Source organism: Anastrepha obliqua, chromosome 1 (assembly GCF_027943255.1).
Source record: "Anastrepha obliqua isolate idAnaObli1 chromosome 1, idAnaObli1_1.0, whole genome shotgun sequence".
Classification (NCBI taxonomy): Eukaryota; Metazoa; Arthropoda; class Insecta; order Diptera; family Tephritidae; genus Anastrepha; species Anastrepha obliqua.
In genome coordinates this window covers 71,916,386-71,988,474 of record NC_072892.1, presented here as the reverse complement: position 1 = coordinate 71,988,474, position 72,089 = coordinate 71,916,386, and the positions used below count along the sequence as shown (strand labels likewise).

Sequence of the window (72,089 nt, the reverse complement as noted above, 5' to 3'; positions counted from 1 at the left end):
CCAGCCTCATAATGGTCCATCTGCTCGGGGGTGTGCCGCCAAACTCCCGCCTAAATTCCCTTTGGACGGAAATGATGGACTGCAAAGCATGGTACCGCTGCACTATCCAAATCCTCTTTTCGGTATCCCAAGCCTCCATTTTTTGTAAATCTAAATACTAATCTGCAAAATAAAAAAATAAAAAGCCGATTACTCACACAGAAAAAAAGTTATTACGTTTTGTTTTTGTAGCACGATTCGTGCGCCACCCTGTATATGCATAGACATACCCCGATAGATTGCGTCCATCAGAGAGTGAGTGACGTCACACTAGTCTAGTTGTGAAGTATTGCCAACGTTTTGCTCTTCGCAATAAATTTAATGCTTTTTTATACCCAAAATGTGAACATTTTTGAGTTTGGTGTTTGTTCCCTAAATTTGAAGTCCCCAAACTTTTAACTGTTAAAAAAACATATTTATTATATAATTGAAAAAAAAAAAAATACTAAAAGTGCCTCTCTCTCATGTAAAGCCTATGCTGAGAAGATTTCGGTGCTATTGAAAATTTGTTGATTCTTACAAAATTTTATATTTTGAAAGTGCAAATCTAATTTTTTGCTCTGTTTGAGGTTAACGACCTTTTTGAAAAAGAAGTGCCATATCTTGCTACACAATCTCAATTATAGCAATCAAGTGTTTTTGGGTAATTTAAAACAAAAATTTCCTCAACATGAGTTGTAAATATAAGGTTTAACACACGCACAAATAATACACGAATAATCACCAACACCAACAATAATCGCAATCGCCGATAATGTGACGATATGTTAAAAAAGTACAGCTGAATAGAACTGTGTGAACTATTGAATGTTTTGAAAAATTTATGTTTTACATAATTATAAACATCATAGTTTAATTAGAATCGGCTAGAAAAATGTCAGGAAGCAAGAACTAAAACTCCGAGACTTGAGACCAAGAAAAATGCTTAATATACTGTGGGCAAAAAGTAAGGTGAATTTATTTGTCAAACTTCGCGGGATTAAAATTTCGCTCTCGTTATTTTTTCATAAGTTGGCAGCACTGTTAATAACATCTGGGCCAACTTTCATGTGAATGTCAGTATCAGTAATATATTTACGCTTGTGTTTACCAAACGACCAAGAGTGCATTTTTCGATTTTTACAATGTCTGATTTGATTGAGCAGAGAAGTGCCATCAAATTTTGTTTGCGGAATGGAATTTCGGCTGCGGAAACGTTTAGCATGTTGCAGAAGGCATTTGGTGATTCGACCATGTCACAGAAAAATGTTTACAAGTGGTACAAGGACTTCAAAGAGGGTCGAGCGCTCCGGACGACCATCGACGTCAACAGATGACCAACACGTCAATAAAGTGAAGGAGTTAGTGCTCAAAAATCGTCGGTTGACTGTTAAAGACCTTACTGATATGATCGGAATATCAGAAGGATCTGTGAAAACCATTTTGAAAGACCATTTGGGCCTACGAAAAGTCAAATATCGTTTGGTACCGAAAACTCTAAATTTCTTGGAAAAAAGTCGTCGTGTTGATGTGTGTGAAACAATGCTTTCAGACTATCAGGACAAGCTCAAATACATCATTACGGGAGATGAGACTTGAATTTATGCTTACGACCCTGAAACAACCGACCAATCAAGCGAATATCGTGCTAAAGGCGAGTCCAGACCGAAAAGAGCACGCCAAAGCCGTTCAAAAATAGAGGTCATGATGACAGTTTTCGATTTTCGTGGTGTGGTGCACTATGAATTCCTTCCACCTGGCCAAACTGTTAATAAGGAATATTATTCGAGCGTTATGCTTCGTTTACATGAAGGAATTCGTCTAAAAAGACCAGAATTATGGGCCAACATCACAAATGCAAATTCCACGCATATCGTTCCGCAGCCACCGTATTCGCCTGATTTGGCTTCGTGTGACTTCTGGCTATCCTCAAAACTCAAGAGACCACTCCGGGGAACACGTTTCGAGTCGATTGAGGAGATAAAAGCTGAATCGAAGAAGGTGCTGATGGCTATACCGGAAATGGACTATTTGGCATGTTTCGGGGATTGGAAAAATCGTTGGCATAAGTGTATTTCATCGAGAGGGGATTATTTTGAAGGGGATGAAATTGATTTCCAGGAATAAACAAAGATTTTTCATTTTACAACCAAATTCACCTTACTTTTTGGCCACAGAGTAAAGTTAAAAATATGGTAATCTGGTCACAGTGATCACCAATTGGACTATGGTGACTTCGCGAAAATTAGCTGATATTGTCAAATTCGCTGAGAACGAAGTAACTGTGCCACATTAGGCGTCACCTCCATCGTGGAGTAATAAATACACGACATTTGGACTAGTTTGGCTGATTTCATTTTCTTGTTTTTAATTTTAATTAATTTTTCATAAAGAAATAGTTCATTGGACAAAAAATTGTATTTAAGGTGAAGTTTACAACTTTGTATATTATTTATGAATATTCAAACTTTTTTTAAATTAAAATTAAAAAATGGGTACGTAACTTTATAGCCTTTTATATAATAAAGCGCAAGTTTGAATTGTCTCAAATTTCTCGTCGACTCTCGATAATTTTTTCTTCTGTCAGTGTTGAGCATTTTCTCTATATAACGAATACTCAAAAGTTGTTTATATGGAGGAAATGCACAAGATTGCCTCCAAAAGTACTGTCAAAAATCAGCGGGAAAAAATAAAAGTAGTAAAAACTGGTGAAAATATGGTCTATATTTTATTTTAATCATGAATGCTTGTAAACTTATACTTATATGTCGAAATGTTCATAATAACGCGAGGTATCAAAGTAAATAATAGAAGTTTTTATTAAGCTACGAGAAGATTATCTACCAGGCCGGGTTGCATGACTGTTGGGGCATACTTAACTAGGAAGGTAACCACCCGGGTCACCACCTCAGCAGGGAAGTTACTATAATTATGACTATGGTTGCATCTACGAACAAAACGATTACTATTACCACAACCATTACTTTGACTTTTAGTCAGAAAAAAAATATTCGCCTGGTATTAAAATTCAATTCCCTCGAACTTATGCATGTACATACATCTTTGCTTGCTTTCATATGAATTTATTTCCCTATCCGTCTCTGCTCTATTAGTAGATAGTAAATACTGCTCAGTGTTATATTCTGTATCTGAAAGTTTGTCTAGTCCAATTTATTTACTTTAATTTATTTACTTAACTGAGTGGCAAAGCGCTGCAATGCATATCATAAAAAAGTGAAGAGTTATCTGATCTATATAAAAGAAAAAAAGAGACAAAGAAAAAAGCAATGAAAACAATAACCACAAAAAAAAAATAAGGCGAAAGAAGCAAAGCACCGCCTAATTAAGTGAGGAAAAATTAGGAATTTCGATTGAAAAATATTAATTACTAATATCTTTCAATCGTATGAGTGAAAGTGAGTGAGATTTGCCCTTCGATCTTACCATTCAACCCCTGTAGAGGGGACTCCAAATTCAGGTGAGTGTCACCGCATTTCACCCATAGAAACCTGTCAACAATCGTAGCCACACAGTTTTCTCCATGGCTTCTTGCATCTTGGGAAGCTAAGCGCAAACTAATTAGTAAAACCTTGAAGCTGGTAAATTGAATACAGACGAAAACTGACTCAGCTACCCTCCAGGCCATACAAAATCTGAGCTGAGAATTACGTAAATATGGTATCTATAAAGTCACAACAGAGGTACAATCATTACTTTATGCGGAATCGCTCTTGTTAAATGGCGTTCCAGGTAGTGATGCCTAAGACGTATTCAGTCACAGTTGCAGCCTGAGAGGTTGATAGTCATCAGTAAGGCTAGGTATACCAAAACTCAGCGCAAAGGGATTAAATGAACCGTATCGCAGAGCGGTTTAATCACCTTGCGTTTATTTAATTTTGTTCTTGGAAACGACCAACGACCGGCAGTACTGGTGTTCTCCTAACCTACTCATGTTTAAGAGGGGGGAGCCTGGTTTATAAGGTAAAAAAAAATCAATTTTTTTTTTTCGATTTAAGCGATTCCTAATACATTTCAGAATATTCACACAAAGTTACAGAGCCTAATTCTCAATATTTCCGTAGATACAAAGCCAAAGGTAGGCGAGCGTTAGGTAGTTACGCTGTGACCGGACAGCTATAGCACAAACTTTATCTTCTTTTCTCGACTTTTCATTTTTATGATTTCTTTAAATTGGCGTACATGAATGAAAAAAACTAACGATCCTTTTGAAATGAACCATAGCCTGTTCCCTTCAGTATTAAATTCTCTTCTATTTGAACTAACAAAATAGATAAAAACAATTTTTCAAAATTTTTATACCTAGTTGAAGTGAATTTTTTGTTTATAGAAAGGCATTTTTTTCTTTAAAACCTCCAAAAAGTTGAAATTTTTGAATTTCTCTCAATTTTCTTAGTTCATCTAGAATAAAAAATCATGATAATTAGAAATCCATTTGAATTTTTTGCTTTAGATAATAATTACGAGCTGTATCTTGTACGGCAGTTGGAAACTCCAGCGTTGCAGCGCTCTACTAATTTCTATGTTAAACATTTTTTTCAACTTATTTTAACCAGTACAAAATTTTTTTATACTTTTTAAATGTTTATTAAAAGATAGAAAAAGCTTTGTAAGGCTCTCTTACCAGTAACAAAAAAGCCGAAACAAAAGTTGCATTTATCTATAAGGTCGAATATCTGAGAATTGTCGTTAATAAACTAAAGACCTAAGCAACGAACTTGCACCACGTCAGGGTGAGGTCACCACGTTTTGAAAATATTTATTTCTCAATTATTATATTTTTTTATAAAAATATATTTCATTCTACAACAAAAACCACATAAATCCAAGCTCCATAAAAATTTCATAGTTTTTATTCAGAATTTTTGGAATAGCGGATTCATTTCGAGTACAAGAAAGTGTAAGATGAAATATTTTGTCGAGTATGATTATCATTTTCAAGGCCAGTGTTATTAAGGTTAAATTTTGTCCTTTTCTAGAAATTTCTGGTTTTTTTTGTTCTTTCCCATTGCATGCCTTAAAATTATTGATAGTTTTCATACATTTTAAAATGTTTTGTTTTACAGATTCTCAAAGTAAGTTTTGTTTATAGGTTTGAGAACTGTTGTTTTGTTTGGCGAGAACTCATGCCTTTATGCTCAAAATAAATCTAAAACAATCAGTATGCGTACTTATTAATAAGTGTTCAAGTCAAATGAATATCAAGCATGAAAATGACGGATACCTCTTCTTTGCGTAGCTTTCCCATTTCATCAGCGATGGGCCATAGTGTAAAACTCGCTTACACTATAACTAAATTTTCATAATTCCTATTTGGGTTTCAATAGCTTATATAAAAATGTATATGCGGTTTCCCATGAAGAATTCCCCGAAAAATTTTTGCGAGCAGCAGAACTTAAGCGCTCAGGCATTATTTGTTATAAGAGCGCATAATTGCTGGCTTATGTCGATGATATTGACACCTCACCCTTAAAAATCGCGCTGTGAGTTCTGCGCACTGTTGACACTTATGATTTTGAAGTTGTAAGAGGCTTCGTTTATTTGAAATGCAATTGAGAATCTCTCTTGCCAACAAGTGCTACTTTGGACTGCGTATGAAATTGTGTAGTATTTATACATATGTATGTGTTCAGCAGACTTAGGATTTCATTTCATATTAACAGTCCGCTATTTTATCAAGAACACAGTTCTATAAGTTTCGCAGTTTCGATGCTGGGGATGAGTCGAAATGTCCAGCCCTCAAGTCATTGGCATTTTTTACTATTCGCCTATACATATATACATAGAATGTATCGTACGTTGATATCGAAAAATGTGTTTGGGTAAAAATCTGTGCCATCTTTTCACATGCCACTTACTGAATTCATCACTATCACCTCCTCTGTTCATATGTATTTATGACTAGATAAGTATATACATATAGAAGTGTAGGTATATTTAGCTCACAAGAGTCATGTCGTCAAGCGGGCATGTTTCACATACCACAAATTTATAAACGAAGGATAAATGTTTATGATACAATTTTGTTTTGTTTTTGTAGTACCAATATGCCCAGCAATATTTCCATTATATGGTTTATTTATTACTTCTCAAATCTGTCGTGAATTTAAATATTTCTTGAAATAACCAGGCTAACATCACAAGAAATTTTAAAAGCATAGCACATAGCAAATAAATACGCTGAAGAAGCGCACGGACACCGGCGTTGTAAAATTGCAGAGCTTCCAATACTTCAAAATACATGCATACATACATACTCGTAAGTGACGGCTGAAAAAGGATTCCCGGTAGAGAAAATTACTATTTATGTTAGTGACGTTGAAGGGTGTGTGTACTTTGTGTTAAGGGGAGAGCCTGGTTTATGAGGTCTAAAAATTGCATCTTTTTGCGATTTTTTTTAAGGAAAAAATTAATTTACCACTGCAAAGTTTTTTCTATCTTTTAATGAACATTTTTTTACTGGTTAAAATAAGTTGAAAAAAATGTCTAACATAGAAATTAGTAGAGCGCTGCAACGCTGGAGTTTCCAACTGGCGTACAAGATACAGCTCGTAATTATTATCTAAAGCAAAAAATTCAAATGGATTTCTAATTATCATGATTTTTTATTCTAGAATAACTAAGAAAACTGAGAGAAATTCCAAAATTTCAACTTTTTGGAGGTTTTAAAGAAAAAATGCCTTTCTATAAACAAAAAATTCACTTCAACTTGGTATAAAAATCTTGAAAATTTTTTTTATCTATTTTGTTAGTTCAAATAGAAGAGAATTTAATACTGAAGGGAACAAGCTATGATTCATTTCAAAAGGTTCATTAGTTTTTTTTCATTCATGTACGCCAATTCAAAGAAATCATAAAAATGAAAAGTCGAGAAAAGAAGATAAACTTTGTACTATATATATATATATATAACGCTCGCCTACCTTTGGCTTTGTATCTACGGAAATATTGAGAATTAGGCTCTGTAACTTTGTGTGAATATTCTGAAATATATTAGGAATCGCATAAATCGAAAAAAAATTAATTTTTTTGACCTTATAAACCAGGCTCCTCCCTTAAGCAATTATACTTTACCCCTATTGTACGGCCGTTATTTTCTATTTTCCCCAATAGGCACGAAAAATATTCATAGAAATTATCCTCATGGTATTTCACATATAGTTCCTCAACTTATTTTATCACTCAAAAGCCAGGATCTTGAGATTTAATTTTTATTTTATCCTTAATATTAAGCTCCTGGTGATAAACTATGACCTTATCTTTAAGGTGTTCGCTTTCCTTCTCATACTTAAAGAGGGTTTTTTGCTATAGTCAATTGTGTGTAAAATCTCACCGAAATCGGAATGAAACTGTTAAAGCATATTTTACTCTCAAGGTACATTTTCTGTCTTAATATTACTGCTCTCATGTTCACTGAAGTGTTTCTTTTGTGCCGATTAGTTTCATCAGAGTTGGGGAACCAAGAATAGCGGGAGTGTTTCCTAAACTTCGTTGCAAGCTCGTTTGTATATTTTTTATCATATACCAGCTTTAACCCGCGGCTCTGCTCGCGTAGGAGTGGTTTTGAGGTATTTAGGATATGTATATAAAAGAATTACAAACAATAATTTTATAGAAAATGATTTTTCATTAATAACCATAATATTACAATACCCGAAATCCGTTGCTATGCCTCGTTGAATAAAATCAAAACAACCAATCAGAAAAATATCAAGCAAAATTATTTTTATTAATTTTTTATCTCAAACCTTTTTGAACTTTGCATTTGGGTCATAGTTGACCAGCTTATGCGGATTATGAAGTCTAGAGTGTGCTATAAATAGTAGGAAATAGGAAAAACTAAGATTTTTTAGATTAAATTTAAGCAAATATTCGATTATTAGTGACGAATTAGAGTGATGGCGCGGCCTGGGGGCTGTGGGAAGGGAGTTCCATCATAAAAACATGCCTATAACCTTCATTGGGTGAAAATATGAAAGTATAAACATTTTTACGTCATTTGGTGTTCTCGGTTGGTAGTGATGCGCGGACAACGTACAGACATTCACCTTTATAGTATAGAGAAGATTCTTGAGTATGCGAGATTTATATGGGCTTCCGGGTTCACTGTACATTGCAATCAATTGGAGGGATTCAAAAGAGGAGAAAAAGACTAAATTTGCTATTCATTGTGTGTTTTCTGATGATTCCAAGCCAACATTTAAAATCCGTTGTCGAATTTTCAATTTTCAATAATAGAGTGGTGAATCCACTGTACTATTATCTCTCTTGCCTCTTAATATTCTCTCAGAACTCTAAAGGATAAGTTCGTATATTACATAAAATATCATAGAACAACTTATGGCTTCAATGAGTTTATGCCTAATGCTATTTCGGTACGAATAGATGTTGAATCAGTTAGAGAATATTTGAAAACATTGCTTGAAGAATAGTTCAATAATTCAATTCTAATATATGCTAGCCCAAGCATTGAGCATATTTGCAGTTTTAATCTTTAGTAAATTCACAAATAAAGTATTTTTTTTCAAACTTTTGCCCGTTTTGCTCATTGAACATCATTCGGCTAGTTAACGTGAAAAGTAATATAAACGTAATAAGAAATTGAAAATAGGAATTGAACCTAAGGGAACGTTATCATCGTATTTTTTTAAGTATCTGTTTTAAAGTCAGACATCCTTTCACGATGATAATTAATCTGACAAGACATGTAACTGGCTTTGTCTAAAAGGGTGCCCAGCGAAAAAGATTAAAAAAATGACGTAGTAACAATTAACTGCATTTCTTCTGAACCTTTCTGCGCCAGGAGAGCAAACTAAGACAGCTATTGCTTGTTTTATTTATAAATTATATAACTTGCTGATTCAGCTTCGAAAAAGTTTTGCTTTATACCGCGAACTCAAAAGTATTTTCGAAAATTATGAGGTCCGATGACGGGTTTAAACTTCGAAAGGCCAATAACAACCTACACCTATGGATGGGTAAATTTAAACATCAAAAATAATTCAAAGTCACGCATACAAAATCTGATAATCTGTTACCGATGTCTTATAGGTAGGTAGGTAGGTAGGGTGGTTGTCATAGAGACACACTTAGACCTTTCGCATGTCCATTGTGATACCACTGGAGCTTATCCTTACTCTACGTGTTCCTTTTCAAACCATCCGGTAGCTTTAATTAACGAGCAGAGCTTCGTTAGTTTTAGATGGGCTATGTCCGCTACATCGGTTAGAAATGCTGTATCAAGAGTGCGCAGCCTTCTCCTAGCTAGGCTTTCATACTCACATAAAAGGTGTCTGACTGTTTCCTCTTCTTCTGTATTAAGACATCGAAGTACGGGAGTCCTAACCTTCTAGCGTGGCTGCCTATTAAACAATGACCAGTTAATACACCTATCATTTTTCTTATAGATTCTCTGTTGAATCTTAGCAAGATCTTCGATCAACCGCTGTTTCAGTTCGGCCATGTCAGCCTGCTTAGTTCGCATGTTGTGAGGTTTTGCCAGATTGTATTTACATTTTTGATGGTTTCCCTGTCTATAAGTAATTTACAAGTGCCTATGGGCATGGGTATCAGCGCCTTATCCGGTTCGAGATCGAGCGTTGTACTTATGTTTTATAACAAATCTTATTCTTTGTAACAAAATCTGGGTGAAATTCAAGAAATTGGCGTTATTGTTTTGAGCAAGTTTTCTTTTAATTAAATATTAGGCATATCATTTTCAATGCTTACTCATTGTAGGGTTTGTGAGGTGCAATAGTTCCGAATTTTCTAACCCATACACTCTTAAATTATTATGTGCGGCTTTCGTTTGTTTCAATTCAAGATACGCTACTTTCATCTGGAAGCCATGTCATAAAAATAATATAATTAGGTTGAATAAGCCCAACAAATCTTCCTAAACATGCATTTATTTCTTTGAGTTTAGATTAGCCAATTCCTTCATAAAAATATCGCTTGTTTTTGCCTAACCTAAGTCTTTTAGTTTTTGGAGGGAAGAAAATCAGTCCACTCGCTTTCATTAGCTTGTAATTCCATCAGCGGTGACATTGATTGCTCTTTTCTTTTGAAAATAATTAATAAAAAATGAAAATAAATAACTTTTATTCTTAGACTAAATAAATAAATGAACTCGAGCGGGTGTTTCACAACTTATTTTATTTCCTTCTAAAAATCGAGCGGAGGATCCCTTACTGCCAGTTTTCCCTACCAGGTTATTCTTGGAGTTCGCAAATGGCTATCGACTGTCATGCTGTCCACCATAAATGCGTTGAGAATGCGGCCTGAAGCAGTTTTTATTTCAAACTACATAGTATATGAACACATACCAATGCATAAGTATACTTGCATATGCCCACATACATGTATGATTGCATGCGTTAGTATTCACGATTTTATAAGCTGCTAAGCTTATCTTAAATTATTTTTTTGCTGCTAAAACTCTTATTATTTATTTTTTTTACCGCTTATGTTTGCTGACGGGATGCTGAGCTACGCTTGCAGCTCATTATGATGGCTGCGCATGCGCAGGTACGATTTAATGAGCACTAACTATTACGCCACTTTTTATTGCCAACAAAGTGAGTTGTCGTTTGTACTCGTAGCTGGCTGATGACAGTGCTGCCGTACTTTTATTTATAACCACTGGCTTTGTGTCTCCACACACATACCAATGTAGAGTTGCATGTATGTGGATTGAAAAACATAGCATAAAAATAGAGCAACGAGTTTATGAAGCGACAAGCGAGGAAGAAAAAAACGTAAAGGACGACAACAACTATGTAAGCAGTAAGAGCGACAAGCACAAAAATAAAAGAACAAGCTCAAGCTCATAAAATATGGCAACAACTGCAAATGAGGTGCATTTTCCCCATTTTTCCTTACTTCAGAATCATTTCCCGCCCTCCTCTCTGCTTTTTTGCCTGCTGGTCCAGACCACAAATGCACCAGAAGCGAGACGCCTGCATGCTATGACAGAAATTCATACTTATGTGTGTGTGTGTGTTTGAGTGTATAGAAACTATGTTGTTTGCTTTTCAGTAGTAGTCACGTAATAAAAGAAAAGAAGCAGAAAAAATAAAATTATTTATAGAAAAAAGCACCAGAAAATATTTTTATGAATCAATTAAGTTTTTGTATTTTAATGTTGTTGTTTTTGCTGTGATACAAACCTGCATTTGCCGCCACAGTGGCACTGCAAGTGATACTGATGCAGCAATATTAGCGGTTTTTGTTGCTACTTAGTGTCTTCCTACTGTGTGTGTGTCCGTGTGTTGCATGTGAGTATGTGTGTATATGTTGCTGCCTGCTGCTTGCCGCTTGCCGCTTAGCACATTCCTGTTGCTCGCTTTTCATTAGTATCTCTTTTTGTTTGTTGCTATTGTTCCCAGTGGCATTTTCTTCTTGCCATTTTTTGTTTTTGTTGTTATAGTTGTTGTTGCTGCTTACCTATTTCTCTCGGCGGCCGGTTCCTTGTAGCTGCTAGCAATTACAATGTTGTTAAATGTTGCTGTTTAACTGTCTGAGGCTGTGGTTTTTTCCTCTTTGCTCTTCCTCGCTCATCCTCCTCTTCACTGTTGCAATGGCTTACTTGTACTTGTAACTCCAAAGTTATAATGCTGTGCACTAGTTGCAACAAAAAAAAACATTGCAGGTACTCACATGCGCCAGCGCCAACAACATTTAAAATTGTTACAATTTTTTATTAAATTAGCTAAAAATGCTGTTCACATGAAATTTATACCATTCCTTGAATCGCTAACCAACAGCGGCAAACAGTTATCTATGTATGTACATGCAGTTGGTTAGTTGTTGGTTGGATAGCCTGTGGCACAGATTTTTCGTAAAATGTGAAATTAAATTGCAAGTAGTGATTAATCACTGCAGCGTGTTGCTATTGTTTGGAGTTAGGAAAAGTGATTGGATATTAAAAAAGATTTAATGCTACTAATGAACTACTTACTGTAAAATCAGACAACAATTCTTCTTTTATGTCGTTTTTGGAGTGGGGACTTGAATTTAAAATAAAATCAATTAAGAGATTCCCGCGAGGCAGATACAAAGAAAATGTATAGTACTCATCCATGATGGAAAGAATAATGAGATGGCGCCTATCGTGGTCCCGTTACTTTGCTCTCAGCGAATTTGACAACGAGTTACGTGATTTTAGCTCCAGTATGGCCAGATTACCACTTTCGTAACTTGATTTAGCTTCTATTTTTTTGTTATTTCGTCTCGGAGTTTTAGTTCTTTCTTCATGGCATTTTTCTAGCCTGTTCTAATTAAAAGTAAAGGTTATAATTTTGTAAAATATACTTTTTTTTTTAATTATTTCAAGAATTCACTCAGCTTTATTTAACTTTAGTTTTTTCTAACATCTGGTGGCATTGCCGCGATTGAAATTGTTGTTGGTGTTCTTCTGCTTTCAGCAGTCAAATCTCTCTCTCGCAACTGCAGTGTTGCCTAGCTGTGGATATGAAAACGCGCTAAAATGCCCATTTAAAGAAAATAAAACACCAAATTTTTATTAAATTACTTAAAGAATTTTTTATGCGTGACAAATTGTCTTTAAAATTTGCGCTTTTTTGAATAAATGTGTTATGGTTATGTATAATTTAATTTATGAGTTTTGTTTTTTTGTTAAAAAAAACTCTTTTGTTAATGGAACGACTTTTTTGCTATATTTGAGGTTATGTGACTAGATAAGGTACTCTTTTTGTAAAAATCTCAGTATGGTTTCTTTAGTATTTTCTGGTATTTTTTGCTTATTTTTACTATGAATACACCACTTAATGCCCCATGTCCCATTAAGGATGGATGACCAGAAGAAACGATTACACCTCTATGGTTTTAATTCGCATTCAGCTTTCATAAAAAGCTTTTCAATCTTAAGAAGAGTTGAGAGAAGAAGATTTAATATTCTTGCATAACCTTAAAAGGAGCAATGTATAAGAATTAACGAATTTCCATTAGCACTAAAATCTTCTTATTGCGAAGGGCAAATGGTTGGCAACTCTGCACAACTCGACAAACGTGACGTCACGCACTCTCTGATGGGCGCAATCTTGTTTCTATCATTCTGGGTACTTATCCATATATACCTTTATAGGAAAATCGTTTTTAAATTGATTGATTTCACTCTCTTGTCTTGTTCGATTTATAACTCCTATTATTTTTTGAAATAGTATGACTGATTTTGAAATTAAAATAGGCGAAACTGCATTTAATATTTTTGTGATTGTCTGATTTTTATAGAATTTATTGAAAATTGTTAACGTTTGCTGACTCAATACAAATTGTTTTCTGGTTTTCGTCACACAGTGAATCAGGTTTGTTCTGCATTTAAATTGAGAAAATTTAGCTCGTGATAGAAATGGTTGCGGATTTTCAATACGTATAAAATTTTTTGACTTCAAAAGTTCTTCCCCTGGGACGACGAAATGAAAAGTCTCGATTCAATCAGTTGAAAAAAAAACTTAATAAGAAAGTAAATGAAAACTAAACTTGAACCGGACCGATTTCAATATACTCAAACAAACTCCTGAACAATGACAGTTATAGCGATTGACTTGAACCGGATCGATTTCAATATAATCAAACAAACTCCTGAACAATGACAGTTATAGCGTAACATAGTCGGTCGGATGGAAATTTAGTTTTAATACAGAAAAAAGTGGACCTGATTATTATCCAATTTCAATAACATTTATATATAGGTATATATATAATTGGCGCGTACCCCCTTTATGATTGTTTGGCCGAGCTCCTCCTCCTATTTGTGGTGTGCGTCTTGACGTTGTTCCACAAATGGAGGGACCTACAGTTCGAAGCCGACTCCGAACGGCAGATATTTTTATGAGGAGCTTTTTCATGGCAGAAATACACTCGGAGGTTTGCCATTGCCTGCGGAGGGGCGACCGCTATTACAAAAATGTTTTTATTAATTTTGGTGTTGTACCGAGATTCGAACCAACGTTCTCTCTGTGAATTCCGAATGGTAATCACACACCAACCCATTCGGCTACGGCGGCCGGATAATATTTATGTCGGATATAAATGAGGTGTGGAGCAAGGCATGTACCAGATTTGGCGAGGCTTTATTTAGTTATTATCGAGATACACGCATTTACTCAAAACTGGGCGTGTGACAATCCACTTTTCAAAATTTCTACTTGTGTCGTATATCATTTCTTGGGTTCAGGATTTGTGGTGCATTTAAGTATTTTCACAGAGTTTATAACAGAGGTATCGCGTTTTTTGTTTTCTTGAAAATTACCGTTATATGGCGGATGGGCGTGGCTATTGACCGATTTCACCCATTTTAAATACCAACCTACCTTGCACGCAGAGCAACAAATGTGCCAATATAATTTTTGCTCCAGTTCTTGTGACAAACAAATGGTCGGACGGGCGGATAGACATGGTTATATCGACTCCTTTAATTATTTTGATAATTTTGGTATGCACAGATGTGTGTATATCGATTTCGATTATTCTATGCAACTATTTGTAACCGTTAAGGAAAAAAAATTATGATACCGTTCATAAAAAGATAAAGAATTGTGGGAGAATAGGAACTGTGAAGGTAGAACGGACCTGAATGCGCCTTACTCCTCATTTACCGAGCAAGTCGCTGCATCTCTCAAATGTCTTAAGAAATCTTAAATTGAAATGCGTTACTTGTAAAAGCGCCTCTTTATAAAAGTTCCCCTACAAAGTTTAATAGAATAAAAATATAATAAATATTCCGCCAAAAAAGCTTAACAAACAAAAAATGAGTGGGAATAAGTAAATAAAATAGAACTAAAGAGTTCAAAATCTTTCTTAGAGCTATGCTTCCCTGGACTTTACTACTTTATAATTATCTGTACAAAACTTTAGTCGCCGAAAGAAAGTATAGAGAATATTTAACCCACCGTAATGCATATATATCATACAACCCAAAAAAGTCTCAGTTTGGGATTTTCGATTGTTTTTGAATTAGTTGTCTAGTGCAGTTAACTCAAAATGTGCTCCGTAGAGTTCTAGGGCGGAAAAATGAAAATCAATTTCATACCTCCAATTAGATGATATTTTTAATGTCAATTAAAATGATTACTAATAAAGAATACGATATACATCCAATAATATATTTTAATGTCAGAAACATCTATTTTTCTCGAATAGCATGACATTAAAAAATGTTACTTTTAAACATTTTCTGCACTTTGAGTTTGAACTACCTGTAATTACTAATACAGAAATATTCAACACGAACATGAAATCCCAATTTTTTTTTTATATACAGGGTGGCTGATGAATTTTGCTACATTAAGAAACTCAAATAACTTTTTTTTTAGTGTATGAAATTCATTTATTTTTTTTTCAAGTCGAAGGTCATTAAATTTTATTAAATGTAGCTTAACTAGTTTTAAAAATAATTGAATTTAAATGCCCCCCATGCTCGTTGACACAAGTGCGGCATCTTAGTAAAAAGTTGTTCATTGCTGCTTCAAAAAAATAAGGCCCGACAATACAGTGTGAAGAAACCGCACACCACACTGTCACGCGAAGAGGATGCAATTCCGTCTCGTGGAGTATCTGTGGGTTAGAAGTACTCCATATTCGACAATTTTGTTTATTCACATTGCCGTTTAAATCGAAATGGGCCTCATCAGACATGAAAAGGCAGTTTAACATGTTTTGGTCTTCTTCCACCATTTGCAGGATCTTCTGGCAAAATTCCAAGCGAATCGGCAAGTCTGCTGCATTCAGTTTGTTAACCATTTGAATTTTGTAGGGAAATAAGTCTAAATCTTTGTGCATTATTGTTTGCAAAGACTGTCGGCTGACACCAAGTTGAGCAGATAAGCTTCTTGTTGAAACCCTTGGATTGCTTTGTATAGCTGCAGCTACAGCAGCGATCGTTTCCTCCGTCCGAACTGGTGGGTTTCGATGATAAGGCCTTCTTGCGACTGTTCCTTGCTCAGAAAAATTATTCACCAGTCTCATTATGGTCCATCTGCTCGGGGGATCGCCGCCAAACATCCGCCTGTACTCTCTCTGTACCAAAACTACGGACTCCAGTGCGTGATAGCGGCGGACTATCCAAATTCTTGTTTGCGTGTCCCAGTTATCCATTTTAATAAATTTTAAACAGATAACTTAAAAAGAAAAAAAGTTATTCAATTTTTTTTTGGTAGCGGCTTTCATCAGCCACCCTGTATTTTCTGGTTTTAGAGATCGAACTACAAAGAAAAAAACAAGATATAACTTTTGTTTTATTTTGTTGTTGAGTGTAATAAGTAATAAAATTTTACTGTCAGAATTATTTAATTTTCACATCTTATACTAACATAAATTCGCTCTCGATAGCCCCCCTGAAAATTGATAGCAACAGTGTAATACAAACTTTCTAGACCATAAACTGTTAACCAACATCTAAGCGATCATAAAAGACGAAAAGTGCATCCACCTAAACAAATTAAAAGAAAAACATACAAGTGCCAAAAAATTTACTTTTAATGATTTCAAATCCCTCAACGTACATAATCCATATAAAGTACAATGTACCCAAATATTATAAGTTCAGCGAAGATATCCATAGTCCGCTGTAGGAGAAAGCATCGCCTAAGCTGCCTTAAGCAACAGACAAGAGCAGAGGTGACTAATTAAAGCGCGTCAAGCGACCGACTTGCACACCAACCGCGGCAAAAAGGAGAAAATCTATTACGTAAATAAAATTGATGCCAAAGAAATAAGGCAATTGAGGAGAAAAGTAGCCTTCGTAGTTGAAGCGCCTCAAAATATATTTCAGCAGCTATAAATCTAAGTGCTTCACTGACACTACAGGCGGCTAAGAAAGTTGGATGCTGTCATGTAGCTACATATAACTGTGTGTATGTATATGGATTGTTGTTGATGTTGTTTAGTCGTTATTGTTTTTATAGAGCGCACTGCTCTCATTGTTATTGCAGAGGTGGCTTCTTGTGACTATTAAATGTGCATGTATGTAGTGGTGTGTATGTGTGTTTTTGCTGCTAATAATTTTTTGTTGCTCCAAACAATGTCTTAATTTTTAGTTTTACATTCTTTTTTAATCTGTAGCTGTTTTTAATGATGTCAAATTCATGTTTTCTGTTTTTATTTGACAAGTGTGCAGGCTTTGATGCCCCTTTTTGTTGTTTTTGTGCACATATTATATATGTGTACTATATATGTATGTGTTTCTAATAAACACCGCTTTTGTACCTTAAATTTTTATTGCTGTTCGACACAACTAAGTATGAGAAAATTTTTGACACCCAAAGACAGAAAAAAAAAATAAAAACAGTTAAAAGAAAAATAGAATACAAAAACAACATAGACTCATTCAAGTGGATGCTGTTCAGGGTGCTGTCGAATTTTTTTGAACGGCTCGTTTTGACACTTGTGGAGCACAAAAAATAATGAAATAAAGCAAGAAAAAAAAACAAAAATAGTGTCTGAACATATTTTTACAATTTAATTTAATTCTACTCTTTTCATTGCTTTTTCTCTCTTTTATATAGTTCACTACCTTTGAATCTGTGCGCGCACACAGCTGTGCCAACAGGCCAAAATGTTAATTACATTTGTAAACAGTACAGAGTCACTAGCAGTTATTCTGCTTGGCGGCAAATTTTCAGAGGGCGGCAATATTTTGAGCTTGAAAAAAAATACACAAGATTTATATAAATACACAAGATACTATATACTTAAATACTCTTTTTTGGCTCTGAGGATGCACTCCGATTAGACAAAGATTGAGTTAATTGTAGCAAATGGTCCTACTTGAAGTCGAGGAGGTAGAAGGTAGGAGGGCGATATTAAAAGCATCCAAAAATGACTCTTCAACGTAAAATAATTTCGAGAATCTAGTTTGGAAGAAAGAATATTGAAATTATTGAAAGAATTATTTAATTAAAGAAATAAAAAAATCCAAGTTACATTTTTTTTTATTCAAATGATCATCTTGAATCCCATATTTTAAACTTCAAATACTGGTATCCAATTTGTAATATTTTGCATTGAATTTGTTAGGATTCCAAAAACATCACGCCATGACTAGCGCCTCGAAACGGAGATGTCAAACCATGCAGCAGTGGCAATGCCAATGGAGCACCTAATCGAGTGGCAGATGGACAGCGAAACTTATTCCAACAATAGGCAAATGGGCTCAAAGAATTATCGGGGAAGTGAAGTATTTCATGACTCAGTTCCTTTCGGTCCACGGGCAAAAAAAAGATAGACCTCACAGACAGGGACATAAGATGCAAACTATTGCATGGAGCTACAAATATGATGGGCCCAGACGTGGATGAATAGAACTTGTATCTTTCATGAACGCCCTTCGGAAGTAGAAGTTAGTTCCCGGAAGGAATAGAAAAGAAGGAGGGATTGTTTTAGTGGTCACACCACTCAACGCAGTAGGCCACGGTCGCTGTAAGTGCGAAAGCATTTTCAACCCTACCTCACCTACAAAAAAAAAAAATAAAAAAAACATTGAATTTGTTATTTTGAAAGCCCTCAAGTAGCTATGTTTTAGTAAGCTTAGCTCAATGGAATTTAGTGACGTCAGGGACTCCTAATCTTCAGGATTCAGGATCTTTTTGTTTTTTTTCACCCAAGTACCCATTTTTTACTGAACTTAGCACATTGTAATTTAATAATTTATAATTCGACCGTAATCACTAGTCCTTAGTGGGTTAACCACATATTTATGGTTACTATAATGTAAGGTTCAAGCTTAAATTTGGTATAGTTGGAAGTGTATAGCACGTCAGGTCTTTGGGAAAAGTTGGGATGAAAAACCTAAAACACGTTTATGCGGTTCTATCCCACGATTTTTGCAAAACCATGACGTGATGTGCTCTGTTTGACCTCATCGCACACAAATACAAAAAAAAAAATAAAAATAAAAATTTTGCAGATTTGTATTATCAAATATTCCCATTGAAGGCATTCACACCAAACAGGTGCTGACCTGAAAATATTAAAAAGGGAAGAAAAATTAGTAAGTAAAAAAGCACGAAAATACTTAATAGTTGGGACAACTTCTACTCCTCTTGCAGCGGTTTGATTGCAGCAGGATAGAGTCCAATCCCAGTTTGCCGTTTAAAAGGCCGGAATCACGAGATCCGGTACCACACCAGCAAAGGATACCGGTTTTGTTGGCGATAAGATCGCTGAATTAGCCCGTCAAGTAAATATATTTCGAACAGGGCGATAAATATGTAGATATTTGTTGTGTGCATCTGTGCTTGCTTTTTCGGTAAGTTTCTTCTTATTGTGTTCCAATTCCATTCTATTTAGCATTCCACTTACAGAGGCTAATCCTTCATAAAATTGTAATCCAAACTATCTAAAGCTGTGTGAACCTGCACAAAGTGCGTTGTCCTGGACATGATGTAAATGGTTGCACGGTTAAGCAGAAGCAGAAAGAGAGCGATACATTTTCTATACCTAAGACATAGGCTTCGTTGTAAGACAGAGTATACAGATATATAACATAGAGAGAAAGAGAAGGAGAGCTATACATCATAATGTTACGCGACAGAGAAAAAATCAGAAAAAAGTTGCTGGGCATGTTGCAGCGCATAATATCAGACCAATCGGACGACGCACATCAACAATCACGCTTAACAACAACAAAACGATTAACGCTAAACGATCACATTTATCATTAGTTTGTGCTTGTGCGACGACCATTCACAAGTCTCAGGGAAGCACGTATTCTGAAGTTTTTTACGAATATGATAAAAAATATTCGCAATCATTAGTTTACGTTGCTTTATCACGAGTCACTTGTATTGAAGGCTTGTGGATTATAACGAACGGAAGCGATTTTAGATTCTACCATGGTCGACGAGTATCAGTCAGTATGTCTCATTTACAAGATGAAGACTATCGTTGAAAAGACTGGAAACTGTGGATAAACAAATAATCGATTTCATGACTCAGAGAAGAGGGCTATCTGTATATACTCTTAATTGTCAGAGCCTACGAGCACATTCCGCAGATTTAACAGACTCTGTCATCCGCAAATCGAGTATAGTACTTTTGTCCGAAACTTGGTTAAACGATAACGAGGATATTAGTATACCAAATTTCAATTGCGTCATCAAATATAAGCGACTAAATGTTAGAGCTGGCGGTGTGACAATCTACCACAATCAAGATGACAGCGCAAATATCGTCACACCAAACATGGAAATGACTGCAAGGCAGTCTCAGTCATATTCATCAACAGTCACACCAGTTGGCGATGTTTGCATTGCAGAGTGTCAAACGCTGAATGGAAAAACTATTGTCATAGCCGCCATCTATATCTCACCGAACCAAAATCTTGATGACATAATATATTTCATTCACTGCTCACTACTGGCTTACAGTCACGTAGGTGCAAATGCACTTGGAAGAGGCGAAGACAAAATTCCATTGATTCTCGGGGGAGATTTCAACGTAAATTTCGGATCCAATGATTCTTTGCCGTTGATTCAATTTCTTCGAGAAACATTCGGTTTGTAGATAAACAATAACCCTAAAGAATCAACAACAAAATCCGGAACTACACTAGATGCAATTTTCACACGTTATCTAGAAAATATTGAATCACGTACATATATTTCATATTTCAGCTATCACAAACCAATTATATCAGTATTACCAATTGAACCACCAATAGATGATAGCATAATGCATATATAGTTAATAAAATCGAATTTTGGTTACACAAATTTTATACTGTTGTATTTCTTTTGAAATTATCCCTGTCTCCTTCTCTTCCTCTCTCGCTCTTTCTCTCTCTTTCTCTTATTCACACTCATTCACACACAGAAGTTTCACTTCTACCACGTGTATTTTTCATACTTTATTTTTTTGTATACTTTATTCATCATTTCCTTACTCAAATAGTTTAAGTTGTATATCCTAAGGTTTACTCTTATTTACTCATGCTGCTAGCTCTTTAAAAGCTCTGTCTGTGGTTCTAAATTCTGTGTTTCGCCTCTGCAAGGACTTTTAATGTATTAGGTTTCTTTTTGGTGTGATCTTTTAGTACCCGCAAGTTTTTTTCTGTAACAACATAAAAGACAGAACTCTGATATATCTACTCTTTGATGCATTTTTGCTATTTTAAATATAGAATACTTCAAACTATAGAATACTTCGAAATTCCAACATTTTCTGCTATTGATCTAAAACTCAATTTTTTCTATTCCAGTAAAGCAATTAATTCGTGTTTATGTATATATATTATATATACCTTGTTTTTTACACAATGTATGTATGTTCTTCTAAAACCATTACATTTATATTCAATTCCAAGCGAGTAGGGCTGTCCTAAGAACAATAAAAGCTTCCATCATGAAAATTGCAAGAAGTTTGATATTCTTGCTGAACTCACCCCTGAGTTGGCAATGCCATGGGACATGATGCTACCGATGTTCAGTTTTGTCAAATGCTTCAAGACTGAACAATAAAAGGAAGGATTTAATGAAAGCAAGGATTACCTAAAACCAACTAGTTAAATCAGAACCTGATAAGTACCCGGCCGGATTCGTCCCCGAGGAGGGTGCAGTGGCAGGTATTTGCAGGCCGGAGAAAAGTTACGTGGAAGTATATGTATTTTAAGCGGCAGTGTACGCAATAGAAGTATACGCTTACTTTAAATTTGAACGTGACTATAACAATAGACGCATAGCTATCTACATTAATTTCCACTCCTACGGGTTCCATATAGGAGTTATTGGAAACGAAATTACAGATAAATTAGTCTGGAGAGGGGCGTTCTACCCACTTATAGCCCCAGAGCCATTTTGTGGCCTAGGGTAGGATAATTTCTCCTCTCTTATGTAGGAAGTAGAAACTAAATAACGAACATACGAATCAAACTGATACAATTTGCAGGGCCTATTGCAATCGAAATCAATGAAAGGTAGCTTTAGCTTAAACCGATTTAAATATTGCATGGAATTAAATAAAAATAGTTTTAGAAATACCACAGACATATTAAAAAGGTACTGTAGGTTGAATCATCATCTTACTGACCTTGGAATACCATATACCGCAATGGAACTTGCAAGTTTTGTAGGAAGGACGATGAAACCGAGATAAAACACAATAAAATAGGACCAAGAATAAAGTTTATGGAGAACGTTGGGCTGAAAGAAATACTCTGAAAGAAGGGGATACAATATTTCTTTCAGATCGCAGAGCTAAGTCCCCTCAAAATGGTAATAATAAGCCTGTAAATAAGCCATGAAGAACTTGCCTTATCTCCGGAACTGTTACTGAGCGAGTCCATGTTTACTAAAGCTTTCTTGCATCTTTCGGTCCAAACTATTCCCTTTTTAAATATTTTGTTTATTTATTTAAAAATAGTTCCTCGAAATCTTTTCAATTTTTGTTTCAATATGAACGTAGAAAAAAACTGGAGCAAAGCTTATTTGCTCTTTGGTCAGCGGTACAGCCCTTGCTTTAGCAAAGTTCCGAGTGTCTACTTTGCTCACTAAGTAAATAACAGCTCATAAGCTTTTAACCCTTTCCATCGAAAGTGCGCAGTCTTCTATTAAAATTCAGTGGCTTGGGGCTGTAAATACGTCACATAATTGTTTTTTTTTTTCTTAAAACTTAAACCCTTAAAATAACTTCTTCAAATTATTTCATCTAAGCGTTAGCTAATGGTTCGGCAATCTTTACAGTATCCACCAAGGCGCTTAAAATATTGTAAATCCGGCCATGCTTATGTATGAGTTTTTCGAACTTACACAGAAACAGTAACGACTAACTATTTTTGCCGCTTTTAATTTCCATAAATTCCAGACGGATTCCAATTGGGTGCAATTCTTCACAGTATGGCATAAAACTTTGCTCCCTACATTATGTTGTTCATTTAATGACACATAAAAAAGACAAAATAGCTTAGCGGTAAAATTAATTGTAGCATCCTCTATTAAAAGGTATAATAACACTTTTTGTTAGTTATTAGTTATTACATTTCAGTGGAATGTTTGTAAAGAAATTTTTAATTATGCACAGGTTATTATCGTTTCTTAGCTTCACTTTCTTTCTACAATACTTTTTTCATTTCCTAATTAAAAGTTAATGGGTTTGTTAATACTGGATCTTAAATCGCTTAGTTTCTCAATTAGTTATAAATCTAGTAGGCATTACATAGAAGTTTAATTAAAAAAATTAAGTTAAAGTGCAAGAAGCACAACCTCCTGATTTATATCGGTGTAAGGGGAGTAGGTTGGGCCCTAAGACTGTATAGTAACACTTTGAAGTCCAGTCTTAAGGAAGATTTCCGCTTTGATTTCCGAGGCTCATCCGCAAGTTTGAAGTTTTCAAATTTATTTGTTCCAAGAATGTGTATTTTCCACGTAAGGCGTCTATCCACCACGTTTATTACACAACGTTGTTACCTTTGGAAATGGTTACGTTATTCAAAGCAATAGCTGGAAATGTGCTTGCCTTGAGCATAAATGTCGCAAATTTAGATGCCGGCTAATTCAATTTAACTCGTCCGTTCCAAGCTACTCCTCAATTTTTATCTGAATTTGCAAGACTTGTGACGCCTATCTTTGACAATTTTTTGGCACATAACTGCGGTATCATCTGGGAGTGTTGAAGTTGACACGCTTATGAGAATAAATAAATAAATAATTGGCGCATACACTTAGTTCTCTAAGGTGTTTGGCAGAGCTCCTTCTCCCATTTGTGGCGTGCATCTTGATGTTGTTGCACAAACGAAAAGACCTGCAGTTTTAAGCCGACCCCAAGCAACAAAATGGTTTTTATGAGGAGCTGCTTATAGCAGGAGTATATTTGAACGGCTACCATTGCTTGCCGAGGGGCGACAGCTATTAGAAAAAACTTGTACTATCATGAATGGTAGTCACGCACCAGACCATTCGGCTACGGCGGCCTAAAAAATACCTCTTAGGCCACATTGTTGCTATTGGAGAAAATATCAATGAGTAACTGCAAAATAGCAGCCTAAAAATGCATTATGCTTTTTAGTTAGTGCATGGGATGCTCTTACTGCAACTTCAATTCAGTCATAGTTTCAAAAACTGATTGAAAAAGCGTCTGACTAGGATTGTGACTATATCATTTCTTTTTCGGAGTTATGGTTGCAGTAGCTGATGATGCATCCAATATTAATTTCATTGCAACTTTGTTTCGGGAAGTAGAACCTTTGTAGCAAGTCTCCCAATCTGGAATCGAGCAATGGATTGTTGAACTTCATTCGGAACTTACGGCTTTCAATAAAAAATACTGTAACGGAAACGACGAAGCAGTCGGTGAAGGAGGCTAAATGCAAGATGCTAAATAAGAATAAAATTATATAGCAGGAGGCAATATCAGCATTCCATATACGATTGCATTGGACAGAGCAAAACAATTATGCTGTAAAGGCTCAGAAACAGTGTGGTACTGAACAAGCGAGTGTGTACAAAACAAACCAAAATCGAAAATTTCTTTAATTGCAAATGAAACTTATTACTTCAAAGTGTGTTTAGTTAAAGTTCAGTAAAAAATTATAGTTTGAATGGAAACTACAGTAAAAACTATACTTTGCATGGGGAAAAACCTCAGTATTTGCGAAAACCTCGAAACTTGCACCAAGCCTGGCTTTAATTGCTTGCAAGAATCAAATTTCTACTGTATGTGATTTGCATTTACCTACAGCAGCAGTGATATATCATAACCTCAACTTTCATATAAAGAAAGGAGAGGTTCTCATCCAATTAAAATTTGGGAGTAAGTTAAGATCGTTTCAGCTCTAAGGTCTCTAATTATTCGCTTTACCCGATAACATTATTTTACACAATTTTAAATGCACCTGCTATCTTGAGGAAAACTTTGGAGGGAACGGGCTAGTAGAAAGTTTGATAAATATCTCGCGCTCAGCGCCAACTAGCGAGCTTACAGCCTTTCAACAATACACAAGAATTTCATCAAAATCGGTGCAAGCATGCAAACACATATCCTCTTATGTACATAGCAAACTCCGATTACTTTCGTTAAAAGGTCAGTTATGATGTAATAAGTTGACAAAATTTATACTACTGCTCTTCCGTTGACCACCCTGTGTACTTTGTGACAATCAAGTTCGTTGCTTAAGTCTTCCGATTGCTGTTGCGAGACTAAATGAGAAGACATTCAATCATAAATCACTCCAAGTGCCCGCCATAAAATATTTTTTAAGCTTGATAGATGTATTTAAATAACTATAAAGCATATTATGCGAGCTGTTTAGATTGTTTGGGAGCGATACGAAGAGGCCTTGTTAGCAGTCGCTAAACAATTGGGGTACATACATAAATATTACTACAAGCCCAAAAACCTCAATTTAATTGTGTGCAAATTGCATAAGCTATAAAATGCCTACCCAATTAAAGAGTCAAATATTTTCTTCTAATTATTATAAATAGGCGCACATAATAAAAAAAATGAGAATTATAAAAAATGAACTGTAATAATGATAAAAGCCGCAGGAATTAAATTGTAGACAAAATTAATTGAAACAACACCGCTGAGGGCGCAGGTGGCATGCGCGGCTAAAAATGTTAACGCGGAAACTCAAAAAAGAGGCAAGCACTTAAGTTTGTGGAATGGAAAAGGCCACCGTCGGTCAGAGGGCTGCAAATTAGGTTGGCGTCGAGCTCCTGCACACAGTTGGAAACAGTTCGGGTTAATGACGTGAATGGCGAGATAAACGCGTGCGTTGGACAGTGCAGAAATTTGGCAATTAGTTAAAAAGAAGTATAGTATATGGATGTACGCAAGTAGTAATAAAAAATTATGCATACATTTTTCCAACGTGGTGGGGTGCCCAAAAAGCGAACGCATTTGTGTTAACTTTCCCAGCACAAATACTTATATAAAATACGTAGTTATAATAAAATGAAACAACTTAAAAAAATTTCATTTAGAGGCGCCGAGCAAATTGTGCGCACAGCTTAATTTGCGAAATGACTACATCATTAAAAATTAAAAACAATAACGTTATAATGGAGACATCGAATGGCGGAAACCCAGTGACAGGCAGTACCAAGTTTGGGAGTCGCCACGTGAGCGCTGCTCTGTGGTAGCCACACCAATTCGGAGCTGGCGCTGAGAAACTAAAGGCAGGCAATTTTTTGGGTAGCTGTGCCAACACTTTTGTTGTGTGATTGTTGACGAAGCCCACACGCAACTGTTTACTGTTGTTGTTTATTCTTTTTTTTATTCTTTTCTTATTCGTTTCTTTGGCTTGCTTTGTACGTTGGCATGTTGCATGATAACGGCGCACGCGTTTTAATGGACCTAATGATTTCTTATTTTTTTGAAATTTTTCAGTTTTTTTTTAATGTTTTGCATTTAAACTATCCGTAAATTGAATTAAAGCAATTATGCGGAAGATCCGTATTAAGGCTGTGAGAATCACAACTTCAAGGTGTGCACAAATGCACTGTACAAGCCCAGTAGAGGAGCCTGAAAGAGGTTTTTGGTTCCAAACTAGAACAGGTAATTTTGAGTAGTGGCATCTGTCTGCAAAGTGTGAAAGTGTCATAGTTTTATTGGAAACACAAACAATCATTCTCCTCCCTCCAGTTAGTGAGTAATGAATTTGAGTTTTGTTAAAATTTGTAATTTTAATAAAATTATAGATTAATAAATTTTAGTACAGTGTCTGATATGTTTTAGTTGGGTACTTGCCAGCATTGTCTTTCCTCTACGTGTTCAAAAGTGTAGCAGGTCTACATAATGCGCCCCGACATGAAGTAATTTTCGGCATTCAATAGTGGTGGACAATGGACATACAAAGCCTCTTGATAAGTTTCGAAGCCCCTGTAAAACCTTTAAGGTACCCAGTTGAAATTCGACTCTTCATTGAGCTAACCCAGACTACCCTCCATATGAATTTAGATGTTAGCCGCAAACACCGCGAAAGATGGCCTAATGGCCATTGCCAGAGAAATGTTGGATCAAATTTCAAAGAATCATGTTACCCGCGGTTAATGAACTAAGACTCTGGTCAGAACCGGAGTTACGTTACATGAAACGTCAACCACAATTCCAATCAATTGGGAAACATAAGAAAAGAAATTCGAAATCAAAAATATTGCAATAAGTGTTGGAAAGAAATAAAAAGAAATAAACAAATAAGAATAGCAATAGCAGCAATTCTTATTAGCACAATTGCAATGCTTGCTATTGGACAATAAAATAAATTTGAAATCAAAAATATTGATATAAGTTTAAGAAAGAAAAAGAAACAAATAATAATAGCAATAACAGCAATTCTTATTTGTACAGCGTTGGCAATTTCACCAACATAGAAAAAAAGTTATTCAAGTAACTAAATTGTAGTCAGTCTATAATTAGAGTTCAAAAAAGTAACTTTTAAAATAAAACGAGTTAAAATTGTTTTTTTTTTGTTTTTTATTATCGAACGGCTCGGAAGACGTTATTCCCGTGTCCGAAGCTACTGCCAGTTAAGTTTTCATACTGAACTTCCGGACCTACCTTTGCCGCATTTCAACATAGCCCATTGTACCGTTGTTTAAATATTTTCGTGCAAATATGAACATTCCGGTTGTTGTAAGGAGTTCCACTGTAAATAAACCGCTTACCAGTGTTTTCTGATTATTACATTCCCAAATTTCCAAATACACGAGTGCATAGAACATAAACATAATACAAATTATCTTAATCTCGCATTCCATTTTTGGTCCAGCAGCACAACCTGTTGCAGTCCTATTTCCTCTCATACGAAATAAGACCTATTTTCTGTTAGAAACTTAGTATCAGACAGAATTTGACACATTGATTTCTTTCAACAAACCTAACTTGGCACCAACTCATGCATGCTAAATATCCCATCGGTGATTTTTGAATAGCCACCACTTCAAAAACGGCATTTCTATGTCACTTCTCCACTAGCAAGCCACACCACCATATTATTACGAGGTAGGAAGCAGATGCACTGATCAGTACTTATAATTTTTCGCCCGTGGTCGTTCTATTTGTAAACGAGCTTGCAGCAGCACCCTTCTGTAGGATGAAGTCCTTTGCTGTCAAACGATATAGCCGATTCATACAATATCCAATTTTTTTGTATATATGACACGGTGGCTAAGGCTTCAGTCATACCTTCCTATGAGAGGTAACCAAAGAGTGTACATCGCTCTTTAGAAAACGTGAAGTGTGAATAAAAACTAAAACGCTAGTGCATAGTACTTGCTTCGCATCACTCACCTGATGGTGAAACTGTTGAAATGGATCACCAGTCAACATTCCAGCGGTAACCTTCCTGGCATTTTCTGGCAGCCTCTGTACTGGTTTGATCTTCCACATTTCTGCCAGAGAAGTATCTTCAGCAAAAAACAAACTTCGAACTTTCAAGTTCCTAAGGCCACTCAATACCTTCATCCGGTATACCCCCAAAATGATATGAATTCTGTATGGTTGAAATTCTTCAAAAGGTAATTGGGTGATAATGTCGGATAAGTAGTGCCGGTTTAATAAAAGGCGCAACATTAACGACAACCGGATAAAAGGAGAGAGTTTGGTGAAAAACAGTATCAGTAAATATACGAAGGACCCCTCTCAATATTCTGTCGCCTCCTAAGCTCATACTGCCCATACGGCATTGCCTCCGAGTTAACTAAATAACTCCCAAAGACGTTAAGCCAAATATTGGAAGGTGGATGATGTCTCAGTAAGGAATAAAGCTAATTAAATATAATAACGTCCTAGCACAGTTTTTTTTCTCTTAGATGGAAACAGGAAAATTTAGCTCTGGATCGGAACCAATGAAAGAGGAACTAGTACTAGTTCAGTACTGGTTCCGAACTAATGAAAAACGGAATGCAGCGAGTGACTGCTGACGCTTCCAAAGGCATTGCAAAGTTGTAATAAATAGTTTAAAGTTTTGTCAGCAATATCCTTCAGAGATGTAAACTATATCAATGCCAGGCAATTGTAACGAGTTCTGCTTAGAGCAGGGTAGTGGCATACTCGTATGAGGTATTTTAAAGTATTCCATTCTTCTTGGCAGAAGTTAAATGCGTCGTTCTGGATCAGTACTATTTTAGCTGCGTGATATGGCGTAAGGCAAGGCCGCGTCAGTACTCCAACCACTATTTTACATTTCTTCCTTGGGAGTGATAGAATAAAGTTTGTTGTTTTCGCGTTGCAAGTTCGCTCATTTCAATTTTACTATGGAAATAAGAATTTAAGATTAGTATATTATCAAGTTTTTAGAGAAAGGTAATATAGTTGCTCAGGCGAAAGTTGAACAGCTATAGAGAAAATGCTCCGTACTCTCCTCAACCTCCAAACAGTATGAATAGATACCGATTGTCGATGGCGCGTATGGTGACCATACCGTGACCATGTCGGCCCTATAAGTTGTGCCACGTAATTAGTCCTATCAGGGCTATTAGCTCACTCCTGCTCTGCCTAGAAGGAATTTTGTTACCAGCCTCCCAGGCTCTTTCAGAAAACACTTCCACACACTTTTGAAGGTGTCAGTACTCGAATGAAAGCTCGATGTATCCAAATGTTTCCTCTTTGCTTGACCCTAAAACTGCCTCCAGTTAAATTGGGTTCTTCAAAAAGTTATAGTTTGCCAGCAATCAGCTTCGTTGTCTTGACTATTTTTCAAGCGGTGCGAGTGATTTCTAATGTCTCTAAAGTAGTTTGGCTGTGCCAGCAGGCTCTGACAAGGATTACAAAAATTCTTTGGGTCTTTCATCTTATTTTTTTATGTTTCTGGCTCTGTAGTAGTACTTCAAGGAACAGGTTTTCTCTTCAAGTCGAACTCGAGAGAGTAACTTAAACTACAAAATGACGTAGCTTTTTAATAAAATTCAGCAATCTACTTATGTGTTTGTCATCTTTATCTGCTAGCGTAACACTTTCGGATAGCTCACGTACCACGGGTGGTACACATACCCCAGTTTAGGAAACACTGACTTAGACGCTTAGACTATATTCAGTAGTCCCTGCAAGTTGTGTAACAGGATTCCTATAACATTTAGAAATATTTTGAAATACGTAAAGCAAACCAGGAAAAGAGAAATGATAAGCATTCGAATGATTTTCCTGTAGGGTGGATTATATCTAAAAATATGTATATTAAATTATACACAGTCCCATAAATAAGCCTTAATAATACTCTTGCATTTCATCTTGCCACGAGATGCGCTACTGCAGAGTGAACGGACACTTTTAAATATTTATGTAGTTCCTTTTGGCACAAAGTGGAGAAAATTAATTATTTTTAATTTAATTGCCGGAAAAAATGTATGGAGCAAAATATGTAACAGGAGAAACGCTAATTAAAGAAAAAAAATTTATATTATCTTCTTTAATTTTCTGAAATCCATTATGCTGCTCAAGTGGTTAGAGGAAACGCCATAATAACTTAGCGGCGGCCGCTGTAGCAGAATGGGTTGATGCGTAACGTGCCATTCGGAATACAGTGAGAACGTAAGTTCGAATCTTGGTGAAAGATCAAAAAGAAGAAATTTTTTTTCTAATAGCGGTCGCCCCTCGGCAGGCAATTGGTCAACAATACTTAAAACATGTATTGTAGCAGCTTCAGTGGCTAGCTTCCAAAATTAGATGACCTTTGTTGACTTCGTAAACAGAAATTCAGAAATTTAATAATGATAACCACGTGAAATGGTGAGTTAACGTAGAGCAAAATCCTTGAGATTATTTTTACAAATTATACCTTTTTTAACGAATTTGATTTCTTAAATGCCGGATAATTATACTTACTATTTCGTTCGAGCCTTTAAAGGGGCTTATTAAGCGCCGACCCACACCGAATTGCCAATCGCGGGAATATGAGCAAATAGGTGGCCTCTGTAGCCCAATGCGATTATGCGTGATTACCATTCGGTGCGATCCGAATTCGTTATTCGTATTAAATATGAAATAATAATACAAACATTTCTTTTTTTCTAATACTTTTCGGCCCTTCATTCCTGCCATGAAAAAGCTTCTCCGTACATTTGTTGTACAAAGAATTGCGAAAAATTTTTGGAAAGAATAAGTTTAAGAAGTACTTACCTAAAATCCAGATTCAAGAGAAAATGAGTATCCTGAAGATCACAGATAAAATTGCTGCGAAAGGTATTAGAGAAACGGCCAGAAAATAGCATTATTTACGGATAGCCTAGCTGTTATTGGATTTTCTGTGTACCGGGTCATATTGCTGTTAAAGAAAATGGGATAGCTGATAAGCTGACAGGGTCTGCTATCTCCACTGATAAAAGAAATGGAAGAGACTCAAGGGGAACTATTGTGAAATAATCTACTAGGCTTGAAACGCTTCGGCGCACTCTTGGATATTTGTAACCCAAAATGCATTAAAGGTCGCATGAGCTTATCTGAAAGCAACCTTATCACGAGATTTCTGAATGGAAAATGCGGGAAATTTATTCGTGTAGAATCTGTAAATTCTTCAGAGAAGAAAAGGAAACATTAATCCACATGATCTAGAAATGATTTACATTTGTGTACAAACGCAAAATAACTCCAGGTGACCATCTAATAATAGATGTCACGATGAATTCAAAGGACTTGTGGCCCATACTAAGGTTCTCTCGGAAGAAGGATTAAAGACATTTTCTAAGTAGGAAAAGAAGGTACGATCGTTTTTAAAATATAATATTTAAATTAATGTTAAAAAAAATGAAAAACTCTATATATTTTAGTGGAATCCTACTACTCGTTGCTTTTTTTACTATTTCCGGTTTTGTCAATATTTTTGAAAAGTATCACTGAACTATTGATATACAACTAATTCATATCTTTGACTATTTATTAGCAATTTACTAGCTTTACTATGTATCTATAATTCAAAATTTTCTTTCATCAAGTTCGCTACTTAAGTCTTTTGTTAACCAGCCCTCGCTTTTATTGTCAAGCACCATTTGGAATGTTAGCGGTCTTGTACCACCATTTTGAGGCAATAATGCAATGTGCGCCTATTTGAACTATTGCTATTTTGCATGACAACAACAGCAGCAACAATCCGCTGAAATATCTGAAATACAGCTAGAAATGTTGAGAAAATATTACCAAGTTATTTCCACACACGAATATTTTACAGATTCGAACGCATCAACACCATAATTCATAGCAATTGCATGACTTTACTAAATCAGATAAATGTCACAGTAAAAGACAGCAGTAGCCAAACAATAACAACAACAAAGGCAAAGTCATACGGTAACAGCAAAAGCAGCAGCAACTGTAGTTTGCACAGTAGCGGCAATTGCAGAAATATGTATTTACTTATGTGTATGGTAGAGCGCATGTAGCCTTCCTAGAGCAGAAGAAGAAGAAATATCTCTAGCCTTCCTCGGATTTATTTTTTCTGTTGTGGGAGAAATTTCATAAAAATATGCTGGGCAAAAGCGTTAAGCAGAGGCATCGTTGTTGCATGCAGTTGGAAAGCAGCGACGGCTGACACCTTCACCAACCAAGCAATGCGCCACAATAATAATAGCAACAACAATTGTACTCGTACTGAGAATGTGTCGCCAAGCGATAGAGTAAAACACGAAATTGCCAAGATGCACAGATATTCACACAGCTGTACTCACACGATGCTGTTACTGCATGCTGGGGTGCTTTGGAGGAATTGTTTTTGAAGTTGAAGTATACACGCGTGTATATGATTGTATGTTAGAGGCACAATGCGTATACACGAATATGTCACCAGTATGTTTACAAACTTTTCTTTCAAACGCTTTCTTATGGTTGTATTGTCTTTTCTTTTCCTTTGCATTGACACTTTTTGGGCCGCTGTAGAATCAGTGGAAGAAAATAAAGAAAAAACAAAGCAAAGACTGATGTTGTGTCAACAAAAGCAAAATGAAATATTTTACAATGAAAAAAATAAGAAAAAACACATTAAGTGAAAAATCGCCTCCAAAAGCAATTGCTAATGTCTAGTGAAATTACTCTTAGTGTAAGGGTGTGTGTAAAGGTATAAATTATTTGTTGCCATGTAAACACAGCATGGCTTCGCCATTCACTGGAATGTTTATGAAATTCTTACAAAAAGATATTATTACACAATTCATCGATGTTTCTTTAGTTTCCTTAGCTGTTTATTTATATGCTAGTAACGGGTGATCAGATTCGGGGTACTTTTTCAAATAGGGTTTTTTGACACACCACGCGGGATTACTGTTCAACTAAATAAATTATGTTTTCTGTATTCATTGGCATTTTATCATGGAACGTCTTTATCGCGCGCTCGGGCCGACTTGTGGTGTATACATATGGCCGTCCTACCGAACGCACTATTCGCAAACCATCGGCAAAATTGAGAATAATTTGATTATTGAATGATACCCCACCGATTAGGCCACGTACAGCCCGAGGTGAAGAGAATATTCCGGCTGTGAATGAGAGTTTTGCGGAAGGCTCGGAAGAATCGATTCGGCGCCGATCTCAATAACTTGGCTTATCTGATTGCACTATTTGGGCGATTTTACGCAAAAGCTTTAGTGTGAAAGCGTATAAAATACAGCTAGTCCAAGATTTGAAGCCGGCTGATCTTCCAAAGCGTTAGAAGCGAAAACTGAAGCCTTATGTGCCCTTCAGCCCGTGAAACAATGGATTTACTGCGTCGCTGCGGTGAGCAATTTTTTCTCTCAATCAATTTGAATTTTCGTTGTTTTATTTGAATTTCAAATTTAGTATCTCTAAAAACTGATCACTCTTTATTCCACTGCAATTTCAATATTTCCGACAATTGCCGTCTGCTTATGTACGTCCGCAAAGATTCTTTATATAAATAGTGACTTTGACAAAGATTTTGGCGAACTTGGATATGGCAATCGCCGGAGACTGGAGACCCAAAAAATCGATTTTTCTGCCTGAAAATATCTGTTCAATGTTATAAGGAATAAACTAATGTATTTATTCCCAGAAATATTAGGTTGGGAAGTAAATTCGTAGCGTTTCTACCGAAGACTTTTAATTTTAATAACAATGTTAATCGATCCTCACCTCTTGACCAATTTGTTGATGTCGTTGCGCCAAAAATCTCCTGGTCTGGTGTCAACGAAGTTGTTGGGCCAGTTTTTAAGGATATCTTTGTTATCGTAGCTAACACCCTTTTTATAGTTTGACAGGGAGCGGAAAAGATAGTAATAAGTCGGTGCAAAATGCGGCAAATACAATGGATGCTAAAGGACCTCCCATTCGAGCAGTTGGAGTGCGGCTTTGATGACTTGTGCAACATGGGACCTGGCGTTTTCGTAAAGGAGTCTGGTTTGACCAAGTCAATCAGGTCTTTGCAGTCGAGTTATTTACGTGGTGTAGCTGAGCGGTGTTGAGCTCCTTGTCGACCGTGGCATTCTTTTCGAGCAATTCCCCGTGCACCATCCCCTCCCAGTCCCGCCAAATACATACCATGATCTTCTTTCGATGAAGATCCGGCTTGACTCTCGGCCCTCGCGTACTTCCTGGAGCCACCTACTCCTTTCTTTGCTGCATATTGATGTATCATATATGCACCATTTCTCATATCCCGGGATGATTCGGTAGGAAAACCGCTGTTTATGACGGCGTGTTGCTCGATGGCGGGAGAGATGCCGAGAAGCAATTTGAAGGCGACTTTCTTTGTTTTTTTCGTTGAGCTCGTGAGGCACTCAGGCTCCCAATTTTTTGGTAAATCCCTATTGAATGAAGGTGATTGAGCATAATGGTTTGGTGACCGTTCTCCGTCTCAACTTTATCGAATTCAAAATGCCTACAGCTGTTCCATTGCGGGATGTGTCATCGACGTCAATGTTGCCATTTTTGAACTTTGCAAACTCATCTATGACACCTTTTCCATACAACACCAAGAAGAGCAGGTGTCCAAAGTGTTGATTTTTGCCTCCTGGGTATTCCATTTCTAAGCCTCAAAACTAATAAAAAATTAAATAACTCAAAAATACAATTAACATAGTTTTATAGAGCGGAAAGAGTTCTATCGAATGACTACTTACCTCTCGCCAAACAGGAAACAAATCGTTGTAAAATAAAAGAAAATATAAAAACGCTATGAACTTATCCCCCAACCCAATGTGAAACTGAGCCAAGAGCTTGACATACTCCAAAAATTTTCTGTTATTAAAATATCATTTTCGGTGCCATTTTTTATTTATTTTTTTTGCAATTTAAACCAGAAAACCCTTATCTTGCTAAGTTTGAAGGGGTTTTCTCCAGTTGGCACTTTTACGATTTTTATGAATTTCCGCACAAGCTCAAAACTAAGTAATAATTAAAAAATTAAACAGACCAAAAGAAAAGAAAAAATGACCAATTTAAAAGAGCTCGGGCCTTTTTTTAACCTTTAACTGCTCTAGTGATGGAAAACGCATTTTCGTTCTCTCAAGCGCTTGTTAAACTCTCAAAGGGTACTCGTACTTTAGTCTGACGAAGAATTTATTGCTTAAAGTTTTCTCCAACTTTCATAGCATTCTTTTATAAGAACTGTTTTCTTTTTTTGCCTCAAACCCTTAAAAAAATTAAGGTTCACTATTTTTTATACATTTTCTTAATTCACATAGAAGATGCATGATTAAAATTTAAAGAAAATGTCGAATTTCGCTTTTCTCTTATGAATATCTGCTGACAAGAAATTATAATATATATGAATACTTTGATAGCACCAACATTTTCTATTTAAAAACTGCTTAATATCGAGAGTAGCTAGTGAGTGATTGTTTAGTGCTGCAGGTTAGCTTTGTACCGATATGTTTTACACTGCTTTACAAAGTTATGCAGGTACTCCTACCTTAAATAATTATTGAATCTTATTTTTGCGGATTTTTACACAGGCATTTCTTGTTTATTAACCTTTTAAAATGTTCGGTTCGACTGTAGTTCGGTTCGGTTCGGCATTAAATATTTTCCGTCGTTCTTTAATTATAAGACTACCTCGCCCTGCAAAATTCTTAACTAGAAATACCAAATTAGTGAATAAATAAAGCTTCACAGCTCATACGAGAGCTTTGTTGGCACGCTCAGTTTCTCAATATTTATGGATCTTGGTCAGGTAACTTCAATGGCTGTGATGTGGGAGCAAGTCTTTCGTCATCATGCGAAGGTAGCTGCGGAGATTGGTCACTCGAAACTGAAGGCCTTTGAATTACTCGATATATTTGGTTGAGATTGCGACTTACTGATATCGGTACTATGTATAGACTTTCTGAAGTTTGAAATATCCAATTGAAGTTTTTACGACGTGATTCATTTTGACATATATTCATGTAATTATACCTTTCAATTCATTTCTGAATCATTTTAGCCATTAACCGACGAAAATATGACACAGAAAAGATTACTATTATAAAGATTTCGCTGCTCCGTTCAATTTCGAGACAATTTGGGCTGCATTTCAATTGGAGAATGGCTATTATCTGTTCTCTGATAGATTTGAGATTTTTCGTCGACCTTCTCAGGACAGATCAAGAAGATTTACATGCAATTTCCGCTAGCTGAGCGTAGTGATCATTTTTGTTTAATTCAGTTACCATTCTTTGCAGAAGGCCGATGGTATTATTGTGATCGTAATTATTATTGTGATTGAAATTTATCTGGGTGTAGATGCATATTTATATTTGGGTGTAGATGTATGTAGATATATCTAGCAATCGAAATAACAGGTGGCGCAAAAGTAACCATGCGATTTTTTTTGGCTGTAATTTAAAAAAAAAAATGAAAAACTTTGATTCTTCTTGTGGATTATTTTTATTTGGTCTTTTAATTTTTTTTACATCAAGTCTAGAGTATGATGCCATGTAAATGGCCGCCGCCACAGTTGATTGCCATTTGAGCCCTTTTTATGGCATTTTCCATCACTTTGGCCAAAACTTCCGGCGATAGGTCCTCACATTCTTGACGGATATTGTCTTTAAGAGCTGCAAGAGTCAGAGGCTTGTTGACATAAGCCCGCGACTTCAAGAAGCCCCACAAAAAGAAGTCTGGAGCGGTCAAATCAGGCGATCTTGCTGGCCAGTGCAAATCGCCAAAACGGGAGATTAGGCGCCCAGGAAATGCATCCTTCAGCATATCGGTTGTGGCACGTGCAGTGTGTGCCGTTGCACCGTCCTGTTGGAACCACATGTTTTCCAATCCCAATTCATCAAGTTGCGGCAAAAAGAACCCGTTGATCATTGCTCTGTAGCGCTCACCATTCACAGTAACCGTTTGGCCCGCGACGTCTTCGAAGAAAAAAGGTCCGATGACTCCTCCAGCGAAAACAGCACACCATACAGTGACTTTGAGCTGGTGTAATGGCTCTTCGTGGGTTACACGCAGATTTTCAGTGCCCCAGAAGCGTAAATTTTGATTATTTACGTACCCGCTAAGATGGAAATAGGCCTCACCACTCATGATTATTTTTGATGAAAAATCATCTTCCTCTTGGTGGTGATTAAGGATGGCTTGGCGATTGGCGGTCAGCAGCTAACAGCTGATGCACCATCTGGACTTTGTACGGAAACATCTTCAAACCTTGTACCAAAATTCGCTGTGAAGACCGTCGACTGATACCCATTTGCGTGGCACGTCGTCTGGTCGATGTCGACAGCGCTTCCATGACATCCTCGGCTACAGCAGCAATATTCTCTGCAGAACGGCTACTCCGGGGTCTGCCACGCTTGGCAGCATCTCGTGTTGTGCCAGTCTCTTCGAGGCGAGCGGCTAAACGTCGTAGTGTTTCACCAGTAGGCGTTGGACGGCGAGGAAATCTGCGACGAAATTCACGTTGTGCCAAAGTCACCGACCGATTATTGGTCCAATAAATAGTCAGCAATATTCCGCGTTCTGGAGCAGTGTAGCATAACATTGTTTATTAACGTGTATTTCGCATGTGTTTACTACACAAATGTCAAAACAGAACTGACATTAGGGGCCAATCGTAAAATTTATAGCATTTTCTGATAGGAGGATTACTTTAGCGCCACCTGTTATAATAACAGAGGTGCGAGAGAGATGCGCAAACGGTGCACGGATATCAGGGTGCCTGCGAGAAATCGTGTGGAAAAAAGTGTATATGAACATGGAACATAAAGCACGAATCTACAAAACAATTGTAAGGTCGATATTGACTTATGGAGCAGAAAACATGAAAACGAAACCACTCCTGCGGACTACTGAAATGCATGCCCTAAGGGTCATAGCTGGCAAAACTAGACTAGACCATATAAGAAACGAGGAGATAGGAACACAGACAGGGGTGACCGACATTGTAAAATTCATAAGAGTCAGAAGACGAGCATGGAACGAACATGTGACACGAACCCCTAGCCATCGGTTGATAAAAATAGCTCGAGAAGGGATATCAGAAGGAAGAAGATGACCAAAGCGATTGGGAGAAAGTTGGATATCTACCTCAGCAAAAAATCAAACACAATAATGATATGAAATTTTTGCATTATATTGTACAGGAATGTACAACAATTGATGTGTAATATCCCTAAATATTAAAATGTATTTATGTATCAATGTGTATATGTAAGCTTTAATGTATAGATATGTATGTATTCTACTTGTTGGCGGCCACCGTAGCCGAATGGGTTGGTGCGTGATTATCATTCGGAATTCACAGAGAGGTCGTTGGTTCGAATCTCGGTGAAAGCAAAATTAATAAAAACATTTTTCTACTAGCGGTCGCCCCTCGGGAGGCAATGGCAAACTTCCGAGTGTATTGCTGCCATGAAAAAGCTCCTCATAAAAATATCTGCCGTTCGGAGTCGGAACAACATCAAGACGCACACCACAAATAGGAGGAGGAGCTCGGCCAAACACCTAACAGAAGTGTAAGCGCCAATTATTTATTTATTTTTATTCTACTTGTTGTGTAAAGGAAATTAGGCAGAGCCTATAATTAGAGATAAAGAAGAAGAAATGTATCTCTATTTTTGCGTTTTATTAATAAAAATACAGATTTGGTAAAAATTTTATTTACCGCATGGCCCTTTGAAAATGTTCGGTTCGATTTGCCCTCAAAAATATATTTTTTCAGCTATTCTCTATCCATATGCATTTCTTCACGTAAAATATGGTGGTGCGAGATACCTACAGAGAAAGAGCTCAGCTAAAAGACCCACCGTACATATAGCATATACATGTTGTGCCCCTTTCCTTTTGCTTTTAGGGCAAATATTTTTTATGAGGAGCTTTTTCATGGCAGAAATACTTTCAGAGGTTTGCTATTGCCTGCCGAGGGGTGATCGGCATTAGAAAAAACGTGTCCTATCATTTGGTGTTTCATAGCAAGGACAAGCTCCCCACGTGGCTTCACAATGGGCTATGAGCCTGAGAGCGTCCCATAGTGGACAACGCTTCAACCTAATCTAACCTAACAGAAACCATAGTTGGAATCTTGCCACTTCTTTTTTTATGCATTGTAAGAATTACATTTTTGTTTCTTTCTTCACCTTCTGATATTAAAATTAAACTTTCAGTACCTTATTTCAGTACCGCATTTCGATACAAGTAGATATTTCCTTTAAAATATAAATATCTCTATTTTTCTATCTATATATGTACCTATACACGGAGTCTACAAGTCTTACCAATTCTCACTTAATTGTGTTCTTGATTGTATTGCATCTTAATCACGTATCTGATCACCTTTATACACTTGGCGCTTAACGATGGGATGCCGTACAAATTCCTTGCATATTTTTGCCAACTTTGCAAAAGTACTTAAGTATATACTTAGGCGAATGTGTGTAAATAAATGAATTTTATGCCAGCACATGCAACTTTGCTTATTAGAGCGCAGCGTCTGCTTGTTTTCGTTAATTACTTTGTTGTAAATTTAAAATTAAACACAGCAAAAAACACCAAAAAAATGATTAAATTTTATAAAAAGTCCAAATTAAAAATGCAAATGAACTGGAATTTGGCGATACTAGAAGAGAATAAATTTATAAAAAAATACAGTGGAATGGAGTGGATTTCGTGACTGCTCACATAAAGTTGCAAATAATTTGTTATGCTCTTAAAATGAATGCATTTTTAATGCAACCAACTTAGCGAATGCATCGAACAGCTGTAAAATTTTTGATGAATACTAATTTAGTAAATGTTGGGAAGGTTTGGAATCCAAGTAAATGGTATTTACCTATGAATATGTATAAATTACACTAGTTTAAGTAGGTGAGGAGAGAGAATATTTGCTTGGCCTGATCTCTGTTTGAGCAAAAGAGATGTCTAATGAAGTCACCAGGTGCTGATTGGCATTCATTACAGCGTTGTATTTTTCTCATCAGAATATTGAAGTACCTACGGGGTAAATTTTTGATTCTAGACGCCCTTAAGATATCCGAAACATACCTCGGTGATGAGCTTCCTGAAGCTTATTGCAACTGTTTAATGGAATATTAAAAAAAAACAAGCGTCTAACGCAAGTTCTGAAGAATCTGACATCATGAAAATTATATCCAGAGATGCCAGCCAACATTTTCGGTCAGGTGTGCTTGTATATAACCAATACCAATACCATTTTCTACATATGCACCCTTGTTGGGCTGTTAAATGTCACAGTAAGGACCGAGGCAGACACTTCCGTTACTCAAATAATGAAAAGAACAGAAAAATGATTGAAATATTTTGCCTTTGCAACGAGACCATATTGTAAAAGGAGAAATAGGCGCGTTCCATTAGTGTGATTCGATCATACTCTAACTATTTGGGATCGTTTTTTTTTGGATTTAAATTAATGAACCTCTTACTTTTTGAAACAACAGATGACCCATTTTTAAGTCCAAGAAGCTTGAAATTTCAAAAGACTCGATTACGTTATGAAGCCTTTAGTTCCAAGACCTACTGTAGGATCGGCTCTGGCTCGCAAAACCCCCACTTGTGAAGACTTGCGGGAAGTTCAATTCGACAGCGGGGAAATTCTTAACAGAGCTGATTACAGCGAATTCTGTATAAGTAATTACCGACGGCATTTGAATAGGCATTTATTTGTTCCTTTAGCAAACGAAATTTTATTCAATTTACATTTTATTACAGAGAATAATTTATGGATGCATTTTCTAGGTAGTATAAAACTTGGAAATTTGAAATAATTAAAAGAAAAATTAAAAGAAACTTTTTAGCATATGTATATTGGGTTGGGGAAAAAGAAATGTCGTATTCGTGATCGAAATTTGACGCTTTATTTAACGTACTTAGAATTATCCGATTCAAGTCAAATATGCCCCGTTTTGTTCGCAAACTTGTTGCCATTTAGAAGGCAACTTCATTATTCCCCCTTTATAAAACCCCCCTCCTTATTTGCAGAAAAATCAGACAACGAGTTTTCGCAAGCCTCTTTTGAGGCCAACTTGGTATCACCAAGGGCGTTTTGCATAGACCGGAAGAGATAATAGTCACTTGGTGCCAGGTCCGGACTATATGGTGGGTGCGATAGGGTATCCCAACCGAGCTCCCGTAGCTTCTGGTGGGTCATCAAAGATGTGTGAGGACGAGCGTTGTCCTGGTGGAACACAACACCATTCCTATTGACCAATTCTGGCCGCTTCTGTTCAGTTTCAGTTTTCATCGCCAGTCACCATCCGCTTCAAAAATAGGTCAAGTTCGTTCCGTTTTAGCAGAGAATCGCAAGCGTTGATTCGGTCCAAGAGATTTTTTTGCGTCAACACGTGTGGCACCCAAACATCCAGCTTTTTTTGGAATCCAATCTTCTGCAAATGGTTTTGTGGTCTACACCTAGTTCCTGACTAATCGAGCGAATACTCACATACTGGCCTCTTTGGATAATTCCAACGGTTTTATCAGTCTCTACGACGATTGGCCTACCAGTACGGGGTGCATCTTCGACATCTACTACACCCGAACGAAATCGATCAAACCAAAGCTGTGCTGTGCGAATCGTTACAGTATCAGGTTCATTAACTTCACAAATTTTTGCCACCGCCTTCGTTGCATTTTTACCTCTAAGGTAGTAAAAACGTAAAATATGACGAATTTCTTGCTTGGTGGACTCGCTATAACTTAAGACTGAAACGTACGATCACAACACTGTCAAAAAGACACTTCTAGTTCAGATTGTCGTCTTCAAATCGCCGTTTAGTGTGACCCAATGCAATAAGTACAACGCAGGATATGTTTTATTGTCGCGCTCAATTGATAAAATACGCATTACTTTTTCCCCAACCCAATATTATGTAACTAAGTTCAATTGCATTTTTCATAAATATAGTGTTGCACACATATGTATGCACTGAAGCAACCATGACCTATCTTATCACATTTTTACATACAATAATTAGGGAATGAATACCCGAATGATCGAATTCCTGGCTAACAAATGCTAAAAAAATTATCTTTTTCACACGCATGTACATATTTCGTCCTGCGTATGCACGCTTGATGCCTTAGCCTATGTACGCACAACAAAACAATGCTTATTAATATACACATATGCAGGTACATATAACGCACACACAGGGCATTCACTTCATTCTTCTAAATGCGTATATCGTCCAGAGCTAAAATTCTATGCCTAGCGACTACAAGAGCAAACGGCGCAGCTGTAGCGGCCAAGATTCTAGTTGCCATGACGCTGAATAGTTTCAAACATTGTACAGCACAACAAAAACCAATTCATTGGTAAGTTCGAGCTCATATTTCTAGCAGCAAAATACTTTCATTTATAAAATGAGACGCTCATATGCTAATTTTTCTCAACGATGACAAAAATTTACTTCTATGATTGACGAAATCAAATCAAAATAGTTAATGCTGGAATATTTCTTACAGAAATACATTTTGCTAATATTCCATACCTTATTGTCATTGAGACTTGTCTACTCATAAACGTTCTCTGTGTCTAGTGTCTGTCTTTCTACTAAATCTAGTTTCCCAAAATGTTGAAGAAAACTACAATATCCCGCGCAGTATCCAGTGAGAGTTCGTAAGCTCTCTTCATCCAAGTTTAGGAACCTATCCGATGCCCTCGGGAGGGAAGGATTAACTGTTTAGCCTGCGTCTGTCCTGGACGTCCAATTCAGTGTTGGGCGAATTTCCTTCCTTCCCAGTCTTTGATAAATTCCTTTAGGTTGGATTAGAGTCATTGTATCATTTGCAATTGCACTACAGGATTGTTTATGAATTTCATTACGTTTTTCATCTAGGATCTCAAGTGAGGATTCTGTCAAGCGCCACACCAAAATACCTTACTTTCTTAAAATAACTGACCCTTGCTATCCCTAGAGTCGGTTTTTTCATGTATAAAGCTTCTATATAGTTTCCTTTTTCACGTGAACTGTGTCAGAATTGTCTTTACCAGATTTATTGAACTCCCTTTGTTGTCGCACTACTTCTGCGTGATCCGCAAGGCTCGTTGCATGAGGTTCAATGGTGTTTGCCCATGCTTTCCTAAGATGCAGATTACAAAATCGTTCGTCCATGTCTCTATAACCAAGGTCTATAGCAGAGGAGACGATAGAGCCCGATGGCATACTCTGGTGATTATTATTGATTTATGTATTCCTCCTAAATCCATCCTTCTTTGTGTCTGTATGCCCTGTAGCTTGTGGTAGCTTGGCCGGTATGGCTTGTTGTAGCGCTTGATATGATATTTTGTCGACAGCCCCCGTAATGCCAATTAGAGCACACAGTTCTATATTTTTAGATTTCAGAGTCTTCCCTAATTTTAAAGTAAGGATACCTATTGCAGTCTGTGTTGATTTTTCCTGTTGGTAGGCAAATTGTTTCATGCACAGAGGTCGGGTTTTCAAATTTGCATCTCTAATGTACTGATCTAGGGTTTTATCTATACTATTCAAGAAAAAGGGCTGAGACTATTTGGTTGGCACGATTTTTTTGAAATCGAAATCTTTTGATGCTCCTGTAAATCCATTTCTGTTATTTTATTGATTCGTAAGTTTCAGAATTTAGATTTTTTTTTTACTTTTGGCCCCAAATACTTTTTTTAAATTTTTTACTAAAGAAAAACGATTCTATAATTTTTATCAAGAATATACTCTGTATCTCCGGAAAATTGTGATCGAATTCGATAAGCAGAAAGGAGTATAAAGTATATAAAAAATGGCAACAAAGACACACACTAGCCAAAGTTTGCTGTGAATATCCTTTCGCGGTCACATTCGCCAGGGAGGGCTAGCGACCATTTCACCCCTTTTTTTGTTCGTACACACGCACTTTCTTAAGTTAATTGCCGTTATTTAAGTTGTTAAAGTGCATGTGAGCAAATGAAAACGTGAATTTTTTTCTGACTTAAGTCCAGAGGAATCTCGTAGTTTAGCAAATACTGGGCTGAGAGTAATGAAAAAAGAGTAGAAAAGTGGATTTTTATACTTTTTCAATAAAAAGCAGGAATATTTTAATGTTTGTTGTTGTTGTTACTGCTGCTGTTGCTGTGTGGTACTTGTAAAAATTTGCTGAATCAAGGGTAACGGTAAAAGTTGAAATTTGTTAAAATTTCGTGCCTGTAGCTGTAGCGAACGGCAACGGGACGAGCGGTAACGTGACGCGGTTTGGTTAAAGATGAGAAGCGCAAAAAAAATTTCGCGACATTGAACGCGGCACTTATTAGCATTGCCGTGTTTATTTTGCCTTCTTTTTTTTGCTGCCATGTTATTATTTTCTGTTTCTTGCTATTTCTTACCGCTGATTGTTACTTCGCTGACTTTGCCACACTCCGCTGTGGCAAGTGCAAGCGCTGTCAGCCGTTTTAGTTCTGTCGGCGTTTTTTTGCGAACTAAGCTGCTTGGTCTTTTGTGCTGCGTTCCCTTCATTGTTGTTGGCTCTTCATAAATATGTGTCATGCCGCCAAAAAGATGACACAGGCACACATACACACGCGATTTGCTTGCGTTTGATGCAACTCTGTTGCCTGCAAGTGGACACCAATTCAGCCCCCATGGCATTTAATGCAACGGCAGCAGCAGCCAGCGAAAGCATTTCATTCGCTCGCTCGCCCGTTCGAGCTGTGCGCCTTCTGCTTTGTGTTGCGGTGCAAGTTAAGTCATTAGCATTAACACGAAAATGCCAAATTAATAAAGCAAATACACACACACGCTCGCATACATATACACCCATATATATTTATTTATATGAATGCACAACATTCTGTTAGTTGCACTGGCAAGCCAATTGCAATGGCATCACATTGTCAATGGCCTTCTTGCTGCAACAGCGCCAACAGCGACAGCAACAGTGGAAATAGCAGCTGAGTTGTTGGCTTGATGAATGAGTGCATTCATTTATTTTTACAGCCCATCAACTTTTGTGTCTTTATTGTTGCCGTTGTTGCTATAATTTTTTGATTGCCATTCCAGCGCGTTGGCAGTTAATTGTTTTTACTGCTCTCATGCACATCCTCTCACACACCTGCAATACATAGCACGCATACATACGTACATTGACTTATCGTTCCATTATTTACTTTCCCTCAAGTATTATTAAAAATTATGAATTATGTATATTTTTTAAGTGGAATTTCGGCAATGAATGCTTCAAAAAGTTAGTACATGAGAAACTAGCCCACAAAAATTCGCTGTAATGTTAAGTGTTTTTAAATGATTATTAAAACTTTAAATGCAAACTTTATCTTAGCGCAAATTAAAAAATGTACGTTCACGTATGTACCTCGATCGCTGTGGTAAGAATGGCTCTTCAGTTTCAAGAAAGCTGCTTTGAATATTCTTTCTTGATAATACGAGGTATGGCAATCGGTTTCCCGCATTTTTAAATAAAAGAGAAGCAAATTATGCTATGAGCAGAATAATCAAATTGCGTGCGATGTTTGTTATAGCCTCCTTCAAGCTCTTCAAGCTCACGTTAACCCGTTCAGTTGTAGCGTTCTTAATCTCCCTTACGCCGCAGAAAAAAGAAGCAAGGCATCAAAACAAAGTTTCTAGATTGACAGTAAGGCACGTGAACTATTCGAATGTTTTAATTTCTTCTCATCCTGGTCGACGCCATGATGATTAGTGGAAGTGCAAAGCTGAAAGGAACTTACGATTTAAGAGAAGAAAATGGGAAAACTTAAACAAGCTGCAATTTTTAAATTAATTTTGACTGATGAGTTGAAAGAAACACATACATAAATATATGTTTCCAATTAAAATGCAAAAGGTTTCTCCCAGAAAAGCTGTTTCTATAATAGTTGATGCAAGACTTTCTCTTCGGCAATACCAGATAATACACATATGAGGAAACGCCAAAGTAATACATCCGACATACCAATAAGTGGTATAAGACACTAAAAGTAGAAAGTAGAAACGTTTCCTGGAGAAGACAAAAGGAAACTAAAAGTTTTGCCACAAAAAATTTGTGTTAAAAAAGTCCTTACATATCGGGAATTAATTTAATATTTCGTAGCACCTCCTACTTGTTTTAAATATGAATTTTTCACATCTACCATGTATTGAGTTTACTAAATTTGCACATTTATTTGGAGATAGCACATTGAGTGCCAAGGGGTTTTGACGAAAACCTTCCCCGGGTGCCAAGAACATTTTTTGCTATAAACTGGTGTAAAAGTAGAAAATATTCAGTTCTGCTCCAATCCCGGATGATTTTGTGGTTTATTTTGGATTTTATAGCGGTTTTTTTATGTACCACGTTTCCGTACGACATAGCACTGCACGACGGAATTGTAATCGTAAAAATCACTGTCGTACGAAAATGTGCGACGCGATTTTGTTTGCTATTTCTTAATTTTTTTTTACGCAGTTTCATTTACATTTATTTAAATTTTTTATTAGATCTGTTTTTATTTCAATTTTTTGTATTTTTTTAATTTTTATTTGTCTTTTTTTTGTTTTCTTTATATTTATTTTTCTTTACTTTCTTTGTTTTTTTTATTTTTATTTTTATTTTTTATATTTTTTTTTTCTTTTATTTTTATAGATTTGAGTTAGAAAAATGCGATGACTTGATTGATGAGAACTGGCTACCAAATGATTCGGACACTGACTCTGATAATAACAATGATACTAATAATATTGATAACATTTATAACAGCGATACTGAAGACGACTGGGACATGGATGAGGACGAACCAACAGCATTGTCAAACGTAGTCGATTCTTCCGAAACAAACATTTGGACTGAATTTACTTCTCGTCAGAAAACTTTTACATTCACTGGGCGATCAGGCTTGCAACAGCCCATTCCAACCGATATTTCCTGTATCGATGCATTTCTCCTATTTGTTGACAACGACGTTATTGAAGTAATTGTATCAGAAACAAATAAATATGCTGAGGAATATGTAAATAAAGGTGCTCTTACCAGATTTTCTCGAAAAAAAAATTGGATACCAACAACAGATTTTGAAATGAAGAATTTCCTTGGCCTTCTTTTGTGGATGGGTTTGGTGAAAGTCGGGAGTTTAAAAGACTATTGGTCCAAAGATTTGCTCTACAACTTTTCAATTCCGGGGAGAACAATGTCACGCAATCGCTTTCAACTATTGCTTAGTTTCCTGCACTTCACAGACAATAACTCAATTGTACCAGGTGAAAACATAGTAATTGATGAGACCCTTATTCCATGGCGAGGCAGACTATCATTCCGACAATATATACCAAATAAAGCTCATCCTTATGGTAAAAAGCTTTTTAAGCTCTGCGCTACTGAAGGATTCACCTGGGCGTTGAAAATATACTCCGGAAAGTCATCAAGTGGATTGAGAGAAGTCGGTTTGGCAAAAAGTGTTTGCGAGGATCTGATTATTGAATTGGCTCGTTCAATGCTAGATCAAAAAACACATGTTGTCGGTACACTTCGTGCCAACAAGAAACATTTCCCAAAAGAAGTTATGATTGCACCTATAAAGAAAGGCGAAGTAGTGGCTAGAGAAGATCCCAATGGTATAGTTGTTCTGAAGTGGAAAGATAAACGCGACGTCAGAATGCTAACTACAAAACATGCCCCGATAATGGTATCCCCAACAGATGGAGCACGTAATTCTGAAGAGCCTTCAACTAGTCGAGGAGCGAGACGTAAAAGACGAGCAACAGAAAACCCATTGGCTGTGGTAGAATATAATAAGGGAAAGCAGGCATTGATATTTCCGACCAAATGGCTTCTTACTCAAATACCCTTCGCTGGGAATTGAACTTTTACTCGGACTTTCCGTGGTTAATGCCTTTACTGTGTATAAAGTAGCGTCGAATAAGAAAACCATGAGTATACGAATATTCCGTGAACGCGTTGCTAAGGACCTACTAGGCCTTACATGCCCGCAGCCTGTACCGCAATCGCAGCATATCATCACCAAAAGAGTAGGTGAAAATAATAAAACCATCCGAAGTGCTTGCGTTTTATGCTACGCTGAAGCAAAAAGAAAATTTAGTCGTAAGCAAGAAAGAACATAAAAGGACAACCAACACTCCCCAATTGTGCATTGATTGCTTTCCAAAATATACGCATTTAAAAAATTAATGTAAATTGAAATTATCTTATCTTAATTTTAATATTTTTCTATCTTTTTTATACTTTTTTCGAATGAATTCCAATAAATGTTCAAAGTTTAAAAGAACCTCCGAGTTTTTATCATAAAAACTGCACAAATGAAGATATCTCTATGAAGCTTGAACCAAAATTTAGGGCAAACATTAGGCTACTGTCGCACGTTTTCGTACGACATGGCACCCCAGGAAGTTTTTGGTGTCGCACGAAAACGTGTAGCCATGGCACTCAACGTGATATAAGGCGAAGAATTTTGAATTTGGTTCCAAATGTCTTCCATATTTGTGGCTTTGAAAGGTGCGACTTCTTTTTGATTTCAGCCCCAGGAGGCTCAATTGGGTTTAAGTACCATTCTAAAACATTCACTGTTTCTCTTCCAATTTTTCTAAAGACTTAGGAAGCATAACCGTATCCAATAATTTAAAAAAGTATATCCCACACATTTTATCTTTTATCCAAAATATTGGGTATCCTCAAAGCATCCTCATACTATTATTGATTTTTCACTGTGCTTTACTGTTTTTCTCGGTTAACTGGTGTTAAATGCTGTACTTCTGGGTCATCGAACGTATTGTTTTCCGTCAGATCCAAACATATGCATTTATGTTTAATCCGTCCATAGTACGCGCAAATTAAGCACAGTTTTGCTATAACGTTTGAAGTTTTTGTTTTATCTTTTCAGAATTTTACATTTTATTCCGCGAGATTCACCTTTTTGTGCGCTATGAACAGCATTAGAAATATTCTTCTTTCAATATTTCAATAATTCTACTATTTGAGCTATATTATAATTTTTTCTTTCTTTCTTACATTTTGAATCATTCTCGCTTCTTCCTCCATACAATGTTTAGCACGGCCCATTTTGCTTATTTTAATTTACAGCTTTTTCAATACAAAGTAACCTACTTATTCGAGTATACTCAAAATTATTTTACCTTTAAGGTCAACTGCGTGGAATTTTGTAATGTTTCGAGTTTGTTGTTATCATCAAATAAATAGTTAGCGTTTCTATTATTTTTTTCCAAGCACAAAACTCATTTGCTTACTCAAGTGTATGTAAATAAGAATGATAAAAAAAATTATGAAATGCAATGCAGGACAAAAAACCGTTAATCACTTGTCAAATATTGTTAACAATCGTGATAAAAACAATTTGGAAATAAGTGATACGGTCCATTCGGGAAATTGAAGTACTCTTTTTCTATTATATTTTTCAATATTTAACTTCAAAAGTTGGGCATTGAGTTTTTAGGCAATCAGTTTAAAAATGAATATAATTTGTTTCTTTTATCCAATATTTTTAGTTTTTGTACCCAGCGTACCGAAATGAAAATGGGTTCAAGAAAATCACAATCCTTACTTATGACTAAAACTGGCGATATCCTGCTTTTTAGTACTCGTCTCTCGAGATAAATATGGAAAACAATTAGAGCGGCCTGGAGATATGGCGTTTGACGCAAAACTGCGGTTAAGAGATCATACTCTTAGTGCATTATTTCTTTAATTATTACAAAGTCTGTAGTAGCACTGGTTCAATGATGAGTCGAGTGCTGGATGGAAGAGCTAATACTGAAATCGTTTTCGCGCGAAAAAGCCTTAAGAACATAATCGAGTGGTTCTAACCCAAAAAAACCAATTTAAACCACCTTGTTTGATCAGCTTTGCGATCACTAGATTAGATTAGACTAGATTAGATTAAATTACATTAGATTAGAGTAGATTCTGTTACATCGAGGTTTGCACTTCAACCTCATGGCCTTATGGGGCCTCTACTCAGCACAGTGACCCAGTGACCCAAACCCAGTTCACTCAAACCCAGTTAAACTCAAAATAGAGCAGGGCTGGATTGAGTGCATGTACCTTTCCCACTCAGTTGACTGAGATGCCTCAACTTTCTCCACGCTATCATTCAATGAGAAGGTGCATTAGAGTTTCCTGGGATTGGTCGCAGAAATTACAAGAATCAGTGGGTCATACAGGGTTGGATTGAAAAGTAATGAGCCTTATTTTTTTTAAGCAGTTTTATTAAACTTTTTGGCTTATACAACTAATATTCTTCAAAATAGGACCCTTGAGCGTCAATACACCGCTGGTAGCGGTCCTTCCACTGCAGGAAACATACATCGCCTTGATGGAGTCGAAACGCCTCCCCTTCAGCTTTCTTTTCAGGCGCGGGTAACAAGATGAAGTCCGGAGGGGACAAGTCTGGGCTGTAGGGAGGGTGGGGAAGCACCGGAACCCCCATCTTGGCCAATGCAGAGGTACAGAGGAAGGCGGTGTGCGCTGGCGCATTGTCGTGATGACGGGTCCAATTGTTGACGAGGTCGGGCCGAACCCGGGCGACGCGGTTTTTCAGCCGAAGGAGCACATCTTTGTAAAATGCCACGTTTACTGTGCTTCCTGGAGGTACAAACTCCTTGTGGACGATGCCTCGAGAGTCGAAAAAGATGATCAGCATGGTTGATCGCTGCATTTTCGCCACTGCAAAATCCTAACACACTTTTAAAACAGCTTTCACGCGCGGAGCGATGTTGACTGCACCGCGTTGCCAGCGAATTGGGAACGGTTTCCCCCACCAGCCGATTCGGTTGATCGCTTGGCAGACGCTCCGCGCGGGAAGGCTCATTACTTTTCAATCAAACCCTGTATGTGCAGATAACTACACAGGCTGTAGTGGCCTGTGAGAATGTCCTTGACTATTCTCTGTTTTTCCTTGAAGAAGGTCATGAGTTTTTTTATCCACTTTTGGTTGTACGCTCCCAGTATAGTTTTCGCTTGGTATTGCCTCATAGTTTGCTGCTAGCTATCGTACCTTAGCCTTAGCTCTTCACTCCTAAGCTTTTCCTTGATGGTGTGTTGTCCCATAGCAAAGAAGGGCCCCAAATTAGCCGGATGCGATTGTGCGTTCCTAGCAGATTCAGTTTCTCGATACAGTCAAGTACCAATGAGGACTTTATCTCAAAGGACGGCAATGCCTTGAGTGCCACCTGACTGACGTTCAACATGGCAATTCGCTCATTCCGGAAATTTCTGTCTAAGTTTATCTCTGCACACAGACAGATGGCATACATCTCCGCTTGAAAGAAGCATGGAAAATTACCAATCGGCACAGAACGCTTGGTTCTATGGTCATATATTTCAGCGCCCATGCCTTCTGGTGTCTTCAAGCCATCTTAGTAACAGTGCAGGGTACACTCTTTCTCAACTTCTTTTCGAATTTCATGACATTAGTGATGCCATCTCTGGGTAGCTGGGCAAGTAGGAGCTCCTATGTTTTTCCACATAGCTTGCTAGCAGCAAAAATATCCAACGCTGGTCACCAGATTTGTGTCCACCTTCAAATCTGGACTGTAATCAGTGTGATAATTGCGCGTGAACCATAGCTTCAATTCAGCTAAGTTTAGTTTAAGACATATCACCAAATACGCTCTGAATATCAGCGACACCGAAGTGATGGCCACATGGAAAAAAATGAGTTTGCTTAAGTGTAGGTGTTTTAGGTACTGATCGTAACAGATTAATGCAGTTTATAATTAGGTGTATACAATAGTACTCAACTATGGTATAAAGATGGTTGCCCCACGTTAAAAAAAGTTGCCGAAATGTGAAAAATACAGTATTATTGATTTAATAAAAACAAAAACAATAATTTCTGTGCGGTAGAAATATGTTTGCATATGTAACCCATTAACAGGACAAATAACCTTTCATCGCATATTACTTGCTTACTGAATGGCCGTAACAAACCGTTTCTCCAGCTTCGTAAGCCAAGAGAGGCCTGTCATCTTTAATTTGGTCCTTGCACCGAACACGAAGACGTCCTCTTCACCGTTGACCGCGAATTACCGTCTCAAACGCCTTCTTTGTCGGAACAGTTCCTTATATACGGACGACATGATCCAGCCATTTTAGTCGCTGCAGAGTGACTCTTTTGACCATCTCAATATCTCCGTCAAACTCATATAGCTTGTGGTTCATTCGAATGCATAACCGTCAAATTAAAAAAAATATATATTTTTGTACTAATTTTTCAAATATTCTATAACAATGTTATAAACTTTGCATTTTCTTCATAGACCGAATGTTTGAAATTTTTTTATTCGAGGTAAGCAACGTCCCCTAAAGATTAAAAAAAATTAACGAAAATTATACGACTCTTAAAATTTGAATTTTGTTAGACTAAATTTTTATGCGTTATAAAAATGGCAATAAAACTATGTACCGATTTTTTTTTTAATTTTGATGAAAGTTTGTCGAATTTTTATGAATCTTTTATGAAAATTTGAAACTTCCATAATAATAATCGTCCTTGTTATAGAATAAGCTATATTTTTATAAAAAAAATACTCTGAATTGAAAAGTAAATAGATACATGATCAAAACTTTTCACCACCTTTTATAATTATTTCGGAGGGTGTAATAACATATTTTTTTAGTAGTAAAAGAGATTGCAATATTTTATTACTGTACTAAAATTTTTAAATCCTAAAAATTTTATATACATATACTTCATTTAAAAAAGTATTACAGTTTCATATCAATAATGGACTTAACTTGTAACAGAACGTATGGCAGGACTAAGTAATATAATATTTTATTATTTTCAAAAAAATTTAAGAACGCCTCGTTTTCGCTCATCTTAAGTGGATTTCCTCTTAAATGAATTATTCACAGATCCATCGCATCGGCAAGCGCATTTAAATCAGTGGCAGCGCGTAACAAATTTTCATTGTAGATAAGAAATAAAAGCAGACAAATTGTTTTACGTTCCTTTCAATTGCAATTATGCACAGCGGCGCTCAAGTGTGCGTGTGATCAGAAGAAGAACTCATTGCTAGCGGCCAAATCATTGAATCGGGTTTGTTGCTACAGTCCTTTGTTTGGCAAAAATTTGTCATACAGCAATTGAAGGCTCCTCTTGTTTGAGCAACAAAAATGTTTACTTTAAATTAATAGATTTTTTTTCGGAAATTTCACTTAATGCATTTTCAATGCTTTGTATTTGCTATACTTTTGCTTTCCCTGTGCGCGATTTACATTTATTTTTGTTTTTATTTTTACTCTTCATTTTGGTTACAGTAAATTATGCGTTAAATGTGCCTGCATGAAGCCTAAATGTATGCCTGTGTGTTCATAGAAGGTGTTGTAATTTTTACGCAAATTATATGTTGCGCATATATTGAACACTTCGGAACAAAAGGCAGCGTGAAAGAAGGGAATGCAAAGCCAGGGAACGAAATGCACGCGTGCAGACGAAATTGTAAGTGACTGTACGAACACCTCGGAGAAGTGGTGAGAATTGAAGAAAATGTAAGTACCACTTCCACGCATACATACGCATATACGTATATAGGTATGTGCTTCACAAGAGCATTGAAGTACTGTTCTTTAAGTAGCCGGGAAGTTAGTTGAGGTGAGGAGAATACAATGGACTGGACTGGACTGATTGACCAGCGTAGAAAATCTGAGCGATCTTGCGACGGCGAGCGAGCACTCAATGAGTGCATTGTTTTTGTAATGCAGGGAGTACATCTCTGCATAAATACCGCGGTGGAGCAGTATAGGGCAGAGCAGTACAAACAAATTTTTGTATCGGCCGAAAAAAATTCAATAATTGCACACTTCAGGCGTTGCGATATTTTCGCACCTTTTAAAGTGCGGTCGCACTGCAAAATGCCAATGTCGCTGCAACAACAAAAAGCAAAAAAAATTGTACAAAAACGGGACGACAATTTTAATATGTACAACAACACCAACAGCAACAGTAGCAGCAAAAAAAGCTGAGTGAGCACGAAATTGGAAAAGGAAAAAGACGTTCGTGAAGTGTGAACATCAACAACAATGAGCAACAATCGACAAGAATTGTCTCCAGTAGCAACAATAAAACAACAAACATGCATTACGCGCGCGCTTATAACGCCACTAAGATGGTGAGAAAAGCAGCAACTGAAACTGAGTAGCAGTCAAGAAGAAATAGGACAAATGCAGCGTGAGAGTGGAGAAGTGAAAAGTGAAGAATCAGCCAGCAAAAAGAGTAAGCGGGGAGGAGGGAGGTAGTGTTGGGCAATTGAATAGTCAGCAGTGGACAGTCAACGAATGAATGAATGCGCCACACGTTGCATGAATGATTGAGGTCGCATACTGCAGGCGCTTGTTGCCTAAACACGCGCGCACACATATACATACACATGCACACATCATATGTAAAAGCAAAAACAAAAACCCTACTACCATCCATTTGACGCCCTACGCTAGCCTCCGGCGACATACTCGAACTATACACAGACACTGCGAGAACCGGCCAACCAACAACAAGCATAATAACAATCATTTGCGCTTTGCGTGACGCAGCTGCCTAAATGCCTAACGACAACATCGCAGCTCACTGTACTGGCCGGTCAGCGACAAACCGCTTTACAGGCTCATTGAATAGTTGGAGCTGAGTGACGTGGTGGCTCTTGTCATTTCCACGAATTCGTGAATGCTCGTTACTCGCTCTGGTCTGCCATAGTCAGCGCAATACGCAGTGTGGACGCCACCCCACCAACAACATACAAATTGATGAGGTGTTGCGTTTGTTTATGCGGCATTGCGGTGTGAAGATTTCAAAGTGACGACACTTTCTTTTCGCACATCGGCAATTACGTGTGTGTATGTGTGTTTAAGTCGTGCCACGCCTTTGAAATTAAAATATATGTGTGTATGTGTTAATATTGGTCGGTCGGCCGTGTGACTAAACTTGTGACTGGTGACACACATACACGGACTCACGCATGACGCGCAACAGCTGCGCGGAATTCTTAGGGCGAAAGTGCAGTTAATTGGTAAAGTGCGAAGCAATTAAGCGAATGTCAAGAGAAAGATGCTGCAGAGTGCACGCAGTTGACGAAAGTAATAAGAATCTCAGCTTGCGAAAAGCTAGTAAGCAACTTTACAAAAACAAAATTTTAGTAATAGAAGTACATCCTGCGTCAACGTTAGTGGGACTCCTTTTCTTTTAATTTTTTAATGTTCATCATGTGTTTTTTGTTTGTTTTTTTTTCAATAAAAATTCAGCTCATTTCATGCACTCGAAATTTTTTATATAGAGAGACGCGCAATAAAGTCAATGAAAGAAACTATAAAAAATCAAGGGATTTTTCAGCTCCTTCAAACTTGCACTTTGTTAAACTAAAATTAAGTAAACTACAAAACTAAATAACGAAATTTGTTCAGAGAATTTTAATTAAAAACAACGGAGTTATGATGAGGAGTTTGAGGATTTTTCAAATCTTGTATAAAATTTGAGAAAAGGGTTTGTAGGGTGTTTGTTATACAATAAACTATAGTTTTATAAGAAGTACGGAACATTAAAAAAGAAGAATTCAAGTGATCAAAAATGGACAAAATGTCGCTGGGTATATGTGTCAAATCCCTAAGGAAACATTTTTTATCATCATTATAGCATCACAGTTCGTTGTAAACCATTATGTATGGTAATATACAAATATATAGTTATATAATAGTGTGGGCAAAAAGTAAGGGAAATTTGGTTGTAAAATGAAACATCTTTATTTATTCTTGTAAATCAATTTCAACCCCTTCAAAATAGTCCCCTCTCAATGAAATACACTTATGCCAACGATTTTTCCAATCCCCGAAACATGCCAAATAGTCCATTTACGGTATTGCCATCAGCACCTTCTTCGATTCAGCTTTTATCTCCTCAATCGACTCGAAACGCGTTCCTCGGAGTGGTCTCTTCAGTTTTGGGGATATCCAGAAGTCACACGGAGCCAAATCAGGCGAATACGGTGGCTGCGGAACGATATGCGTGGAATTTTTGGCGAAATGGTTACGAAGAACGAGTGCAGTGTGTGACAGTGCATTACCGTGATGCAAAAACCAAGAGTTGTTGGCCCATAATTCTGGTCTTTTTAGACGAATTGCTTCACGTAAAATATTCCTTATTAACAGTTTGGCCAGGTGGAAGGAGTTCATAGTGCACCACACCACGAAAATCGAAAAAAACTGTCATCACGACCTTTATTTTTGAACTACTTTGACGTGCTCTTTTCGGTCTGGCCTCGCCTTTAGCACGATATTCGCTTGATTGGTCGGTTGTTTCAGGGTCGTAAACATAAATCCAAGTCTCATCTCCCGTAATGATGCATTTGAGCTTGTCCTGATAATCTGAAAGCACTGTTTCACACACATCAACCCGACGACTTTTTTCCAAGAAATTGAGAGTTTTCGGTACCAAACAAGATTTGACTTTTCGTAGGCCCAAATGGTTTTCCAAAATGGTTTTAACAGATTCTTCTGATATTCCGATCATATCAGTAAGGTCTTTAACAGTCAACCGACGATTTTTGAGCACTAACTCCTTCACTTTATTTACGTGTTGGTCATCTGTTGACGTCGATGGTCGTCCGGAGCGCTCCAAGTCATCAACACGTTCTCGACCCTCTTGGAAGTTTTTGTACCACTTATAAACATTTTTCTGCGACATGGTCGAATCACCAAATGCCTTCTGCAACATGCTAAACGTTTCCGCAGCCGAAATTTCATCCCGCAAACAAAATTTGATGGCACTTCTCTGCTCAATCAAATCAGACATTGTAAAAATCGAAAAATGCACTCTTGGTCGTTTGGTAAACACAAGCGTAAATATATTACTGATAATGACATTCACATGAAAGTTGGCCCAGATGTTATTAACAGTGCTGCCAACTCATGAAAAAAATAATTAGAGCGAAATTTTAATCCCGCGAAGTTTGACAAATTAATTCACCTTACTTTTTGCCCACAGTTTTAACCCGAATCCAAAGGGCAGATATTTTTTATGAGGAGTTTTTTCACGGCGAAAATACACTCGGAGGTTAGCCATTGCCTGCCGAGGGGCGACCGCTATTAGAAAAAACGTTTTCTTCATTTTGGTGTTTCACGGGGACTCGAACCTAGGTTCTCCGAATTCCGAATGGTAAAATGACGAGTGTCATCTTCAAGTCGTACAGGACCAGATATCTTTCTGAGAATGTTTCTTTCGAAAGAAATAAATTCATCGACTTCACTTGATATCAGTGAGTGTTGGTCTGTGGTCTGAATGTAGTCTCGACTTCATCAGTTTTGAATCCTGTCTTGTAAAGTAATTCAAATATCTTTTTGCGCGTTCAGAACAACTCCAAAATACTTAAATTCATTGGCCTTTTCAAAGCTGTAAGTGTCGATGTGTAAGATACGTGCTGCGTTGCATGCGGCATCTTCCATATAATTGTTTTTTTTCCCGTTGATAGCAAGTCCTACTATCCTAATAGATGGTTCTAGACGCAGAGCTTGTTTATTCCTAGCTATAATTCTGATGTCATCCGCATTGGCACAAATTTGTGTAGATTTGTAAAAAATTGTGCTTCCTGCATCTAAATAAGCTATAACAGCGTGTAGTACTAGATTGAAAAGAAAGGATGAGAGCGCATCTCTTTGTTATACTCCTGAGATCACTTCGAAACGATTGGTGACGTTGTCTTGAATTTTTACTTTTGCCCAATGGTTTGTTAGAGTTAAAGCTAATCAAACGTTCTAGCTTAAAACGTATACCTAACATGTTTAGATAATGTTCAATATATTTTCGACTTAGTCTGTCAAACGCTTGTTTAAAACTTATAAAAAGATAGCATAGCATATTTTTTTATTCCTGGCATTTGTCGAGCATTTGGCACAGTGAAAAGCGTTGGTCAGTTGTTGATCGGTCTCCTCTGAAGCCACATTGACAGGCGCCGATAATTTTGCCCGCGTATTTATTTAGCTTTTTGTACAGAATATTTGAAATTATTTTGCATGTAAGCATGTATTCAGCAGAATGATGCCTCTGTGGTTTTCACATTCGGCTTTGTCATCTTTTTTATATATTGTTTTGCTTATACATAAATATTAATTTTTCTTGATTATAGCGACATTTTTAATATTATTTTTAACTTTTGTTCGTTTTTCTTAAAATAATCATTATTTTCAGTCCGACTTAGGCTAATTTTAGGATCTTCAAATGAATTAAAATTACTCTTATATTTATTACCAAAAAGCTTCCCAACATGCGGTGCTCTGTCCTTACGTCAAAGTACTTTATTCTAACGCCTAAAGATAGACTACACTTTTTTGAACTGTTCGAAAAATAAATAAATTTATTGGTTTTCCTACTTGAGAGCAGGTGACATATGCACTCATAACTGACTACGAAAGTAAAGTTTTTTGTTATGTGAAGTTTTCATGAAATATTATACAAAAATGCATTAATGAAAATTTTTCCTTGAAATTCTAGTGTCTACCGAGCACGCAAAGCAACAAACGCATTTTTTTTATATTAGACTAGATGTTACCCGCGTCTCTGCTCGCAAGGTGCTTTTCATTTAGTTTAACACAACCGGTGTAAATACTTTTTTTCCAAAGAAAACTATTTTTGCATCCCCAAACTATAGCGGTATTTGTTTATTTGTTATATTCATAATATTTTCTTCCAATTTTCACAATGAATTTTTGTTTACGAATGCACATGGACATATTTTTGCTATGATTAGCTGAGCAAAAGCAATGAGTACATTCGGATTCCATTTTATTCGAAACTGCATATATTTTGTTGTTAGAGTTTCACTATGAAAACAAGAAATATTATAACTGCAGAATAAATATCGAATATTTTTCTCTATGAATTCCAACCTTGCTTTGTATTCTCTGCTCTATGTAAACTAACATTCAACGTTTTAAATTTCATACCAAATATTTGTTGAAAGGGCGTCTCATAAAGAAATCTTCAGATATGTGTATATAATTCTGTAATATACAAAAAATAAATCAACTTCTTTTCTAAGGCGACCCTTGCTAAAGCACCAAAGTTTCTTCAGTGTTCTTGATAATTTTTATTTTATTTAATTTATTTTATTTATGGACCACCTCAAACAAACAATTAACCCTGTATCCTCTCAGAAAACATTTTTCGAAAATAGAAAATTCAGAAGAGACGGCTAGAAATTTATTTTTACTGATGGTTTAAAATCAGCTTAATCGACGCCTTTCGTGGTAATATCAGAAAAAACCAAAATAATTAAAGTGGGACTGCCCTTTCGGCACCATTCAGTGTTTGCACCGAGACAGTTGCCACAACGTTACTATTAAGTTTGCTGCCGCTGGTAAAGGGAAGTACGTTATTTGTACCGATAGCACGTCAATGTTCAATGCAATTGAAAGCCCACGTAATGAAGAACCACTTTGTGAAAATACTGATACTATTCACAAATATAAATTACGTGAATACCCGCCACAAATACGCTGACACTACAGCTAAAGAAGCCTAAAAGGCACCTCGTATATACTATTATATATATATACTACGACCCCTTGGTGAAATCAAATACTGAGCGACATGTAAATAACGGCACAAGGGATTTCCAATTGATGGAAACTAACTGGCATATGTACCAACACGGCTACAAACTTTACACCCAACATCGCATTTATTCATTCAGCGACGGCAGACCACACTAAGATTACTCACAAACACTTGTTCAAAAGAGAATCCCTTCCATATTGTGGGATGTGCATAAAACGCATTCTCGATAATAGCAAAAAATTCGTTAATTTTTTTAATTATACATTAAATAAACAAATAAACTCTTTTTATGGTCAACTTAAACTCAAAAATTTGTGGTAAACACATCGTTCGTAATTAGCCTGGACCCAGTAACTTTACAGCATTCTGCATATGTAGTTTTTAAAGCTGGCAAAAGAAGTTGACATAAATTGATGCAAAAAATTATGTTGCATAAAAAATCTTGAAGGCTTATTGAATTAGCATGATTTTCTCACCGCTCTCAATTTACGTTATTTACGCTACTTTGCGTTCCAAAATAAACAGCTCTCTAAGTTTTTAAGGCTGGAGGAATCATTTATACAGTCCAACCAAATACGCAAATACAGGGTGGGCCATATGGCGTATGCTTTTTGAACCACCTTTTTTTTGAGAATGGTAACACAAATGACATGTCAAATGTGTTCATAATTTACTTAAAGGTTTGACATTTACGAAATGGGACGCTATACGCTTGAACAAAATTGGGAAATATTGAAAACCTATGTCCAAAGTGGTGAGTCTTCTTCTTCTTTTCTGATGAAGCTCATTTTCACATCGGTGGCTACGTCAATAAGCAAAATAGTCGGAGTTGGGGCTCAGAAAATCCACACGTTACTGTAGAGAAGCAAATGCGTCCACAACGAGTCACTGTTTGGTGCGGTTTTTGGTCTGGCGGCATCATCGGGCCATTTTTTTCGAAAATGAGCGAGGAGCCGCGGTTACAGTAAATGGCGAGCGTTACCGTGACATGCTCAACGAGTTTTTGTTTCCAAAAATTGAAGAGGATGACATGGACGACATTTGGTTTCAACAGGACGGTGCAACTTGTCACACTGCCAAAGTTACACTCGAACTTTTGGCTACCGTTTTTGAAAACCGAATAATCAGCCGAAATTCCGATATCAATTGGCCGCCTCGGAGCTGTGATTTAAGCCCGTTGGACTATTTTTTGTGGAGAGCCGTTATGCGAACCATCCAGAGACGATTGATGCTTTAAAACACGAAATCGAACTTGCCATTCATGAAATTGGAGCCCAAACAATCGAAAATGTGCTTAAAAATTGGGTTGATCGAATGGCCTACTGTAAAGCCAGTTGTGGCAGTCATTGGAACGATATTATCAAAATCAAAAAAAAAAAGTTTGAAAAAATATTGATTAGTTTTTTTTAAAGCCGATTCAAAAAGCAAATTTTTCATGGCCCACCCTATATAACATTGTAAACATGTACGATGGAAAATTAGCATCGCTGGGCAATAGTGATGACGTGATAAATAACAACCTCTTAGTTACTTAGAAAATTAAGTTAAGCCTCAGATTTTGCCAATACAGCTTTCTTACTTGGTTCAGATATTTGAAGGAAATTCGAATTATCTTTTATACTTTCACTGGTATAAAGAACAAAATTTAAACATAAAGAAAGCCAAAGCCAAGAAGAAATAATAGAACAACGCTAAGAACACCGGGAATAACAAAAACAACAACAACTAACCACATCCCCATTACTTAAATTTTACAAGAATTGTTGGCCTCCTTAACGGGCGGGAAGTTTGTCGCTTAAGTCTTACGTTTATCTCAACTCATTTGGCTTCGCTTTCCCAAGCGAGAGCGGTGGTGCCACTGTAATTTCCATTGTTGTTTTGTCAAATACATTTTTTGAGTAGCGAAAATGCAAAGCAATAAAACAATTGATGGAAAAAGTTAATAGAAAAATTTCATTTTTACGGTTTAATTGAATAAAAGCGAAGTTTGTTGGCTAATAAAAATGGCGCAAAGTAAAAAAATATACAATTTAAAGTAATTTTCTAAGAAAAAAAAAAACTCTTAATGAAAATCACATTTAAAGAGTACGGAGAAAATAAAATAAAGGAAATACTACAAAAGTGAATACAAAGGGAAAAAACTTAAAATATACACAGCGAAGAAAATCCAAAAGAAATTCAAAGGCATTTATAACACAAAGAAATCATATGCTACAGTGAAAATGGAAAACGACTGTTTTTATTGACATCACATTGGTGTCTTCACAAAAGTTTCTTTTTCAAACGACCATTTGACAAATTTCCTTTAGTAGGTCTATGATATTGCGCAATTCTCAGCTGCTGATGAAGTTGAAAAGGTGTGGGTTCTTAATTTATTATAAATACAGTTTAAAACATTTTGCTTTTAACTCTGAGTTTTTTAAAGTCTAAAAGTCAATAAAATAGATTTATTCAAAGCATAAGCAGTCGCTAGCTTGTCGAGGGAGACAGGATAACCATGCACTCGTCCTTACTCAGAAATCTAGCACACGGATGAGTCTAGGCTGGAAGAGTGTGGGACTGATGCAAATTTCGTTCGGCCGAACTTTAAAAGAATGATAACCATGGGCAAATAGGCCATAGCCTTTCAAGCGGAGAACTATGGCATAGAAATCTGTGGTAGAGAATGGTACTACTTCGAGGCGCAGCTGTATATAGTCAGATAGCCAGCTGAAATAGGAGTGAGGAAAGTATAATTTTAACGTAACGCAACATTAAATTTTATAGTAGTGCTTTTCAATATTGCAGATGAAAAATAAGAATTTTTAAATTGATTTTTAATATCTGGACACCATTTTTGATTTTTGCCGCACTAAGTTTGAGAAATTTTTGGTGAGGTAAGAGAATGCAGATCCATCTTTGCTTAAGCGTTTTACGAGGGGTGCCTTTTATATTTCGGGATTTGGAAACCCTGGTATTGCAATCTGCCAACTGACAGCTGTATCGCAAAGTTTGACATTTTTTGGCTTTTACGTACTCAGAACGTTTTGAAATACCAGCGCTATTTGTGTTGTTTACAGTAACTTAAAAGATTCATATCGGTCCAAAAATGGAATTAAATTGTGAACATTTTCGTGCGATTATTTTTTACAACTTTCGACATGGATTAACCAGCAACATTCCATGGATGAACTTAGTTCATTTTTTGGCGATGAAGCTCCATCAAGGACCAGTGTTTATCGATGGTATGGTGAATTCAATCGGGGTCGTAGTTCACTCCAAGACGAATTTCGTGAAGGTCGTCCAAAATCAGTTTTTGTTCCGAAAACCATTGATGCAAGGACGGATCACTCTTCACCAGGAAAATGCGAGCTCTCACACATCGGCTCAAACAACTGCATTTTTGAGCACCCAAAACATCGAATTAATGGGTCATCCGCCGTATAGTCCTGACTTGGCACCGAATGACTTTTTTTTATTCCCGTACGTAAAAAACAAAATGAGAAGTCAACGTTTTTCGACACCTGAAGAAGCGGTTGCGGCATTCAGAATGCATGTTTTGGAGGTACCTCATTCATAGTGGCAAAAGTGTTTCGACAATTGGTTCAAGCGCATGCAAAAGTATATAGATCTTCATGGAGAATATTTTGAAAAACAATAAAGTGATTTTCGATGATTAAAATTTGTTTTTGTTCTCTAATCCCGACATATAAAAGGCACCGCTCGTACATACTTTTGTATGATGACACATCATAAAACCGCTTTGATTTCCATACCACCAAATTTTTAGGAATCTACTACATATATCGGTTCTTTATACAACGGCCAATATATAAGTATATTAAGTTAAATAATACAGTTTGATTAAGTTAGAAAGTGCATTTTTGTTGTATACAAATATTTATTATTAATCAACATTATCTCACTCGGTTGATTAATAATACATTTTGTGGTGTGTAGTTGAATTGAACATAAATAAAATTGGTGCGCAAATAGATCTACCGTTCATGTACGAGGCGCATGACCCGAGGTCTAGAATTTGAACTGTACACTTTTTAGACTTTAACAGCAAAATTATGTTAGGTGATGGGCCAGAAGCATAGCATTAGGTTGGACATTTACTTTGACGGCTGTGTTAGCAAACCGAATTGTCGCATTTGGGAATCGAAAATCACACGCAGTTATGGTGCGGCTTTGGCTGAAGAGCGGCTGTTACAGTAAATGGCAAGATTTACCGCGTCATGCTTACGGACTTTTTGGGTCCCCGCATTGAGAAAAATGTCATAGATGGAAATTTGTTTGAGGTGGAGGGAACTGTTTGCCACACAGTCAACCTATAAGTACATTCTATACTTTGTATTGCATACGAAAATTAAATAATCAGTCGAAATTCTGTTGTCAATTTGCCCCTTAGAAACTGCCGTTCTACCCTATTCCAAAGTTTTTAGTTTGACGCCGTTAAACATAGAGGTCACGCTAACCATCCGGAAACTATTCGAATATTGAAAAGTGGAATCACCGAAATTCGCAAAATGTAAAGTCAGCGCACTATTTTGTTGCCACATTCTCGTTACCAACTTCTTTAACAGTTATTTACAGCAGTCTGTGCGGCTTAAAAACCGTATTAGATTGTTGACATTCAGGCCAGACAGTTGATGGAGGCTCTCGAACGACGGTATGCCTAGTGTTAACATTCCGTCCTTCCATAAGGCAGGGCATTCACAGAGGAAGTGGAAGATTGTTTCCTTTATCTCCGGTTTACAACTATGAAGGTATGTGTTGTAAGGGATGTCCATTTTAGCTGCTTGTTCTCCAACAGACCAAAAGCCAGTTATGACTGCCGTTGGTTTCTAGGCGTCCTGTCGTTTCATGTTTATCGATGTTGACGATTGCTTGAGGTTGTAAGTGGGCCATAATGTTCTGCTAATTTTTCATTTCGTCTGGTCTCTCCATCTACAATCCGCGACTCGGAAGTAGTTTAGGCAAATTGTATTCTTGACTGCACCTAATAGTGTGAATGCGGATTCTGCAAGAGAGTTATTCATGGCAGATTCCCCTCTTCCCAGTTCAACTGCTTTTTCGTTACCTTCAATATTCCGGTATCCCGGGACCCAGATTAAAATAACTTTATGGGTTTCCCTCAAGGTGGTAAGGCTATTCCTACTCTGCTCCACCAGTTTAGAGGCTGTTGTAGTCGAATCCCGTGCCCGGATTGCAGCTTGGCTATCCGAAAGAATAGCGATAATGCCCTTAAAATAATCTGCGATTATGAGCCTACAAGCTTTCCTAATTGCCAATACCTCCACCTGGAAAACACTGCTAGTATTAGGGGGATGAACGATTTTTCAATTTTAAGTCTATGAGAATATACCCTTTCATCAGAAAGTACCGGGAATGTTTCAATAAAACAAAACAGAATTAAAGTTCAGGCAAATTTACTTTATCTTCTTCAAAATATGACCCGTCTGAAGCATCACACATGTGCCAACCTTTACCCCAGTCCTCCATGCACCCCTGGTAGGCCGACGAAATGATGGCCTTCAGCTTCTTCGTCGCATTCTCGTTGATCTCCTCTATCGACTGAAATCTCTTTCCACGAAGTGGTAACTTCAACTTGGCAAACAAAGAGAAGTCGCACCGGGCCATATCAGGTAAATACGGCGCTTGCACGATGGTATTTACTTGGGGTTTGGTCAAATAAGCCAGCACAATTTGGGCTCGGTGCGATGACGCGTTATCATCATACAAAAACCAATAATTATCCACATTTCTGGCCGTTTGCGACGTATACCATAGAATCTCTCAAACGATCCGATGGCGCTAAAAAGTGACAAATGTGTGTCTTATAGTCCTACCAACATAACAAAAATATAGACCGGTTTCCACATGCACGGTTCATTTATATTAAACATTCCCGGTACTTTTCGATCATAGGGTATACCAGCTCCAATACCACAATCCGTTTTACAATCATTCGTATAGACTGTAGTGTCGAAGTTGTTTAGTAAGAAACCCTTATTCCATTCCTCCTTTGATAAAAACAGGGGCGAAATTGCTATTAAGTGTTACCTTCGGGACGACTTAGTCGGTCCTCTCCGAGGTTAACTGAGCTGGCATGGCCATAAGTTTTTTCTTTCCAACTACCTGCTTCATTTAACCTAAATTCACTCATGGTTGCCGTCTTCTTAATATGTAGGCCTGTTGGAATAACGTGTGCCAGTGCATTGAGTGCCTCTCTAGGACATGATGTGATTGCACCGACCGTTATTTCATAGGCTGATCTTTATATTCTGCCGAGTAATTTGGTATTGTAATCTCTCCCTAGAGCTTTCTATCAGACTACCGAGCCATACGATCAAATTGGTCATATAACCGCCTTGTAAAAACATAACGTATGCTTAGGTTGAAGACCCCCTCTTCTTCCAAGCATACGTTTACAAGCATATAAAGCAATTTCTGCTTTCCTTACCCGTTCTTCGACATTTAATATCCAACTAAGTTTGGAGTCCAGAATTACCCCTAAGTACTTTGCACTGGTTGAAAGTGAAAGAGTTTGTCTTTTAATATTTGGTAGGGTAAAATTTGGTACATTATATCTGGGAGTGAAAAGTAAAAGTTCTGTTTTACGTGGGCTTAACTTAGGCCACCGCCTGTGGCCCAAGAGTCAAGCTCGCCTAACACTCTTTGGATGATCCCACTGATCGTATTAGGACACAGTCCTGACGTCATTAGCACCACATCATCGGCGTACGCCACCGTTAAGTTCTGTTAAGATTTTGCTAATCACACATAACCAAAGAAGTGGAGATAGTACTCTCCCCTGTAGAGTGCGCCTGTGGACCTTCTTGGTTATGTTGATATTACCCATATTTGATGATAACTTTGATGATCCTGGTTTCTAGCGTAGAGATGACCCAATTACTAATGCAATTGCCCTCCCCTAAGTCTATCAACGCCCGTTGGATGACATCTAGCATTGTTATAGGTGACTTCTATATCCAATAATGCCGCCATGGTATAATATTTGTTCTCTAAAGAGCCCTTTATTGTTCGGATTAGCTCGCTGTCTCCGTAGATTTGCCCTTAAGGTACGCATGTTGTGCAATTGATATACCAGAGTTCTCTAGGCAAAAAGTAAGGTGAATTTGGTTGTAAAATGAAAAATCTTTATTTATTCTTGTAAATCAATTTCATCCCCTTCAAAATAATTCCCTCTTGATGAAATACACTTATGCCAACGATTTTTCCAATCGCCGAAACATGCCAAATAGTCCATTTCCGGTATAGCCATCAGCACCTTCTTCGATTCAGCTTTTATCTCCTCAATCGACTCGAAACGCGTTCCCCGGAGTGGTCTTTTGAGTTTTGGGAATAGCCAGAAGTCACATGGAGCCAAATCAGGCGAATACGGTGGTTGCGGAACGATATGCGTGGAATTTTTGGCGAAATGGTCACGAAGAACGAGTGCAGTGTGAGACGGTGCATTATCGTGATGCAAAAACCAAGAGTTGTTGGCCCATAATTCTGGTCTTTTTAGACGAATTGCTTCACGTAAACGAAGCATAACGCTCAAATAATATTCCTTATTAACAGTTTGGCCAGGTGGAAGGAATTCATAGTGCACCACACCACGAAAATCGAAAAAAACTGTCATCATGACCTTTATTTTTGAACGACTTTGACGTGCTCTTTTCAGTCTGACCTCGCCTTTAGCACGATATTCGCTTGATTGGTCGGTTGTTTCAGGGTTGTAAGCGTAAATCCAAGTCTTATCTCCCGTAATGATGCATTTGAGCTTGTCCTGATAGTCTGAAAGCATTGTTTCACATACATCAACGCGACGACTTTTTTCCAAGAAATTAAGAGTTTTCGGTACCAAACGAGGCCCAAATGGTCTTTTAAAATGGTTTTCACAGATTCTTCTGATATTCCGATCATATCAGTAAGGTCTTTAACAGTCAACCGACGATTTTTGAGCACTAACTCCTTCACTTGACGTCGATGGTCGTCCGGAGCGCTCCAAGTCATCAACACGTTCTGGATCCTCTTTGAAGTCTTTGTACCACTTATAAACATTTTTCTGAGACATGGTCGAATCACCAAATGCCTTCTGCAACATGTTAAACGTTTCCGCAGCTGAAATTTCATTCCGCAAACAAAATTTGATGGCACTTCTCTGCTCAATGAAATCAGACATTGTAAAAATCGAAAAATGCACTCTTGGACGTTTGGTAAACACAAGCGTAAATATATTACTGATAATGACATTCACATGAAAGTTGGCCCAGATGTTATTAACAGTGCTGTCAACTCATGAAAAAAATAACTAGAGCGAAATTTTAATCCCGCGAAGTTTGACAAATAAATTCACCGTACTTTTTGCCCAAAGTAATATCCAAAAGTTTTTCAAAGGTTTTTAACAGGACAGACGAAAGAGTGATTGGCCTAAAATATTTCGCTGATTCATCCCCCTCCTACCCATTTTTATTATGAAGACGACTTTAAATAGTTTCCAACTATCTGGAATATGGCCTAAGTTTAAAAACGCTTTAAAAGTTTCCCCTAGCCATGGTAGAATAGAGTCCAGAGTTTCCTGTTGTTTGATAGTCAAGGTTGTTTTTCCAATAAAATAATGCATTGCCTAATATTTATTAAATTATTTATTTATAGCGGTTAGAGAACTAAAACAAAACTTGAACTAGCAGTGGAGAAGGTGATTGCTATGACATCGAAGGATTTAAGCTACACTATTATTATAACAACTTTTTGGAAGGTATATTAAATACTGTTAAATTGCTTATGGGCTATTATAGCTTTTGGTTGTATATTATATTAAATATGAGTTTGTTTAATTTTTTGTAAGCGGTGGTAAAGATTGCTTATTGTAGGAATGGGTTGATAAAATAAATAATGTTTTCTAAGTCTAGGTTATAGTAAAATGAGAAAGATTAAAATTAATTACAAATGCTAGAAGGGCCACCCTCTTGTATTATTTTAATATCTGCATAATTTTTATAGATATACTAGTCTCTTAATCTTTAATATCAAAGAATGTGCATACATACGTATGTATGTGTTACACATATGTACGTATCTCAGAAGGGCATATTGAGAAGGGCATATCTGAGCTGATATCTGTAATAAAGTTATGGTAAGTAAATAAAATTCGGTACTGCTCAAACCTCTCTTCATGTGTTTTTGCTGTTGTTGTATTTGTTTTATTTGAAGCTTATATAAATAAAGGCTAAATAAGTGTCATTCACAATTATGAATAGCCTTCAGTGGAACAAAATAAATGCAAATAAGTCAGTCAAGCAACAAAAAGTAAGTGCATCAACAATAATGTTGTCAGCAATGATTACGACTTAAAAACAAAAGCAATAGCAAGGACTTAAAGGAAAGGAAATAAAAGCAAAAAACAAATCAAACGTCAAAGTGGCACGACGGCCAAAGCGGCTATAGCTAGCAACAACTAGCAACACAGGAATAACAATGATAAAAAGTGTAACGCAAGTAGCAATACACATACACATTTAATTAGGCGCATATGTATGTATGCATGTATATAATTTTTTCAATAAAAAAGTTGAAAAGCAATAAATGACAACAATACTTGCTTAGCCAGCAAGAACTGCTTGCAAAAAACACATCAAGAGCAACAAATAGCCACAGCAGTAGCAACGGCAACAGCAACAACAAAAAGCGACCTGGGCAACGTGGAGACTTCCTGCTTTGCAGCACTTAGCAGCATTTCATCGACGTTTCATATATCTCAACAACATTATGCAGCAATTGACGTCGCCATGTGTATGTATGTACATATGTACGTTTCGCGTCGGCTGTTGGCCACCACTTTGGTGGCTACCAAACTGTCTATCTGCCCAACTACCTGCCAGCCTGCCAACAAGCTTTTGTCTGCCTGCCTTTTCGTTTCATCGACAGTTTCGGCTACTCATTTCTTCTTTATAGTTTAGGCCTCTTATTCTTCTTCTTCTCCTCCTACTTCTCCTTTGCTGTTTAATTTGTTTATTCGTGATGCGCCTGTTGTTGATGCGCGCTGTTGGCGCTATCGTTGGCGCTGGTGCTAAATGTGTTCACTTAGCGTCATTGCCGACTTCCATTGGTGGTTGCCCGCCCCCCAGTCTTCGCTTCCCCGCAGCTCCAATGCTAGGTTTGTTGGAGTTTTGGTTGTACTCCATCTCCTCGTTGTTCAATGCAATTCTCAGTGTTATTTATTTTTAAGTATTTTAGTTGTTAGTCTTCTTCATTTCGCCTTCCTCACTTAATTGTTCACCTTAATCTAATCCATTACTTGCTTTCGAACGCACGTTCGATTTTTATTACAGCAAATTGCAATTTAATTTTTCATTCGCTTTCATACCTCTATAAGTGTTCGCAGCAGCGAACGAAGTGCAGAGAGGTCGGAGTGAGAAGATGGTTCAGTAGGAGTCGTTGATTGTTCGATGATATTTTTAAATCCAACCAGCCACTAAAAACTGTGATTTCAAGGAAAAATATCGTACTCAAATGATATCGAAAGGCATTTTAATATTTTTTTGTCGGAGCTACAACCTGTGCATAAAATTGTACTTTGAGTACTTTCTGCGCATTACCTGTATACTCGTATTACTTTCTTGGTTCGTTTAGACTATTTTAAATCTACTCGATTTACGAAAAAATCACAGTTGTTCTGGGATTGGCAGTCAAGATAGCTACCGTTTCACGCTATGCTTATAGAATCACATTTAGGGCGGCTAGCCCATTATGAAACCTCATAAGAGAGAGCTCTAGGTGCAATTCTCATTTCCTTTCTCAGGTTCACCCAATCTCGATTCCTTACTGAAACTATTTTGAGAGGACGACGAGATGTCTCAGCACATTTGATGTGGATGTCCGGCTTCTACATGGACTTCCCTCCAAAACTGTATTGCTGATCTTATAACTGTTATGAATGCAGCAGCGAACTTTTAGAGGCCTTTAAGGAATACGGCCCATTAGTAAATATGGGTTAGGGGCGTAATATTGGGACACAAAGACCTATCGAAAACCGCTAAGCATTCGAAAAAGTATTATTATTGGGCCATAATGTAATGCGAGCTCTAATGCGGATTATTGGTTTTGGCCGCAAGCTTATAATAAGTTGCATGCTTCTAATAAATTTAAGCACTTCCTCAAAATGTTTGTTTCATTTCCCTATAGTTTCACGTATAGTAACTATTGGGAGTTCGTAAGCCCGCTCTGTCCAGATTTAGGCGCCTACTCCTAGAAGAAAAGCTCTCCTAGAAGAAATGCTAAACTGAACCTGATCTAAACCTATATCCTAGGCTTTCCAGCCAGTGGCGAGTGAATGTCATGTCTTCCTACTCGTTTCACTTTGTGGGAGTTGTTAAGCTCGTTGAATGGTTCTGATCTGTGGAATTTTTATTCACCGCCTAATTTTGCTAAGCAGTCCGCTTGCTCGTTGCAGTCATATCCTTGATGTCCTGATATTCAGTTTTTCTCAACGAGTTTGAAGATAATAATACTACCCCTTAGCCATAATGGAATAGCGCCAAACTCTACTCTATACGAGTATTGGCGTGAACCCTCATTACACTCTGTCCAGTTATTATTCCAACTACTGATGTAAGAAACTGCGATCAATTTAGATTAGTAATTTATACTTATTTTCATCGACGTTGGCAATATTTATCTATATATATATAATTGGCATGCACCCTTGTTTTGGGTGTTTGGCCAAACTCCTCCTCCTATTTGTGGTGTGCGTCTTGATGTTGTCTCACAAATGGAGGGACCTACAGTTTTAAGCCGACTCCGAATGGCAGATATTTTTTATGAGGAGCTTTTCATGGCAGAAATACACTCGGAGGTTTGCCATTGCCTACCGAGGAGCGACCGCTATTAGAAAAATGTTTTTCTTAATTTTGGTGCTTTACCGAGATTCGAACCTACGTTCTCTCCGAATTCCGAATGGCAGTCACGTACCAACCCATTCGGCTATGGCGGCCGCCGTCTGTTTATCCTAAAAATGGGTTCCGTGATTCATGCGTCATTTACTCTTTCATTACTTTCGGCAGTAAATATTTACTGACATCTTAACAGTTAAAATAAATTGTTGGATATTACAGAACTTAAATACTCGCTGGCATGTATGTATGTCGATTACATTTGTTTTAGTCACGTCTGTTTATTATGAGCATATAGTATATTTCTAGTTAGGTCTTCTGAGAGAGCA

The 72,089-nt window shown here is 37.0% G+C and overlaps 1 protein-coding gene across 1 annotated transcript; it reads left to right on the top strand.

The window, feature by feature from the left end:
* The first annotated feature begins 26,012 nt into the window (after positions 1-26,012).
* LOC129253534 (piggyBac transposable element-derived protein 4-like) lies at positions 26,013-48,163 on the top strand. The gene is made up of 2 exons (XM_054891961.1): positions 26,013-26,095; positions 46,951-48,163. The coding sequence occupies exons 1-2, from the start codon at positions 26,013-26,015 to the stop codon at positions 48,161-48,163; spliced, it is 1,296 nt and encodes a 431-aa protein (XP_054747936.1).
* Positions 48,164-72,089: the final 23,926 nt, after the last annotated feature.

Bases quoted from the DNA above. Each gene is read 5' to 3' on its own strand.
- LOC129253534 (XM_054891961.1), top strand. From the start codon at position 26,013: ATGACTACATCATTAAAAATTAAAAACAATAACGTTATAATGGAGACA. The intron at 26,096-46,950 runs GTTTGGGAGTCG...TTATTTTTATAG, and splicing joins CCAGTGACAGGCAGTACCAA to ATTTGAGTTAGAAAAATGCG.